Here is a 72,089-nt window from a genome sequence, read left to right as displayed (position 1 = left end):
TCACTTTAAACGTGTAATAATATTACTTAAATATTCTGTTATTGATGGCCATTTTCAAGCCGCAGGCGCCGGAATTAGCAGTTAGAATGAAAGACACTGACTTTAGTATTGATCTCTGGTGCCGTTTTGTGGTAAATATGCTTGTGATGAATATGTCTGATGAATGTCTCTGCTTTATCATTTTTTAATTAAATTAAATAAGCTGTTAGTTTAGCTCGCGCCCCATTTTGGCGGCTCTTCCCGCCGCCGTCGCGCGCCCACTTTATGTTTCATAAACTTCAGTTCCCGCTTCGTTAGGGGAAGCTGTGCTGTTTTTATATCGAACAGAAACATAAAGTACAGGCAGCCTGATGGGATTAATAATTCTTCCTCCTGCCTACAGACTCCTGCCAGCTGACGCTGGACCCCAACACAGCAAACAGACGCCTGTCTCTGTCAGGGGGGAACAGGAAAGTGACATGGGGGGGAGAGAAGCAGCCATATCCTGATCATCCAGAGAGATTTGACAGCTGCCCCCAAGTTCTTTGCAGAGAGAGTCTGACTGGCCGCTGTTACTGGGAGGCTGAGTGGGATGGACATGGAGCCTGGATAGGAGTCACTTATAAAGGGATCAGGAGGGAAGGAGGGAGTGACTGTGTGTTTGGATACAATGACCAGTCATGGGGTCTGTGCTGTTACACTGACAGATACTCTGTCCGGCACAATAATAAACAGATTCTCATACCCATAGAGCCCTCAGGCTCCCGCAGAGTAGGACTGTATCTGGACTGGGGGGCTGGTGCTCTGTCCTTCTACAGAGTCTCCTCTGATGGACTGACCCCCCTGCACAGATTCACCTCCTCATTCACTGAGTCCCTCTATCCAGGGTTTCGGGTTTATAGTAACTCCTCAGTGTCACTGTGACGTGTTGCTGGTTCTCCTGGCAAAAAGGTCAAATCTCTGCTTTTTAACCTTTATTATCCTTTTTACTCTGAAATGTACAGAACTGTGCAAAAGTCTTAGGCAGGCAAAGAAAATGATGTTTAGATCATCCTCCTGTTGGTGTAAAACTATGATATGATGCCTGTCAAAGTGTGTCAGCTTCGCCATTTCAGAACCTCTGCTAAAATCATCCCAGTATTTGCAGCGACCGTCCAGTGCAGCCATGTATTGTTTGACTTGGCCACTAACACACCTCATACAGCTAGTCAATCTCTCACTGACTTTTTAAATCAATGTATTTAATTATTTAACTGAGCTGTTGGTGAAATTTAACAAAATCATGGAACGGCTGAGGTCCCCCTGAGGAGAAGTTTGGGAACTGAAGCGGTGTTCATCTAGCCATCCAACTAGATATCAGTAACTTTTTAGAAAACAGAAGAAATTATTACTAGTTTTTATTGTGTTACTCTTAATTTTCACACGTTCTAATGTTAAATTGTGTTTTTTGTTCTAAGCCAAAGTACATTTGCTACCCAGATAAACAGCGTTAAACATTTCTTTGGACAGCCTAAGACTTTTACACAGGACTGTATGTTTGGCAAAAAATAAATGGCTGTGTTCAGTGAGCTGAATAAACATTAAAAATATTGTTTTTTATACGTTTTCTCTCTGACTAAAATGTAATTAAATGTAATCCTGATTGGGGGGGGCTATCCCCTTCTCCTGTATATGTACATTTTATATATTATATATTTATGTCCATTTATTGTATTCCCTCCCTGTACAATGACAATAAAGGCTTTCTGTTCTGTCCTATTAATGTCCTGCTTCAGCGTCACCCAAAGCATAACTGAGTAACATAATGAAACCACAGTCTGTTGGATTAAGTTAAATTCACTGTATTACTGCAGCTGAACATCACTGACACAATGACTGTCAATCAGTGTATAAAATAATCATTTAACTAGAGACATAACAGACTGAAAAAAAACTGGAAAATATAATTATGTCCTGGTTCAGTGGATTAAAGTAAATAAAATTATTATTAATATATTTAAATAAATAAAGAAATTTGATTTGTTAAATAATTAACACCCTTGCCACCCCCACCCCCCAGTAATAGGTCTGGTTGCTCCCCCGTTGGACAGAACGGGCAGGTGCCCAGACACCCTTGCCACCCGCACCCCACTGTAAAAGATCTGGCTACTCCTCCGTAGGACAGATGGTGCAGGTGCCCAGGCACCCTTGCCACCCCCCATACCACTGTAAAAGGTCTAGTTATGCCCCCGTCAGAGAGAACGGATAGGACCCAAGGCAGCCTTACAATCCTCCCTCAACACTGTAAAAGTTCTTGGTGCTCCTCCGTCGGACAGAAGGGGCAGGTGCCCAGACACCCTTGCCACCCCCCACCCCACTGTAAAAGGTCTAGTTACTCCCCGGTAGGATCGAAGGGGTTGGTGCCCCGGCAGCCTTGCAACCCCCACCCCACTGAAAAAGGTCTGGTTCTCCCCCGTCGTGCAAAAGGCGCAGCTAACCAGACACCCTTGCCACCCCCACCCCACTGTTTAAGGTCTGGTTATGCCCCCGTCAGACAGAACGGGCAGGTGCCCAGGCACCCTTGCCGCCCCCACCCCACTGTAAAAGGTCTGGTTGCTCCCCCGTCGTGCAAAAGGGGCAGCTACCCAGACATCCTTGCCACCCCCACCACACTGTAAAAGGTCTGCTTCTCCCCCGTCGTGCAAAAGGGGCAGCTACCCAGACATCCTTGCCACCCCCACCCCACTGTAATAGGTCTGGTTATGCCCCCGTCAGACAGAACGGGCAGTTTCCCAGGCAACCTTGCCACCCCCCTCCCCACTGAAAAAGGTCTGGTTCTCCCGCGTCTTGCAAAAGGCGCAGCTAACCAGACACCCTTGCCACCCCCACCCCACTGTGAAAGGTCTGGTTATGCCCCCGTCAGACAGAATGGGCAGTTGCCCAGGCACCCTTGCCTCCCCAACACACTGTAAAAGGTCTGGTTATGCCCCCGTCAGACAGAAAAGGTATGTGCCCAGGCACCCTTGCCACCCCCACCCCACTGTAAAAGGTCTGTTTATGCCCCCATCAGACAGAACGGGCAGATGCCCAGGCAACCTTGCCACCCTCACCCCACTGTAAAAGGTCTGGTTACTCCCCCATAGGACAGAATGGGCAGGTGCCCAGGCACCCTTGCCACCCCCCCCACCACACTGTAAAAGGTCTGGTTCTCCCCCGTCGTGCAAAAGGGGCAGCTACCCAGACACCCTTGCCACCCGCACCCAACTGTGAAAGGTTTGGTTATGCCCCCGTCAGACAACGGGCAGGTGCCCAGGATACCTTACCCCCCCCCCCCCCCCACCCCACCACGCGGTAAAAGAACTGGGTACTCCCCGTCAGACAATAAAGGCATGTGCCCAGGCACCCTTGCCACCCGCACCCCACTGTAAAAGGTCTAGTTACTCCCCGGTAGGATCGAAGAGGTTGGTGCCCCGGCAGCCTTGCAACCCCCCCCCCCCACTGTAAAAGGTCTGGTTATGCCCCCGTCAGACAGAATGGGCAGGTGCCCAGGCACCCTTGCCAGCCCCACCCCACTGTAAAAGGTCTGGTTATGCCCCCGTCAGACAACGGGCAGGTGCCCAGGATCCCTTGTTGGCCTAATACTCTGTAAAAGGTCTGGTTCTCCCCCGTCGTACAAAAAGGGCAGCTACCCAGGCACCCTTGCCACCCGCACCCCACTGTGAAAGGTCTGGTTATGCCCCCGTCAGATAACGGGCAGGTGCCCAGGCACCCTTGCCACCCCCACCCCACTGTAAAAGGTCTGGTTGCTCACCCATTGGACAGAATAGGAAGGTGCCCAGACACCCTTGCCACCCCCACCCCACTGAAAAATGTCTGGTTCTCCCCCGTCGTGCAAAAGGGGCAGCTACCCAGACACCCATGCCACCTGCACCCCACTGTGAAAGGTCTGGTTATGCCCCCGTCAGATAACGGGCAGGTGCCCAGGCACCCTTGCCACCCCCACCCCACTGTAAAAGGTCTGGTTGCTCACCCATTGGACAGAATAGGAAGGTGCCCAGACACCCTTGCCACCCCCACCCCACTGTAAAAGGTCTGGTTCTCCCCCGTCGTGCAAAAGGGGCAGCTACCCAGACATCCTTGCCACCCCGACCCCACTGTGAAAGGTCTGGTTATGCCCCCGTCAGACAGAACGGGCAGGTGCCCAGGCACCCTTGCCACCCCCATACCACTGTAAAAGGTCTGGTTACGCCCCAGTCACAGAGAACGGATAGGTGCCCAGGCAGCCTGACAACCCCCCCACCCCCCTGTACAAGGTCTGGTTAAAGGCCCGTCAGACAAGACGGGCAGTTTCCCAGGCAAACTTGCCACCCCCTCCCCACTGAAAAATGTCTGGTTCTCCCCCGTCGTGCAAAAGGGGCAGCTACCCAGAAACCCTTGCCACCCCCCACCCCACTGTGAAAGGTCTGGTTATGCCCCCGTCGGACAGAACGGGCAGGTGCCCAGGCACCCTTGCCACCCCCACCCCACTGTAAAAGGTCTGGTTCTCCCCCGTCGTGCAAAAGGGGAAGCTACCCAGACATCCTTGCCACCCCCACCCCACTGTGAAAGGTCTGGTTATGCCCCCGTCAGACAGAACGGGCAGGTGCCCAGGCACCCTTGCCACCCCCATACCACTGTAAAAGGTCTGGTTATGCCCCCGTCAGACAGAACGGACAGGTCCCCAGGCAGCCTGACAACCCCCCCACCACACTGTAAAAGTTCTTGGTGCTCCTCCGTCGGACAGAAGGGGCAGGTGCCCAGACACCCTTGCACCCCAACCCCACTGTAAAAGGTCTAGTTACTCCCCGGTAGGATCGAAGGGGTTGGTGCCCCGGCAGCCTTGCAACCCCCACCCCACTGTAAAAGGTCTGATTTCTCCCCCATAGGACAGAAGGGGCAGGTGCCCAGGCAGCCTTGCCACCCCCACCCCACTGTAAAAGGTCTGGTTATGCCCCTGTCAGACAGAACATGCAGGTGCCCAGGCACCCTTGCCACCCCCACCCCACTGTAAAAGGTCTGGTTACTCCCCCATAGGACAGAAGGGGCAGGTGCCCAGGCACCCTTGCCAGCCCCACTCCACTGAAAAAGGTCTGGTTCTCCCCCGTCGTGCAAAAGGGGCAGCTACCCAGACATCCTTGCCACCCCCACCCCACTGTGAAAGGTCTGGTTATGCCCCCGTCAGAGAGAACGGGCAGGTGCCCAGGCACCCTTGCCACCCCCATACCACTGTAAAAGGTCTGGTTACTCCCCGGTAGGATAGAAGGGGTTGGTGCCCCGGCAGCCTTGCCACCCCCACCACACTGTAAAAGTTCTTGGTGCTCCTCCGTCGGACAGAAGGGGCAGGTGCCCAGACACCCTTGCCACCCCCACCCCACTGTAAAAGGTCTAGTTACTCCCCGGTAGGATAGAAGGGGTTGGTGCCCCGGCAGCCTTGCCACCCCCACCCCACTGTGAAAGGTCTGGTTATGCCCCCGTCAGACAGAACGGGCAGGTGCCCAGGCACCCTTGCCACCCCCATACCACTGTAAAAGGTCTGGTTATGCCCCCGTCAGACAGAACGGGCAGATGCCCAGGCAACCTTGCCACCCCCACCCCACTGTAAAAGGTCTGATTTCTCCCCCATAGGACAGAAGGGGCAGGTGCCCAGGCAGCCTTGCCACCCCCACCCCACTGTAAAAGGTCTGGTTATGCCCCCATAGGACAGAAGGGGCAGGTGCCCAGGCAGCCTTGCCACCCCCACTCCACTGAAAAAGGTCTGGTTACTCCCCCATAGGACAGAAGGGGCAGGTGCCCAGGCAGCCTTGCCACCCCCACCCCACTGTAAAAGGTCTGGTTATGCCCCCATAGGACAGAAGGGGCAGGTGCCCAGGCAGCCTTGCCAGCCCCACTCCACTGAAAAAGGTCTGGTTCTCCCCCGTCGTGCAAAAGGGGCAGCTACCCAGACATCCTTGCCACCCCCACCCCACTGTGAAAGGTCTGGTTATGCCCCCGTCAGAGAGAACGGGCAGGTGCCCAGGCACCCTTGCCACCCCCATACCACTGTAAAAGGTCTGGTTACTCCCCGGTAGGATAGAAGGGGTTGGTGCCCCGGCAGCCTTGCCACCCCCACCACACTGTAAAAGTTCTTGGTGCTCCTCCGTCGGACAGAAGGGGCAGGTGCCCAGACACCCTTGCCACCCCCACCCCACTGTAAAAGGTCTAGTTACTCCCCGGTAGGATAGAAGGGGTTGGTGCCCCGGCAGCCTTGCCACCCCCACCCCACTGTGAAAGGTCTGGTTATGCCCCCGTCAGACAGAACGGGCAGGTGCCCAGGCACCCTTGCCACCCCCATACCACTGTAAAAGGTCTGGTTATGCCCCCGTCAGACAGAACGGGCAGATGCCCAGGCAACCTTGCCACCCCCACCCCACTGTAAAAGGTCTGATTTCTCCCCCATAGGACAGAAGGGGCAGGTGCCCAGGCAGCCTTGCCACCCCCACCCCACTGTAAAAGGTCTGGTTATGCCCCCATAGGACAGAAGGGGCAGGTGCCCAGGCAGCCTTGCCACCCCCACTCCACTGAAAAAGGTCTGGTTACTCCCCCATAGGACAGAAGGGGCAGGTGCCCAGGCAGCCTTGCCACCCCCACCCCACTGTAAAAGGTCTGGTTATGCCCCCATAGGACAGAAGGGGCAGGTGCCCAGGCAGCCTTGCCACCCCCACCCCACTGTAAAAGGTCTGGTTATGCCCCCATAGGACAGAAGGGGCAGGTGCCCAGGCAGCCTTGCCACCCCCACTCCACTGAAAAAGGTCTGGTTACTCCCCCATAGGACAGAAGGGGCAGGTGCCCAGGCAGCCTTGCCAGCCCCACTCCACTGAAAAAGGTCTGGTTCTCCCCCGTCGTGCAAAAGGGGCAGCTACCCAGACATCCTTGCCACCCCGACCCCACTGTGAAAGGTCTGGTTATGCCCCCGTCAGATAACGTACAGGTGCCCAGGATACCTTACCCCCCCCCCCCCCACCACACTGTAAAAGGTCCGGTTACGCCCCAGTCACAGAGAACGGATAGGTGCCCAGGCAGCCTGACAACCCCCCCACCACACTGTAAAAGTTCTGGGTGCTCCTCCGTCGGACAGAAGGGGCAGGTGCCCAGACACCCTTGCCACCCCAACCCCACTGTAAAAGGTCTAGTTACTTCCCGGTAGGATCGAAGGGGTTGGTGCCCCGGCAGCCTTGCAACCCCCACCCCACTGTAAAAGGTCTGGTTATGCCCCCGTCAGACAGAATGGGCAGGTGCCCAGGCACCCTTGCTGGCCTAATACACTGTAAAAGGCCTGGTTCTCCCCCGTCAGACAGAACGGGCAGATGCCCAGGCACCCTTGCCACCCCCACTCCACTGTAAAAGGTCTGATTTCTCCCCCATAGGACATAAGGGGCAGGTGCCCAGACACCCTTGCCACCCCAACCCCACTGTAAAAGGTCTAGTTACTCCCCGGTAGGATCGAAGGGGTTGGTGCCCCGGCAGCCTTGCAACCCCCACCCCACTGTAAAAGGTCTGGTTATGCCCCCGTCAGACAGAATGGGCAGGTGCCCAGGCACCCTTGCTGGCCTAATACACTGTAAAAGGCCTGGTTCTCCCCCGTCAGACAGAACGGGCAGATGCCCAGGCACCCTTGCCACCCCCACTCCACTGTAAAAGGTCTGATTTCTCCCCCATAGGACAGAACGGGCAGATTCCCAGGCACCCTTGCCACCCCCACTCCACTGTAAAAGGTCTGATTTCTCCCCCATAGGACAGAAGGGGCAGATGCCCAGGCACCCTTGCCACCCCCACTCCACTGTAAAAGGTCTGATTTCTCCCCCATAGGACAGAAGGGGCAGGTGCCCAGGCAACCTTGCCACCCCCTCCCCACTGAAAAATGTCTGGTTGTCCCCCGTCGTGCAAAAGGGGCAGCTACCCAGACACCCATGCCACCCGCACCCCACTGTGAAAGGTCTGGTTATGCCCCCGTCAGACAGAATGGGCAGTTGCCCAGGCACCCTTGCCTCCCCAACACACTGTAAAAGGTCTGGTTATGCCCCCGTCAGACAGAACGGGCAGATGCCCAGGCAACCTTGCCACCCCCACCCCACTGTAAAAGGTCTGATTTCTCCCCCATAGGACAGAAGGGGCAGGTGCCCAGACACCCATGCCACCCGCACCCCACTGTGAAAGGTCTGGTTATGCCCCCGTCAGACAGAACGGGCAGATGCCCAGGCAACCTTGCCACCCCCACCCCACTGTAAAAGGTCTGATTTCTCCCCCATAGGACAGAAGGGGCAGGTGCCCAGGCAGCCTTGCCACCCCAACCCCACTGTAAAAGGTCTAGTTACTCCCCGGTAGGATCGAAGGGGTTGGTGCCCCGGCAGCCTTGCAACCCCCACCCCACTGTAAAAGGTCTGGTTATGCCCCCGTCAGACAGAATGGGCAGGTGCCCAGGCACCCTTGCCACCCCCACCCCACTGTAAAAGGTCTGGTTATGCCCTCGTCAGACAGAACGGGCAGTTGCCCAGGCACCCTTGCCTCCCCAACACACTGTAAAAGGTCTGGTTATGCCCCCGTCAGACAGAAAAGGTATGTGCCCAGGCACCCTTGCCACCCCCACCCCACTGTAAAAGGTCTGGTTATGCCCCCGTCAGACAGAACGGGCAGATGCCCAGGCAACCTTGCCACCCCCACCCCACTGTAAAAGGTCTGATTTCTCCCCCATAGGACAGAAGGGGCAGGTGCCCAGGCAGCCTTGCCACCCCAACCCCACTGTAAAAGGTCTAGTTACTCCCCGGTAGGATCGAAGGGGTTGGTGCCCCGGCAGCCTTGCAACCCCCACCCCACTGTAAAAGGTCTGGTTATGCCCCCGTCAGACAGAATGGGCAGGTGCCCAGGCACCCTTGCTGGCCTAATACACTGTAAAAGGCCTGGTTCTCCCCCGTCAGACAGAACGGGCAGATGCCCAGGCACCCTTGCCACCCCCACTCCACTGTAAAAGGTCTGATTTCTCCCCCATAGGACATAAGGGGCAGGTGCCCAGACACCCTTGCCACCCCAACCCCACTGTAAAAGGTCTAGTTACTCCCCGGTAGGATCGAAGGGGTTGGTGCCCCGGCAGCCTTGCAACCCCCACCCCACTGTAAAAGGTCTGGTTATGCCCCCGTCAGACAGAATGGGCAGGTGCCCAGGCACCCTTGCTGGCCTAATACACTGTAAAAGGCCTGGTTCTCCCCCGTCAGACAGAACGGGCAGATGCCCAGGCACCCTTGCCACCCCCACTCCACTGTAAAAGGTCTGATTTCTCCCCCATAGGACAGAACGGGCAGATTCCCAGGCAACAACAACAACAACAACAAATTTATTTTTATATAGCGCATTATCACAACATTACATTGTCTCAAAGCGCTTTACAGTATCCTCACCCAAAGCCCCCAGTGAGTAAGCCATAGGCGACAGTGGCAAGGAAAAACTCCCTAGAAGGAAGAAACCTTGAGAGGGACCAGACTCAAAGGGGAAGCCCATCCTCCAGGGGCCGGCAGGGATAGTCAAATAGAGAGAGGAGAGCAAGGAAGATAAGCCAATGCCGAAGCCGAGTCTTCTTCCAATTGCCAGGCAACCAGAGGTAAGGCAGCGGGTCATATATGGAAGATCAGAACGGCGAGCTGGATGCAGGGACGTCACTGGTGGTGGTCGGGTGTGCTGGATATCTTGATAGATTGAGGTCTCCAGGCATCACCCCCCAGGAGGAGTAGGGGAAATAAAATGTACAATTAGGCATAGTAGAGGAGGCTATTGGCAGTGCTAAAAGCTAGGTGAGTACAATATGAAGTGCAATCTGCAAGCTCCGGCAGATATGGCTATGGCAGCATCAGTAGGAGGGAGAGGCAAGTGGGAATGCCGGCATGGGGAGTCCCTGAAATGTCAGCACTCCAGTTCCACAAGAGATTGCAAAGCTAGAGTGACACCCTTGCCACCCCCACTCCACTGTAAAAGGTCTGATTTCTCCCCCATAGGACAGAAGGGGCAGATGCCCAGGCACCCTTGCCACCCCCACTCCACTGTAAAAGGTCTGATTTCTCCCCCATAGGACAGAAGGGGCAGGTGCCCAGGCAACCTTGCCACCCCCTCCCCACTGAAAAATGTCTGGTTGTCCCCCGTCGTGCAAAAGGGGCAGCTACCCAGACACCCATGCCACCCGCACCCCACTGTGAAAGGTCTGGTTATGCCCCCGTCAGACAGAATGGGCAGTTGCCCAGGCACCCTTGCCTCCCCAACACACTGTAAAAGGTCTGGTTATGCCCCCGTCAGACAGAACGGGCAGATGCCCAGGCAACCTTGCCACCCCCACCCCACTGTAAAAGGTCTGATTTCTCCCCCATAGGACAGAAGGGGCAGGTGCCCAGACACCCATGCCACCCGCACCCCACTGTGAAAGGTCTGGTTATGCCCCCGTCAGACAGAACGGGCAGATGCCCAGGCAACCTTGCCACCCCCACCCCACTGTAAAAGGTCTGATTTCTCCCCCATAGGACAGAAGGGGCAGGTGCCCAGGCAGCCTTGCCACCCCAACCCCACTGTAAAAGGTCTAGTTACTCCCCGGTAGGATCGAAGGGGTTGGTGCCCCGGCAGCCTTGCAACCCCCACCCCACTGTAAAAGGTCTGGTTATGCCCCCGTCAGACAGAATGGGCAGGTGCCCAGGCACCCTTGCCACCCCCACCCCACTGTAAAAGGTCTGGTTATGCCCTCGTCAGACAGAACGGGCAGTTGCCCAGGCACCCTTGCCTCCCCAACACACTGTAAAAGGTCTGGTTATGCCCCCGTCAGACAGAAAAGGTATGTGCCCAGGCACCCTTGCCACCCCCACCCCACTGTAAAAGGTCTGGTTATGCCCCCGTCAGACAGAACGGGCAGATGCCCAGGCAACCTTGCCACCCCCACCCCACTGTAAAAGGTCTGATTTCTCCCCCATAGGACAGAAGGGGCAGGTGCCCAGGCAGCCTTGCCACCCCAACCCCACTGTAAAAGGTCTAGTTACTCCCCGGTAGGATCGAAGGGGTTGGTGCCCCGGCAGCCTTGCAACCCCCACCCCACTGTAAAAGGTCTGGTTATGCCCCCGTCAGACAGAATGGGCAGGTGCCCAGGCACCCTTGCCACCCCCACCCCACTGTAAAAGGTCTGGTTATGCCCTCGTCAGACAGAACGGGCAGGTGCCCAGGCAGCCTGACAACACCCCCACCACACTATAAAAGTTCTGGGTGCTCCTCCGTCGGACAGAAGGGGCAGGTGCCCAGACACCCTTGCCACCCCCACCCCACTGTAAAAGGTCTAGTTACTCCCCGGTAGGATAGAAGGGGTTGGTGCCCCGGCAGCCTTGCAACCCCCACCCCACTGTAAAAGGTCTGGTTATGCCCCCGTCAGACAAAAAAGGCATGTGCCCAGGCACCCTTGCCACCCCCACCTCACTGTAATTGGTCTGGTTATGCCCCCGTCAGACAGAACGGGCAGGTGCCCAAGCAGCCTTGCCACCCCCACCCCACTGTAAAAGGTCTGGTTATGCCCCCGTCAGACAGAACGGGCAGGTGCCCAGACACCCTAACCCCCCCCAACCCCACTGTAAAACAACTGGGTATGCCCCCATCAGAAAGAATGGACACGTGCCCAGGCACGATTGCCACCCCCACCCCACTGTGAAAGGTCTGGTTATGCCCCCGTCAGACAGAACGGGCAGATGCCCAGGCACCCTTGCCACCCCCACCCCACTGTGAAAGGTCTGGTTATGCCCCCGTCAGACAGAACGGGCAGATGCCCAGGCACCCTTGCCACCCCCACCCCACTGTGAAAGGTCTGGTTATGCCCCCGTCAGACAGAACGGGCAGATGCCCAGGCAACCTTGCCACCCCCACCCCACTGTAAAAGGTCTGATTTCTCCCCCATAGGACAGAAGGGGCAGGTGCCCAGGCAGCCTTGCCACCCCAACCCCACTGTAAAAGGTCTAGTTACTCCCCGGTAGGATCGAAGGGGTTGGTGCCCCGGCAGCCTTGCAACCCCCACCCCACTGTAAAAGGTCTGGTTATGCCCCCGTCAGACAGAATGGGCAGGTGCCCAGGCACCCTTGCCACCCCCACCCCACTGTAAAAGGTCTGGTTATGCCCTCGTCAGACAGAACGGGCAGTTGCCCAGGCACCCTTGCCTCCCCAACACACTGTAAAAGGTCTGGTTATGCCCCCGTCAGACAGAAAAGGTATGTGCCCAGGCACCCTTGCCACCCCCACCCCACTGTAAAAGGTCTGGTTATGCCCCCGTCAGACAGAACGGGCAGATGCCCAGGCAACCTTGCCACCCCCACCCCACTGTAAAAGGTCTGATTTCTCCCCCATAGGACAGAAGGGGCAGGTGCCCAGGCAGCCTTGCCACCCCAACCCCACTGTAAAAGGTCTAGTTACTCCCCGGTAGGATCGAAGGGGTTGGTGCCCCGGCAGCCTTGCAACCCCCACCCCACTGTAAAAGGTCTGGTTATGCCCCCGTCAGACAGAATGGGCAGGTGCCCAGGCACCCTTGCCACCCCCACCCCACTGTAAAAGGTCTGGTTATGCCCTCGTCAGACAGAACGGGCAGGTGCCCAGGCAGCCTGACAACACCCCCACCACACTATAAAAGTTCTGGGTGCTCCTCCGTCGGACAGAAGGGGCAGGTGCCCAGGCAACCTTGCCACCCCCCACCCCACTGTAAAAGATCTGGTTATGCCCCCGTCAGACAGAACGAGCAGGAGCCCAGACACCCTTGCCACCCCCACCCCACTGAAAAATGTCTGGTTCTCCCCCGTCGTGCAAAAGGGGCAGCTACCCAGAAACCCTTGCCACCCGCACCCCACTGTGAAAGGTCTAGTTTTGCCCCCATCAGAGAGAACGGATAGGAGCCCAGGCAGCCTTACAACCCCCCCACCACACTGTAAAAGTTCTTGGTGCTCCTCCGTCAGACAAAAAAGGCATGTGCCCAGGCACCCTTGCCTCCCCAACACACTGTAAAAGGTCTGGTTATGCCCCCGTCAGACAGAAAAGGTATGTGCCCAGGCACCCTTGCCACCCCCACCCCACTGTAAAAGGTCTGGTTATGCCCCCGTCAGACAGAACGGGCAGATGCCCAGGCACCCTTGCCACCCCCACCCCACTGTAAAAGGTCTGGTTACTCCCCCATATGACAGAAGGGGCAGCTACCCAGACACCCTTGCCACCCCCACCCCACTGTAAAAGGTCTGGTTACTCCCCCATATGACAGAAGGGGCAGCTACCCAGACACCCTTGCCACCCCCACCCCACTGTGAAATGTCTGGTTATGTCCCCGTCAGACAACGGGCAGGTGCCCAGGATCCCTTACCCCCCCCCCCCCCCCCCCCACCACACTGTAAAAGATCTGGGTACTCCCCGTCAGACAAAAAAGGCATGTGCCCAGGCAGCCTTTCCACCCCCACCCCACTCTAAAAGGTCTGGTTATGCCCCCGTCAGACAGAACGGACAGGTCCCCAGGCACCCTTTCCCCCCCCCCCCCCAACCCCACTGTTAAAGGTCTGGTTATGCCCCCGTCAGACAGAACGGGCAGGTGCCCAGGCACACATACCCCCGCGACACGTATATCGAAAGACTGGTACAATATTGCTTAGCTAACAACATTGAAAATGAGAGAAAAGTGGCAGTCTTGCTGAGTGTTATGGGCGCAAAGACATACAACTTACTGAGGAGTTTAACCGCGCCGCAAAATCCTGCTCAGAAATCGTTCAAAGATATAACCAAACTGTTGCAGGAGCACTTTAGTCCGAGGCCACTTGTTATTGCAGAGAGATTCAGGTTTCATAACCGAAATCAGCAAAAGAACGAATCAATTCCCAACTACATGGCAGAGCTCAGGAAGCTCGCAGAACATTGTCAGTTTGGCGCGGGCTTGTCTGACGCACTCAGAGACAGGCTTGTGTGCGGTATGCATAACGAAAGCATACAAAGATGACTCCTAACCGAAAAAGACTTGACATTAGCCAAAGCATTAGAAATTGCAGTGGCAATGGAAACTGCCTCAAAGGATGCATCACAGTTACAAAAGAAAATTACAAGTGAGACTCATAATGTTAACAAATTCTCAACCAAGCCAGTCAAGGCAGCTGTATGCTTCCGATGTGGGAAAAGTTCTCATGACCAAGCAGACTGCTGGTTTCGTGATAAGAACTGGTAAACACTGTAATAAAAAGGGCCACATACAGAGAATGTGTAAAATGAAGCAAAATGAGGAAAAACAAAGATTCCGGAAAAGAGATAAAAGGGTGAATGAAATGAATGACACCGATACAAGTGGTTCAACCTCAGATGATACTGACACAGGGTTGGGGCATATAGCACTCCATTCAGTGTCAGGAAGTGATAAGAGGATGATATGGGTGACCCCAGAGATTGAAGGAAAGAAAGTAAAAATGGAACTAGACACTGGATCAGCACTTTCTCTTATATCGCTGAAAGATTACAAAGAGAAGTTTGCAAATATTAAATTGAAACGTACACCACTGTTACTGAAAACATATACAGGAGAAAAGGTGGCACCGGTGGGAAAAATTAAAGTCAAAGTGAAACATGAAGACAAAATGAAAACTTTGGATTTGTATGTGCTGCAATGCGGAAGTGTACCATTATTTGGACGCGACTGGCTGCATATGATTAAGCTCAATTGGCAGTCTATTAAGGTAATGCAGCCCATTGAGAATGAAAGCAGTAAAGCCACACAGGAAGAGCTGAAAATTTTACTTCAACGGACAGCATCAGTCTTCCAAGAGGGCATAGGAACTTTAAAACACATGAAAGCACACCTCACAGTGGATGAGCGTGCCTCAGCCAAGTTTTTGAAAGCTCGTCCTGTCCCCTATGCGTTGCGTCCAAGAGTAGAGACAGAACTAAAGCGACTAGAGGACCAGGGTATTTTGTCCAAAGTTGAATGGTCAGACTGGGCAACACCAATCGTACCAGTTGTGAAGAAAAATGGCGCGATAAGGCTATGCGGCAACTTTAAGGTAACAATCAACCCAGTTCTCCATGCAGATCAATACCCATTACCACGTATAGAAGACATTTTTGCTTCATTAGCTGAAGGGCAACATTTTTCAAAGATTGATTTGGCTCAAGCATATTTACAAATGGAAATGGATGCTGAATCAAAAAAGTACCTAACAATTAATACCCACAAAGGCCTCTTTCGGTACGATCGGCTAGTGTTTGGTACTGCATCCGCACCTGTGGTGTGGCAGCGTGCTATCGATCAAGTGCTACAGGGCATTCCAGGCACCCAGTGCTACTTAGATGACATTATTGTGACAGGTCATGACGACAGCTCCCACTTGGCTAATCTAGAGGCTGTCCTAATGAGGCTAGCTGAGTGTGGACTTAGAGCCAATAAGGACAAATGTGAGTTCTTTAAAGACTCCATTGAGTTCTGTGGGCACAGAATAGACAGAGAGGGTCTCCACAAATCACGAGACAAAATTGATGCCGTCCTGAAGGCTCCAAAGCCCACCAATGTTTCCCAGCTTCGCTCATTTTTGGGACTGGTCAATTACTATCACAAATTCCTGCCAAATCTTGCAACTGTGCTTCATCCATTGAACAGCCTCCTACAAGCAAAAGTGACCTGGAAATGGAAAAAAAGTTGTGACCTGGCATTCCAGACTGCGAAAGAACTTATCCCATCCGAAAAAGTCTTGACTCACTATAACCCAGATTTACCTCTTCGCTTGGCTTGTGATGCCTCACCATATGGCACAGGTGCTGTCCTTTCACACAAAATGCCGGACGGGTCTGAACGCCCTATTGCCTTTGCATCCAGATCTTTATGTGCTGCTGAAAAGAACTATGCACAAATTGACAGAGAAGGGCTTAGCCTTGTTTGGTGTGTCAAGAAATTCAACCAATACCTATATGGCAAATGTTTCACATTAATTACAGATCACCAACCCCTAGTGGCCATTTTTAACCCTAGGAAATCTATTCCGGCTATGACTGCAGCACGTTTACAAAGATGGGCATTGTTTTTAGGTGGACACAGATACGTGATTGAGTACAAAGGCACAACACGGCATGGTAATGCTGATGGACTCTCTCGTTTACCATGTAAACCTGAAGTCAATGCCACTGCAGACCCAGCTGAGATGTTCCATACAACCCTTCTGGAGAACCTACCTGTCACAAGCGCACAGGTCAAACAGGAAACATCCAGAGATCCAACTATGGCAAAGGTCTTTGAGTTAACTGTGAAGGGGTGGCCTGCCAAAAACACAGTGGCCTTGCCTGAATACTTCAGTCGACGCGAGCAGTTATCCATGTGTCATGGGTGCATCATGTGGGGTACAAGAGTTGTTGTGCCACCCAAGCTGCGATCCCGAGTCCTGGGAGCACTTCATGATGGACACCTGGGTGTGGTAAAAATGAAAAGTCTTGCAAGAAGCTATATATGGTGGCCAGGCATTGATCAACAGATAGAGGAAATGGCCAAATTATGTCCTGAATGTCAGCAGACGCAAAAACAGCCTCCATCCGCCCCTGTCCACAGCTGGGAGTGGCCAACTGCCCCTTGGCAAAGGATCCACGTGGACTACGCTGGGCCTTTCCTAGATCGTATGTTTCTTGTGGTGATTCATGCATATTCAAAGTGGCCAGAGGTCTTCATAGTGAAAAATGCCACAAGCACAAAAACAGTGGAACTACTCCGCACACTGTTTGCAAGAACAGGATTGCCTGAATGACTTGTCAGTGACAACGGCAGTCAATTCACATCCGAGGAATTTCAGTCCTTCCTCCAGAGAAATGGCATCAAACACACCACAGCTGTACCTTACCACCCCGCCACGAACGGCCTAGCTGAACGATTTGTTCAGTCATTTAAACAGTCAATGAAAACAATGTCAAATGCTCAAGTGTCACTACAAGAGAAGATGGCAAATTTCTTACTTGCATACAGAAATGCTGACCATACTACCACAGGTCAAGCTCCTGCCGTATTGTTCATGGGAAGAAGACTGAGGCCACGTCTTGATTTGCTAAAGCCTGACCTGCGTAGAGATGTCATGCAAAAACAATCCATCAAAGAAAAGACTGGTCATGTTAGAAACTTTGTGATTGGACAACAAGTTCTGGCGAGAGACTACCGTCAGTCTAAGCAGAAATGGCAGCATGGTGAAATACTGTCCAAGACAGGCCCTCTAACATACACTGTGAGAGTTGGGGAGTGTTATCTGGCGTCGACACGTCGATCAACTGCTGGAAGCAACCGCTCAGCGTTCAGCCAATAAGAGCACAGAGGATGACCTTCATAACCCTGAGGACTCTGATGAGCTCGTGTGCACAGCCTCAGAGCCGCCGCCTCCCGATCATGGAAATGCTGCACTGGTTAATGCGGGTATTCCTGAGGTTCCTGTTCAGGACTCTGATGAGCTCGTGTGCACAGCCTCAGAGCCGCCGCCTCCTGATCATGGAAATGCTGCACTGGTTAATGTGGGTATTCCTGAGGTTCCTGTTCAGGGCTCTGATGAGCTCGTGTGCACAGCCTCAGAGCCGCCGCCTCCTGATCATGGAAATGCTGCACTGGTTAATGCGGGTATTCCTGAGGTTCCTGTTCAGGGCTCTGATGAGCTCGTGTGCACAGCCTCAGAGCCGCCGCCTCCCGATCATGGAAATGCTGCACTGGTTAATGCGGGTATTCCTGAGGTTCCTGTTCAGGACTCTGATGAGCTCGTGTGCACAGCCTCAGAGCCGCCGCCTCCTGATCATGGAAATGCTGCACTGGTTAATGTGGGTATTCCTGAGGTTCCTGTTCAGGGCTCTGATGAGCTCGTGTGCACAGCCTCAGAGCCGCCGCCTCCTGATCATGGAAATGCTGCACTGGTTAATGCGGGTATTCCTGAGGTTCCTGTTCAGGGCTCTGATGAGCTCGTGTGCACAGCCTCAGAGCCGCCGCCTCCCGATCATGGAAATGCTGCACTGGTTAATGCGGGTATTCCTGAGGTTCCTGTTCAGGGCTCTGATGAGCTCGTGTGCACAGCCTCAGAGCCGCCGCCTCCCGATCATGGAAATGCTGCACTGGTTAATGTGGGTATTCCTGAGGTTCCTGTTCAGGGCTCTGATGAGCTCGTGTGCACAGCCTCTGAGCCGCCGCCTCCTGATCATGGAAATGCTGCACTGGTTAATGTGGGTATTCCTGAGGTTCCTGTTCAGGGCTCTGATGAGCTCGTGTGCACAGCCTCTGAGCCGCCGCCTCCCGATCATGGAAATGCTGCACTGGTTAATGCGGGTATTCCTGAGGTTCCTGTTCAGGGCTCTGATGAGCTCGTGTGCACAGCCTCTGAGCCGCCGCCTCCCGATCATGGAAATGCTGCACTGGTTAATGTGGGTATTCCTGAGGTTCCTGTTCAGGGCTCTGATGAGCTCGTGTGCACAGCCTCAGAGCCGCCGCCTCCTGATCATGGAAATGCTGCACTGGTTAATGCGGGTATTCCTGAGGTTCCTGTTCAGGACTCTGATGAGCTCGTGTGCACAGCCTCAGAGCCGCCGCCTCCTGATCATGGAAATGCTGAACTGGTTAATGCGGGTATTCCTGAGGTTCCTGTTCAGGGCTCTGATGAGCTCGTGTGCACAGCCTCAGAGCCGCCGCCTCCCGATCATGGAAATGCTGCACTGGTTAATGTGGGTATTCCTGAGGTTCCTGTTCATGGCTCTGATGAGCTCGTGTGCACAGCCTCTGAGCCGCCGCCTCCCGATCATGGAAATGCTGCACTGGTTAATGTGGGTATTCCTGAGGTTCCTGTTCAGGGCTCTGATGAGCTCGTGTGCACAGCCTCTGAGCCGCCGCCTCCCGATCATGGAAATGCTGCACTGGTTAATGTGGGTATTCCTGAGGTTCCTGTTCAGGGCTCTGATGAGCTCGTGTGCACAGCCTCAGAGCCGCCGCCTCCTGATCATGGAAATGCTGCACTGGTTAATGCGGGTATTCCTGAGGTTCCTGTTCAGGACTCTGATGAGCTCGTGTGCACAGCCTCAGAGCCGCCGCCTCCTGATCATGGAAATGCTGAACTGGTTAATGCGGGTATTCCTGAGGTTCCTGTTCAGGGCTCTGATGAGCTCGTGTGCACAGCCTCAGAGCCGCCGCCTCCCGATCATGGAAATGCTGCACTGGTTAATGCGGGTATTCCTGAGGTTCCTGTTCAGGGCTCTGATGAGCTCGTGTGCACAGCCTCAGAGCCGCCGCCTCCTGATCATGGAAATGCTGCACTGGTTAATGCGGGTATTCCTGAGGTTCCTGTTCAGGGCTCTGATGAGCTCGTGTGCACAGCCTCTGAGCCGCCGCCTCCCGATCATGGAAATGCTGCACTGGTTAATGTGGGTATTCCTGAGGTTCCTGTTCAGGGCTCTGATGAGCTCGTGTGCACAGCCTCTGAGCCGCCGCCTCTTGATCATGGAAATGCTGCACTGGTTAATGCGGGTATTCCTGAGGTTCCTGTTCAGGGCTCTGACCCTCACGAGAGACGCTATCCTGATCATGGAAATGCTGCACTGGTTAATGCGGGTATTCCTGAGGTTCCTGTTCAGAGCTCTGATGAGCTCGTGTGCACAGCCTCAGAGCCGCCGCCTCCCGATCATGGAAATGCTGCCCTGGTTAATGCGGGTATTCCTGAGGTTCCTGTTCAGGGTTCTGACCCTCACGAGAGACGCTATCCTGAAAGAGCTCATCATCCTCCCCAAAGACTGGACCGATAGAAATGCATTGCGTTGTTTTTGCCATGTTTAATGAGTGTTAGGTGTGTTAAGTGTTCAGCACGAATGTCGAAGTGTTCAGGACTATTTGGTTGTAATTGTAAAGTTGTAATTGCCAGTACTGTAGTTGTGTGGTATATTATTGTTTCGTTTTCCTTTTATATGAGATAGACATCAATGCTGTAAAGGAGTAAATGTTATGTTCACATTAGATATAGGAACTACTTTTCTGGTATGTACCACAATAATTAACATACAGACTGGCTACCGTAGGAATACGCAGAGTTAGAGAACTATATAGTCCTACACTGAGAAGTGACATGCGATGCAGTACAATTCCTAGTAAAGACATTGCTAACTTTACTTTGGTGTCTGTTGGATGTATGTTGTGAAAGTGAGAAACACAACGATGTACATTCAGAGCTTCCCGATGTCACAGTGGAAGTTGTACATGATGTTGCTCCCGGCTGTATAGCAATACCATGTAACGCAGCGCGAACACCTGCCAAAACTGCACGTTCTATGGCCTCTAAGTGAGCAGAATTCGCCATGTTGTCCCGCATCAGCCCTAACCTGCGCTCTCGTCGGTACCACCCATTTTACACAAATGGGCGTGGCTAATTTGCATACGTTCTCAACATTTAGAGTCTACATTTAGATTTAACATTTATATTTAAGTTTTATATTTAACATTTATATTTATATTTACATTTAACATTTATATTTATATTAAAGTTTTATATTTAACATTTATATTTACATTTATATTCACATTTACATTTAACATTTACATTTAACATTTACATTTAACATTTATATTTAACATTTACATTTAATATTTATATATAGACAAACCATTTATACTTACATATGATAAACAATTTTGAACATAATTTACACAGCAAAAAAACCTGATAATCCACAACACCATTGACTTCTAGCTAAATGTCAGAAAATTGCACTAAATGTTGAAAAAGTGGCAAGTACAAAAATGTTTGCTACCTTTACAAACAGCGCCCCATACCAACTAATTCCAATAACCGCTTATCCAGTACAGGGTTATGGGACACACACATCACAGGAAGCACAGGGCACAAGGCAGAGACACCCTGGATGGGATGCCAGTCCATCACAGGGCAAACACTCACTCACATGCTGAGGACAATTTAGTGACACTAATTCACCAAACTGCATGATCTTGGACAGCAGGAAGAAACCTGAGGAAACCCACAGGAACACGGGGAGAATATGAAAGCTGTACATGCAGAACCAGGAGTGGAAACCACACCCACAAGCCTGGAGGTGTGAAGTGAGAGCAGCTGGTCTGAAGTCCTGAAGGGAGCTGTAGCGCCATTTCTTTGGAACAGTGTGGAGCCGTCCTGCATTACTGCTTATCCTGTACAGGGGGGTGGGGAGCCTGGAGCCTGTCCCAGGTGGCACAGGGCAGGGGACACAATGGACAGGATACTAGTTTATAGCAGAGCACAAACTCACACATACAGACTCACACTAAGGGCAGCTTAGAGATCCCAATCGGCTGATCGCAGTTTCATGTTCTCCAAAGTAGGAGGAGAAAGCCCACATTGGAAGAACATGCAGACTTCACACGTACAGCAGGAGGGACAGGAAACAAGCCAAGAGACAGAGGTTACACTCCGAGACCCCACACCCCCCCACAATCACACATACTGTTAGGATTTATTTAAAAGTTACATTTTAATGCTACAAAATGATGACTGACTATGAACTTCATATTCCAGAACTGTGTTGGAATCTATGCTGACTGTAAGAATGTTACCTTACAGGATTTACCCGTTTCTGTGCCCTGTACCTACAGTAAGGAGCTGGGATCTCTGCTCCTTCAAAGCAGACATACTCACTCGCATATGATTACAGTTCTAGTACATAGCAGATACTGTTGCTGAAAGTGGTGAACAAGTGAGGCAAATATAACAATGCAAACATGCCGCTGTCAAGGTGCTGCCTGGGCACTAGTGCAGCTAGGCTGGTATTTCTGGGGTCCACAGACATCACTGGTGGTTGGTGTCGTGGTCACCGGGATGAAAGACTCGTGCAGCAGGTGTTTCTCAGACAACAAACAGGGACTTACTGGGATCAGGATGGGAGGCTATGGAACCAGCAACACGTAAGGCACAACATCAGTGATCAAACTGGGGAACACAGGACCAGGAAGCACTTAAATGGAGGACTAATGATGGAAGAGACTGGAGACAGCTGGGAGTGTTTAACACGAGGGCTGGAACGAGACGTGAGACCAACAAGCAGCAAACATGGCCTGTTAGAGCCACGTCAGGGAGGAGGCGGGACATTTAATTTCATTTTTATATAGCGCATCACAGAGTCGTCCCAAGGCACTTTACATAGATGTGTAGTCATACATTACAACATCATTAAAGACAGTAATACACAACGGGAAAAAGGAAAGAAAGATATTAAATAAAGAAAGCCAGATGACAACGGAGGAGAGGAACCAAAAAACCCCAAGTAAGGAGAAAAAAGGACCTCTGGAGGTCCATGGACAACTGGCTGCCCAACCCCCCCGGCAGACTAATATTACTGAGAACAGAAAAGAGTGGAGCTGCTTGCTAAAGGCCAGGTGTGAGGTGTGATTAAAGTCTGTCAATAAGCCTGTTCTCCACGCTGGCCTGTGTAGGGTGACACTCAAGGCTGCACCCAGGATGACACAGTTAGCAGGTCCAATTCGCAGTGTCACCCCTCCATGGGACAGAACCAGGACTCCAGCTGACCCCGCCCCAACCCACCAAAAGCATGCGCTCTGGCCATGAAGTCCAAAGGGGTTAGACAACAGGGATGGAACCAGACTGGACTCTGGACTAGACAGGGGACGACAGAACAGATGGTAGACAGGACAAGACCAGACAAGACTAGACAGAACACTAGACAGACAGCAACACCAGACATAAGAGCAGTTGCAGGACATCACTAAGGACATGGAGCGGATAAAGGAAAAGCTAGGAACCACAGGTACAGCAGTCCTGTCAGACCCCAAAACAGGACGAACAGGTGGAGGGTCAACAAGAACAGGGGCACAGGATGCACAAGACAAGGAGTGATGGGGCATCCAGGGAAGCCAGGCAAAGACTCGGGGCTGGGGACCCTCCTAGGGTCCTTTCCAGGTGAGGCTGAACTCCGCCGAATCACAGGACCAGAGGGTCTGGGAGGGCCAGCAGGGCCGGAGGACATGAGGGGTTGGGAGGTGATGAGAGAACCGCAGAGCAGTAGGGCAGCAAGGAGACAACAGGACAGGAACAGGAAGATGACAAGGGACATACTGGGCAAGAGCAGAGACTGGCAAACCCTCTCTGGGAGACAGACATTCTGCCTGCCGCTTTCTTGGACTCCTGTTGATACTGGTGACCAGAAACTGGGACCAGAGTAACCGGAGTCTGGGATGAAGGAGGGACCCACGTAGCAGGACCCAGGGCAGTCCAGCAGGACATCCTCTGGATCCATCTTCTCTGGGCTGGTGGCAGCCTGCAGGCATGTGCCCATGGGACGTCAGGATAGAAAGTGGGCACCAGCAGGCCGTCAGGAGATGAGGTCGGCGCCGGCTGGACGTCTGGGGACATTGAGGTGGGTGCTGCCCAGGCATCAGGGGACAGAGAGGTGGACGCTGGCCTGACATTATGGAGCAGTGTGGCAGGTGTCGGCTGGTTACCAGGGAACCGTGTCAGATCTGCGGGGCGAGTTGTGGGGGTTGGGTGCAATGTGGATGAGGTGGCAGTGTATGCAGGGGCCTAGGCGGACCCATCATCGGCTACCAGTTCTGGTTCTAGGAACATGGAATGTAACCTCTCTGGTGGGAAAGGAACCTGAGCTGGTTGGGGAGGTAGAGAGATACCGACTAAATATATGCACAGGTTGGGCTTGAGAGGGGCTGGACTCCCCTCTATTCCACTCTTGACTTGCCCCTGGTGAGAGGGGCTGGGCAGGTGTGGGTCTACTTATGTGCTGATTTCACACGGCCGCCATTTTGAATGGAAAGCGAGGCAGAGGAGGGAGTCACCCCAAGTGGAAGCCTGGAAGTACAGTCACATAACAACGGCTTGGACCGTAAACTTTGAGCTGGTGCCACATTTTACCATAAACGATGCTGAAAAATGGGCTGAGGAGGGATGTTGAATATCAAGAGCAGTTCTGTTAAAAGGATACAGCGACTGAATAGAGGGGAACATTACTGATATTAAAGGTAAGTTAACGATTAGTCATTAGTCATTCATGCTGGAAACAATATTTTGACATTTGCAGATTAGCTAGTACATTCGTACTAAAAATCTTCAGCCCCACTGTAAGGAATTATAGCAGGAGGCAGCTTGGTTATATGAAACATCCTCACTACTGTAAATCCATGATTCTGCAAAAGTGTGTTTTCTAACTTTGAACTGAGCTTCTAAGTGTCCCCGTTACAAGGAAATCAAGGGAAAGATAAATCTTAATCACATTCACGTCTTTGATAAGATGTACATCCTGGTTCACAAGAATATGCCACAGTAGCATCGACGAATTTTGTGGAATTAATCCCACCTCAGCCTCGTTTTCATTTTGAAAATGGTGACCTCTGCGAAATAAGCTAATAGCCCCCCCAATTCAGTGCCAGAACGTTGGAGTTCACCCCAGTGAGTGAGAGGGTTACCTCCCTTCCACTTCGAGTTGGCGGAGGGGGTCTGACTGTTTATGCGTATGCACCGAACACCAGCTCAGAGAACCTGGCCTGCTTCGAGACCTGGGAGGGGGAGCTGGGAGGTGCCCCCCGTGGGGACTGCATTGTCCTGCTGGGAGACATTAACGCTGATGTGCGTAGCGACAGTGAAACCTGGAAGGGTGTGATTGGGAGGAACGGCCTGGCCGATCTGAATCCCTGTGCTGCCCACAGTGTGTCCATAATGAACAGCATGGTGGAACATAAGTGCTCCTGTGACCGGAGCACCCTGGGCCGCAGGTCAATGACCGATGGCCGTCTGATGGGACTGGCAATTTGTCACTTTTAATATCTGTCCTTATATGTTTCATGTTCTTTTCATTAAATTTTTTATTTTTATATGTATTCCTACGATTTTACTTTGTGCATTAAGCATTTTATTTCTTATCATCTTTTCTGGAAAGCACTTTGAATGACCTTCTTGTATGAAGATGTGCTATACAAATAAACTTGACTTAAACCGACATAAAATATTCATTCTCTGCTCACTTCAGCTTCTCCAGTTTACAGCTGGGATCCTCCAGTACAGCAGAGAGCAGCTTCACTCCTGAGTCTCCTGAGTGATTTTAGCTCAGATTCAGCTTTCTGAGGTTTGACTTCAGAGCTGAAGTCAGGGAAGAACAGCCTCTCTGTGACTCTACAGCCTGACAGTCTATAGAAAGGAAACCACAAAATTTCAGACAAAATACAGGCAGCAGCGACCTGTCAATCATCAGTGCTGACGTTGCCAGTGACTGGCCTGGACCCACCAGAGCAAACAGCCCTTCAGCCCCCCCCCCCCCCCCCCCCCACCCCACCCTTCCCCCATCCCAGGTCTCCCTGTTGCTAATAAAAAGCTGCCATTCGGGGGTAATATTCTGCACTTGGGTTTGCCTGAGTGCCTCTGTTCCTGCAGCTGCCACACACTGTTCACTGAAGCTCACCTTTTAGCGTCACTGACTGTAATAACAGACATAAATGATTGGCTTCTAAATTATACCATCCAGTGAGAGCAACCCACTGTATCAAACAACTGGACTCTCTCATCCCCAGTCCTGCCAGAAGAAGAGCACTGAGGACAGAGAGGATGAGTCCCTGGACTGACGTCAAGATCAAATGGTGTGACATCATAGAAACCGCAAGATGCCCACGGTCGAGCAGAGAACCACCCGTGAGGAAGTGAGGAATGCCAACAGGAGGCGGTTGGTATTAGATCAGTGGGTAATGCTGGTAGAGTAACCAGTGCTCCCACCCACTCCTTATTTTCTACATCCTTTTTTGCCTGCTGTCGTGTCACAGAGACACAGAGTTTGGCCAAAACACACTGATGCTCTTCTGACTGTACATTAAGTCGCTCAGTCCCCACAAGCCGTAGTGAGGAATTGTCTCTACGAAAAATGACCCTTTTCACAGAGACCCCTCTGTGTTGTCCTGTGTATGTGACGCAGCTCCTGACCCCCTGCCCAGTCAGCATGATCCCCAATCCCCATTTATCCCCAGTTATCACTTTGCGAGGCTGCAGAAGTCCTGCCATTTCCTGCAGACTTCAGTCCCAGATCACTGCTGGCCACAGTAGCCTTTCATCCTGGCAGCGATTTCCCCCCATTGTTTTCTCCACATCCTTCATTAGAAGGAGATGTGAACATCCCCAGCAACTACTGCAGGCCTGTCCGGCTTTAAATTACGCAAATTATAAAGATAAGTTAATTGCAAAAAACTTTATGGATGGAACAGTATTTTCAGAAATTCTGTTTGAGAGCCCTTAGCACATGAACATTTTACAGCCTGTGGTCCACACAGATCTGTACAGTACAGTGAGAGCTGAGGATAGAAGAGATTCATCTCTCATAGCTGACAGACGGCTGATATGACACAGAATTGTGGTCATGCAGCAGATTTCTAAAATAATAGAGTATTTTATTTGATGTAATTCCAAGGAAATATGGTTTAGCTTCTTCTATGGGACTGTGAATAGTCCAGCCCATGCATTTACTCTAGTGTACAGCAGAACAGTATTACAGGTTTTTTCAGTCACTTTGGTACATTTCTCAGATCAGAAATGAAATTCTCATAACTACTTGTACAACCTCCACATCATCGAGTCCCTTTTGCACATCATAAATGCAAAGTCTCATTCTTTTGGTCAAATTGCAAATGCTTTGGCTCAGTCATGCGAATAATTATGTACAATCCTACATTTTCAATTTTTCATGACATGTTGGTCAAAATATATTATACTGGTTCTCTGTTGAAAAGTCTGACATATGGTGTTAGTTCATTATATAACTCATTACCTGCAAAATGGTCGTCATAGTCGCTCAAGCATGTTCTCTATACATCTGTACAACTGTGCATGTATATATATCCAGTACTGTGCAAAAGTCTTAGGCAGTTGTACTTTGGCTTAGAAAAAAAGCACAATTTAACATTAGAATGTGTGCAAATTAAGAGTAACACAATAAAAACTAGTAATAATTTCTTAAGTTTTCTAAAAAGTTACTGATATCTAGTTGGATGGCTAGATGAACACCGCTTCAGTTCCCAAACTTCTCCTCAGGGGGACCTCAGCCGTTCCATGATTTTGTTAAATTTCACAAATAGCTCAATTAAATATATAAATATATTGGTTTAAAAAGTCAGTGACAGATTGACTAGCTGTATGAGGTGGGCTAGTGGCCAAGTCAAAAAATGCATGGCTGCACTGGACAGTCACTGCAAATACTAGGATGATTTTAGCAGAGGTTCTGAAATGGCGAAGCTGACACACTTTGACAGGCATCGTATCATAGTTTTACACCAACACGAGGATAATCTAAACATCATTTTCTTTGCCTGCCTAAGACTTTTGCACAGTACTGTATATATATATTTAGGTCCTCAATCATGGCCTTACAATGGCTGAGGCTGGTCGGCCGAATGATGGGAGAACAACCATGTCCTCAACCATTCAAACATTTCATAGAGCCAACAGGTATGTAATCCAACAATGTGCCCTGTACTGTAATATTGTCCTCTTACTGCAATGCTTCATATTACAGTATCCATTTGCATTTAATATTACACAGTGAGTTTTACTTTATACAGTTACATACTGGATGTATACTGTAGCACACATGTCGCGTCACTCACGGTCACACACACAGATTAACCTCCCCCCAAACCACAGGCAATATGCCAGGACAAGCAGTGTAGTACAATCTTTTATTAAACATGCAAGAGCAACCCCACTACTTAACACACAGGGGGGGAAACAGAATATCTAATACGACGAAGGGGGGGACATGCCCTACATCTTTCCCACTGAATACACCCCCATAGAATTAGCACTTCAGTCTCCGAAATTCCTGTGAAAATGTTACTGCGATTGAGCATGTACATGCGCGATTGACTACACACCAATACAATCCAAATCCAAAACACACATGGTAAATGTGCTTTTCTACTTTTATGAGAACTGAAAGCACTTTACAATTCATGCCTCACATTCACCCATCCACACACCGGGGGCGGAGGCTGCCATGCAAGGCGCCAAGCTGCACGCCGGGAGCAATTTGGGGTTCAGCATCTTGCTGAAGGACACTTTTTATGGGGTGAGAAGAAACCAGGGCTCGAACCTGCAACTCTCTGGTTGCTAAACGATAGCACTACCTCCTGCGCCACCATCTTCCCCAAATGTAGGGAGAAGGAGGTTCCTCGGCGCTCCCAGATGTGTTTGGCTGTAATAAATCTGGAATATAGCTATATGACATAGTTTTTGATAACACCAGCATTTATTTTTTAGACAAAAATGGCAGGCAGATCAGAACTGGCCAGATTTGATGTTGCAGCTTTTAATGAAAGACAAAACAAAATTAAAAAGTGGTGAAGTTTGAATGATTGTGTGTTTATTTCAGTTGTTGATGTTGATAAGATTGGTTTCCTCATACAAATACAACACACATGATGTTTACTTGAAATGACTGAAAAGTGATACCAGGATCAGGGGGTCAATAAGCTTTTAAGTAATAATGTGGATTGTGCTTGGGGTGGAAGCTGCACGTTGTGTTGAAGAAAAGTATAGATTTTCATTTTATAAAATATTCAAAGTAATTGTAATAATAATATTAGTGACGTTCATTTTAGATGACATTAATTACATAACTAATAATACATTGAGAAGAAATGTTTTGTTATTGTGTAGATGGAAAGACATGAAAGTAATGTGGAAAATTGCCTCTTACCACTGAAACACATTGGTATGGGTGGTGCTAATAATAGTACTGCAGCCAGCCAGTAGGGGGCGCTTGACATGTTGCGTTTTCACCTTTTAGAGACATTTTGGTCTCCATGTTTTTTACAGTCAATGCTTTGATGACAGATTTGAAAGCAGTATGCATAATGCATCAGGACTCACACTGAAATTGCCTATATGTGGATATATTATGTAACATGGTTCTGTAGGAATGCTGGTACCTTGGAAACAATATACAAATATACCTTATATGTGAGTTTGGATATGGGTGTGGCTGCAACTGGAGAGGCTTGTAGTTCTGCAAAGTTTTCATAATGGTTGTTGCAAATATTATGTAGAAAATATGACAGAGACTTGAATGCAAACATGGGTTTTGTTGGGAAAATATCAGTTCATGAAATACATTACTGAGGAAACTGTAGTTGTTTAAACTCGTATTTAATACTATTAAGCACAGACACATCACAAGGAAAATAAACTATTATTTATAATAATTTATATACCGTGCAATGATTAAACATAAAAAAACTATAGCATAGAAAAATCGAATGATACTATCAGACAAAATGGCCATGGAGATGTAACAGAGAGCGGTGAGCTGGAGACCAGAGTCTTGACCCTGAGGAGTGAAATAAAATATTTAATTTCTCTGTTGTGTCGCAAACCTGACAGATACACTACTTGTCAAAAAGAAAAGAACTTACTTCCTCACGCATTTCTAAAAGGATGTTTTTGTCAAATCCCTCCAACTCAATGAAAAACCACAGATCAAGATCACATATTATGGCCTAAATAAAAATATAATATAGATATATAATATACACAGTTCATGGTGCATTTTGTAATACTCAAGACACACCAAGGCCATGCACAGTGCATACTGATAAAAGGGAGGGGAAAAACACTTCAATACATTCTCTGTATCACAAGTGTTACGTCCAACAATTCAAGGTGGTCTCTCTTACAATTGACACGCGCGCTCGTCCGATCCTCCCGTGTGCCACGCCCCCTCGTTAACCTCGTGTGGAATCTCCATGTCATTCGCTGTTTCCAGTTGTTTTCATTAGTTCTATGTATTTAACTCCGCGTCAAAATATATTTTACCCGTCCAGTCATTTAAGTCCCTACTTCTATTGTCCTGTGTTCCTAGCTGGTTTCCAGATTCTCCATCTTCCTGCTCCTGCTTCCCCGATCCGTGACGTGACAACAATCAACATGAACACGCCACAGTCCACAGAACCAATCTGTTGAGGAACATCCTGCAAAATACAAAATAACACTAACGAAAACATTTCTTACAATTCTAATACAAATGTAACGACAGAAAATGCTGAAATCTACTTTACCATGTTTTTCAAGCATTTTCCAGTGTCCTGGGCTTATTCGGTTTGTCAGTTTGCTGCAAAAAGAATTTTGGAATTGTCAGGGGCAACATAACTACAGCTTTTCATGAGACGGGATTAAAACTCTATGTATGAATTAATGGACACACAGAAGACCTTTTGTCACATTTGTAAATGTTTCACTGTTGTGCTACATCTGGTTGTGAGTGTTACCGAGAGCGTATGACAGTCTCTGCCCCAATTGTCGTCAGGAATGAACGAAGAAAATGATGATTAAAATATTAAAAAACAGCAAACGATACGACTTAAATATTATAGCATTTATTGTACAATATACTATACATATGATCAGGAGCGCACATAACTGCATGGTGCGCAAGTACGCATTCCCCGTACACGCGGGGCAACTCCTTGTTGTAGCAGCGGAAATGCGTATTTATTTTATGTGCATTCACGCTGTTATGACAAGAAATTACCGTGCATCTTAACATTTAGGCTAATTTGTAATTCTTTCGCGGCATGAAGGCTAAAATACACAATGATTTCTTGTCATAACAGCGCGTATGCACATAAAGTAAATACGCATTTGCGCTGCTACAAGACATTACCACGCGTATCGCTTTAGACAGCGAATGAGTACTTTCATATCAGTTATGTGCCCCCTGCATATGATCATTTTTGCATATAAAATAAGGGGGGCGACTTACGCAGGGTTGCCAACTTGGGTCAGCTTGTTGGCATGAGATTTTCAATTCGGGACAAGCCTACACACGTATTCACATTTATATAACAGTTTCATTACTTTGTAAATAGTCTTTATGGTTTGCAAACTGCCGAAACGCTTCTGATGCAGCCAGTTTTAGGTTTTAAATGGATTAATGGAGATTCTCCATAAGATTTATTGCTGTGAGCGTTTGAGTCCGAAAGCCCGAGTCTCGCGCCACATACGTCAGAGTGGCAATCTGCTTACAGTCGAATCGGAGCCGAACGCGGCCGAAAGTCGCCGACGAGCTGCATAGTATCGCATTGTCTGTTATGGTACGAATGGGCGTCCGTGACAACAACTTGATTGCTTTTGAATCACATGTACTTATCTTCTCAAACTGCTTTCGAGCATCTTAACGACTGGTTGCATTTTGAAGTGTCTTGCCATCTAAAGAATGGAGAACAAAGAAATAAACATAGTTAAGATTAAAATTAAACTTACAATTAAAGTAAAAATAACAACGAAGGAAGGTGTCATTAAGAAGACAGATGACACAGACAAGCCCCGATCGACACGGAGGGTGCCTGACATGCCGAAGGTAAAGCCCTGGCTTAAGAGACCTTATTAGAGCACTTTATTTAGAGCATAAAATGTGTTATATCAATAATCTTTCCTTGTTTTAACAATCGGCTGTCCAGACTGGAAGAGAAGAAAATCACCAGGGCCAGAGGGTTCGTCCGTGGAGCGGGAGGGACAGGCTACCCACGCTGGAGGAAGAAGGAGCGACGAGGAGGAGGCCCCAACTGAAGTTCCTCCGTCGTCCGGACAGCAACGGCTCCTGCGATGTACAACCAGAGAGAGGCCAGGGGCAGCGTCAGCGATCGGCGGAACAGCAACTCCTGACAAGGATCCATGGACTTATGGGATATGGCCGGAGAAGGAGGACTGACTACAGAGACATTGTTCCTGATGGACTTGTGGGTTATGGGCGGGGACAGAGGGATAATAGCGATGTTGTTGATGGACTTGTGGGTTATGGGCGGGGACGGAGGGATAATAGAGATACTGTTTAAGTGTTAATGTACAAAAGAGATAGGATAAGATAAGATAAGATAGGATAAGTTAAAATAGGATAAGATAAGCTAAGTTAAAACATAATAAGATAGGTTAAGTTAACATATGATAAGATATGCTGTTAAAATATCATAAGATAGGCTAAGTTAAAATAGGATAAGAGCTTTACAATAAAACATATACTTACTTTTCAAACTGTGTCTTTGTCATCTCTTCATTGTTGTGTCTGTCTTTGATAATTTTGCACCGTTAATTTATATCTGACACTCTCCTAAATGTCAATAAGCAGAGACAGAGTTATGGGAGGAAGGTACGGTTAAGTTAAAGGAAATGATAAAGTATCAACATCACAGAGTTACCTTATTTTGACGCAGAAAGAGTCATTTCCGTGTTACTACCACCTATAAGTTAATGGCTGCAAATGTTTTATAGTTTTAGTCCGGTGCACTCTGTATCCATGCTAACTAGCTAGCTAATGTTAACATGACGCAGTACAGTCTTCCAGCTTGGGGATTCCCACCCCGGTCCGTGGCCAGTATTCCGCAGGGGGGTTTGCGGAGGGGTTGGTTGCAAATGCAAACGCATCCCTTCATGTTCGTGCGTTGTGTTCGGATGTGAAAATAAAAAAATCAAATTCAATGTTTATGTCATATTATACAAGATAAGACTGTAAAATAGTTTGCCCTGCATATGGATGCCATGCAGTCAGAGTATGATCAAGACAGGGTGTGAGTGTGGAAAAAAGACAAATGTAACAGTATTTGAGGGAAGAGTGAGAAGGAGGGAAATGTAAGGAGAAGGAGGTTCTTCGGAGCTCCGAGATGTGATTGGCTGTAATAAATCTGGAATATAGCTATATGACAGTTTTTGATAACACCAGCACTTGTTTTTAGGCAAAAATGGCAGGCAGATCAGAACTGGCCGGATTTGATGCTGCAGCTTTTATTGAAAGACAAAGTGCTGAAGTTTGCATGACTGTGTGTTTATTTCAGTTATTTTATATTGGACTCAAGGATTGGTTTCATCATACAAATACAGCACAGATAATGTTTACTTGAAATTACTGAAAAGTAAGTGATACCAGAATCAGAGGGTCAATAAGCTTTTAAGTAATAATGTGGATTGTGCTTGGGATAGAAGCTGCACGTTGTGTTGAAGAAAAGTATAGATTTTCATTTGACAAAATATGCTAATGAATTGTAAAAACAATATTAGTGACATTCATCTTTAGATGACATTAATTACATAACTAATAATACTTTGAGAAGAAATGTTTTGTCATTATTTTCTATTATCATTGCTTCTTACAGTAAATTATTCTTGATGCCCCCAGTCGGTAGCCCATGTATGTAAAATATGTGGGTAGGATGCCGGTTAAACTTCTTCATTTCCTCCAGTGTCTGAACAGCCTGTGATTCCCCAGCTTCTCTCCTCTCTATCATCACTTGCTGTAGTTGTTCCACGAGATCTGCAGACTGAGCATTTTTATCTTTTCTGTTCCAGTGCTTAGAGTGAATGACATGGACTCGGCCTCCACACTTATCAACAAGTTCCTTCAGATCCTTGTTCTCCTTCATATATTCCTCAGTGGTTTGGTTTTCTTTAAGCCCATCAGCCTGTGTGAAGAGGACACCTGTGTGTTTCAGGGCTTCCTCCCCAAACCACTTCAGTACCATCTTCACTGACTCGTTCTCTTCCCCCAGGATAACATTTCCTGTGCTGCTCTTCCCAGATCCTGTGTTTCCCAAAAGCACAATTCTTACTTCAGAAGGTGCTTTGGGAGAGAAATACAATATCAGTTACCATGAATATTATACATTTGTGTCAGTTTGATTGAAGACTCATAGCAATTTGCTAAAATCAAGCCTGTCAACAGGAGGCACCGTGAATGTGGTTATAATGAACATGAACATGTCATATTGCTGTGGAAATTCTCCAGCATGTCTTTAGCATGTCTTGGGTGCAGCTACTTTATTCTGTCAGCAGATGGCAGTGCAGAGCCACACAAAGCATGAGCGCATGGGAAAGAGACTGACAGTCAGAGGTACTTATTCAACTCATTTTGTTACTGAACACAGATATTTCATCTGTCTGCTTATCCAAAGGAAAACCTCATTTCTATACATAGTTTGTTTACCTGAACACTGACAGAAAAGCTTAGACATGCAGCCACTCTTAGCAATTTCACGACAGATGCTTCTGTCCAGCTCAGTGGATGTCAGTCTGGCTCAGGGGTCGGCAACCGAATTGAGAAGAGCCACTTTTCGGAAAAGAAGCCAGAGAATTTTACTGGAAACAAACATTTATTCTAAACAGATGAGCGTCTTTTTATACATACCAACGACAGAGTAAAACAATTTTCAATGTTTTTTGTGGACTTTTGAACAAAAAATGGCATGTTTGCCCTAATTTTATGAATCATATCGTTTTCTTTTCTTTATATTAACAGGTTAAGGTGTTTCGTTACCTTGATAAAAAACCCAGCAAGATGAGGGGCTTTCCATTTTTGTAATGAACTGTATGCCAAAACAAAATGTTCACTTAAGTGTGTCAATTTTCAAGTTATTACAGTTTTTTTCAATTGCTTAGACACTAAAATTAAAACTTTCTCACAATTAACAAATCCTTATACTCAAGGAGCAAAACACCGGCCTAGATTTGCACAACTGTAAGCACATTTTCAGCTTCACACTTTTTGCAAAACATAACACACAGTGATTTGCAAAACACTAAACACACTTAACATACATTACACACAAATATCTATCGTGAAGTCACTTCCTTGCAATACCAAAGCACTGACTGTCAAATTACCGCACTGTCCAACCAATTGGTTCAACACAGTCATCAGGTTTGCAAACACTTGTTTGCTTAATGTAGACACACCAATCAGGTGTTTAAGCACTATAAAAAGCAGCAGGTAAGTTCACCTGTCTTCAACAAAAATGGACAGTGTCAGAAGAAGAGGAAGAGTACGGATGAGAGGGGGAATCTGGAGAGAACAATGTGGAGGAAGAGGCCAAGGTAGGGGAAGAGGAAGAGGGAGAGGAAGACCTAGAGGAGGGATAGGACATGCACAAAGAAGAAGACGACCAAATCTGTGTAAAGAAATTCGTGCTACAATTGTGGACCATGTAATAAACCACGGACTAACACTGAGGGAGGCTGGACTGAGAGTACAGCCTAACCTAAGCAGGAACACAGTGGCATCAATAGTTCGGACATTTCGTCAGGAGCACAGGTGAGAAACTTATCTTCCGTCAACAGAAAATCCATAGCTTACTGCATGTACTATATCAACCGTTTTGGTATGTATTCATGTTTCATTTTACAGTAAGCTACATGTATTTTGTTTGCCCAACATAGGATTGATCGTCGAGAACACCAAGGAGGGCGGCGCCCTATATTCACACAGGAGCAAGAAAGAGAGATCATAAACCTCGTTTTGGCCAATAATGCAATCAGACTTCGAGAAATTCAAGCCCATATTGTCAATGATCACCAAATTCTCAATAATGTCCTACAGGTCTCTCTGTCAACAATAGGCTGTATCCTTAAAAAACATCAAGTTCTGATGAAACAATTGTATAAAGTGCCATTTGAAAGAAATTCAGACAGGGTGAAAGTCCTGCGGCATGAATATGTGGCGGTATGTTTTGTTTACTGACTGTAGTATTGTGTACTGCACACATAACCTTTTTACAGTACATGTAATTTTACTGTATAGCATACCTACAGTATAATGATAACGCAATGAGATATTTTGCTGTATTTCAGAGAGTTTTGCGAATGGATGCGGAAGAAGTCCCGCATGAGTTTATATACATTGATGAAGCTGGATTTAACCTGACAACAGTGAGAAGAAGGGGAAGAAACATCCTTTGCCACAGGGCTATTGTCAATGTACCAGGGCAACGTGGGGGTAACATTACCCTTTGTGCTGCCATTACACAGAATGGGGTCCTCCACCGCCATGCCAACTTGGGTCCTTACAACACTGACCTCATTCTTACATTTTTAGACCGATTACACAATATTATCACAGCAGCAAACCAAAGGGACCAGATGCAATACATTGTCGTCTGGGACAATGTGGCTTTCCATCGTTCCGCCCAGGTCCAAAACTGGTTTCATCAACACCCACTATTTACAGTTCACTACCTTCCACCATACTCCCCCATAGAAGAGTTCTTTTCTGCATGGCGGTGGAAGGTTTATGATCTCCGGCCCTATGTCCAGATGGCCCTCATTCAAACTATGGAGGAAGCATGTGATCAAATTGAAGCAGCATCCATACAAGGGTGGATTCGTCACTCCAAAAGATTCTTTCCACGTTGCCTTGCAAATGAAAATATAGCCTGTGATGTTGACGAGGCCCTGTGGCCAGATCCAGCTAGGCAGAGAGATGTTTAGGTTTTTATTTTTTATTTTTATTCTATACTGAACTGGATATGTAATTTGTTACAGTATTATTGTAAGCTTACAGTACAATGGTATGTTTACAGTTTTTGATGATTGCTTACACACGGAAATTAAAAGTAGTACACTATTAGCAAAACTGCACACTCAACAAGCAAAACAGCAGCCCATATTTGCACAACTATAAGCACATTGTCAACCTCACACTTGTTGCAAAACTCTACACACAGTGATTTGCAAAACACTAAACACACTTAACATACATCACACACAAAAATCTATCATGAAGTCACTTCCTTGCAATACCAAAGCACTGACTGTCAAATTACCGCACCGTCCAACTAATTGGTTCAACACAGTCATCAGGTGTGCAAACACTTGTTTGTTTAATTGTAGACACACCAATCAGGTGTGTAAGCACTATAAAAAGCAGCAGGTGAGTTCATCGGTCTTCAAGCAAAATGGAAGGAGGAGGAGGAAGGGGAGGAAGAGGAATCAACAGAGGAAGAGGAAGAGATGGAGGCCATGCTGGAGGTAGAAGAAGAGGAAGACGAAGACAAGAAGGTGCTCAAAGAGGACCGAATCTGACAAATGAGATCCGCCAACACTGGTTGACCACGTTGTCAACCACGGCCTGACGCTGAGGGAGGCTGGACTGCGAGTACAGCCAAATCTAAGCCGATACACAGTGGCAAGTGTGATAAGAACATTTCGGCTGGAAAATAGGTATTGTACAAATATCACCATATCAAGAACATCTGCACGGTTTCAGTAACTGCTTTACAGTACTGGATTCTATGCAGTATCAGCACTTCTGTTACCTTGTCCTCTGAATATACTGTACCATTGTTTACTGTTTTTTTTCTACATAGGATTGAGGGTCAGGAACGACAAGGGGGAAGGCCTCCTATGTTCATAGAACAGCAAGAGAGGGAGACAGTAAACATGGTTTTGGCCAACAATGCTATAACACTCAAACAGCTCCAAGCTAACATTGTCAATAACCATGCCAGTTTCAACGATATCCATCAGGTCTCAATATCAACACTGGCACGCATCCTAAAAAAAAAACCATATTCAATTGAAGCAAATTTATCGAGTGCCTTTCGAGCGCAATTCCGAAAGGGTGAAACAACTGCGGCATGATTATGCAGAGGTATTTATTCACTTTAGCAGTGTGATCTTGCATACCGTCTCATAATCTTTTACTGTACTGTAATATGTATACTACATCGACACTGAACTACACAATTTTGCCTGACACTGTTCTTCAGGTAGTTCTACGAATGGATGGAGAGGAGATCCAGCATGAGTTCATTTACGTAGATGAGGCTGGGTTCAACCTGACGAGAACACGAAGGAGGGGAAGAAACGTCATTGGCCACAGGGCTATAGTGAATGTCCCAGGGCAACGTGGGGGAAATATAACACTCTGTGCAGCCATTACACAGAATGGGGTCCTCCACCGCCATGCCCATATGGGCCCTTACAACACAGCACTCATACTTACATTCTTGGACCAGTTGCACAACATAACAGCAGCAAATCAAATCGATCATATGCAATACATTGTTGTCTGGGACAATGTGTCTTTCCACCGCTCTGCTCTGGTTCAGAACTGGTTTCAGCAACATCCACATTTCACCGTCCTACATCTTCCACCATACTCTCCATTCCTCAACCCTATAGAAGAGTTTTTCTCGGCATGGCGGTGGAAGGTATATGATCACCATCTCCAGGCTGAGGTACCCCTCCTCCAAGCCATGGAGGAGGTCTGTGACCAGATGGAGGTAGCAGCAATACAAGGATGGATTCGTCATTCAAGACGTTTCTTCCCAAGGTGTCTAGCTAATGACAACATTGCCTGCGATGTTGATGAAATTCTCTGGCCAGATCCAGCTAGGCGAAGAGACAATGTCTAGTGTTTTTCTTTGTTACAGTAAACTGACAGTACAGTACGTAAAGTGACATGTTGTTACAGTACTATGAATCTCCATGTCAACATTTTGGGCATGTTGAGAAATAAATGAGTTTCTTCAGTGTGCAACATTGGTTTTGTGTAGTGTTTGGTGGATTTACTTTACATTTGTACTTTGTTGATGGTAGCCTACTCTAATCATAGGAAAGTAGAAGTGCTAAAAGTGTTTTAGGTTTATCACAGCAGAGTGTAACTCGTGCAAACAGAGTATGGTAAATGTGAAACATGTGTTTCTTATGGTACAAAAGTGTGGTTTTTAAACATAAGTATATAGTTTTTACAAGAGTATTTCATTATGCAAAGGATTTGTAGTGTTTTGCTAATTGGGTGAGTGGTTGTGCTAATTGTGTGTACTGTTTTAAAACACGGGCCCTGTTTCGAAAACCGTGCGTAAGCAATCGTCAAAAACTGTAATACCATATGGAAACTGGAAAAATGTTTTGTTACGTAGGAATGTTTCGTTCAAATGTTCAGTATTGACTGACTTGAGTACATGAAAAGAAATAAATATGTTCATCAAGGTGCAGTACTTGTCTCGTGTGTTGTGTTTGGTCAATATATTCATGTTCTTTATCAATATCTCAAAAAAGAGAAAAAAAATCAAACCAAGACTATATCATTAGAAAGGTAGAAATGTTACAAGTGTTTCAGATTGAGCACAGCAGTGTGTAATTGGTTCAAACAAAATCCGACTGTATGAACCATGTCTGCGCCATAGGGTACCAAAGTGGGCTTTTGGTAAATTATTGTACAGTTTTGAATTAAGTGTTTCATTTTGCAAAAGATCTCAGATGTTCTGCTACTTGTGTGTGTAGATGTGTGAATTGTGTGTAGGGTTTTGACAAAATGAGCCTTGTTTTTAAAATCGTGCCTAAGCAATCATAAAAAACTGTAACATGATGGTTTGTGTTAACTGATTGGTATAAAAATACAATTTTTACAAAGGTTTGAAGAGTTAAGCAAGATTTATTAGCTTTTGCAAGAGACCTGTTTGTTTTGCTGATTTGGTGGTTTTTTTATTTGAGTGCAGAGTTTTTGCAAAATAGCCAGTAGTTACAAAAATGTGTTTAAGCCATCAGAAAAAAACGTGTGTGCTTTGGTGCACATCCATCCATCCATCCATCCATTTTCCAAACCGTTTATTGTACTGGGTCGCGGGGGGGTCCGGAGCCTATCCCGGAAGCAATGGGCACGAGGCAGGGAACAACCCAGGATGGGGGGCCAGCCCATCGCAGGGCACACTCACACACCATGCATTCACACATGCACACCTACGGGCAATTTAGCAACTGCAATTAGCCTCAGCGTGTTTTTGGACTGTGGGGGGAAACCAGAGTACCCGGAGGAAACCTCACGACGACACGGGGAGAACATGCAAACTCCACACACGTGACCCAGGCAGAGACTCAAACCCGGGTCCCAGAGGTGTGAGGCAACAGTGCTGACCACTGCACCATCATGCTGCCCCCCATAGATTCATTTTTCCATTTTTATTTTCAATAATATTGATGTTAACTCAGCATCTTATTTTCAATGTTGAAAAAGTCGCTTTATATCAAGGTTTTGCCACCATTAATTTTTCAATATTGAAAATCTGACCAAAAATCAATTCATTTTCAATGCTGATAATTTAACACTGACCATAATTCAATGCATTTAACTATACTTCAACGCTGAAACAATAACATGATGCTATCTGGGCTATGAATAATTATTTCAATTGATATACAGATTCCAAGCCCATATAGGTGACACACAGGTACATAATGGGCGTCTTATGTCTGAGGTAGCCAGCTACTGTGTTTGATAACCCACCATCATAATAATAGTTTCCTCGCACCAGTATAAAAGTAAACCAATTGATCCCTCTTGCAATCACCTGTGGTATGAAACTGAATAAAATGTATCGTACCAGTCTTGGGGAAAACCAGTGAGAATCCACTGTGAAACAGCACTGCGCAAATTCTCATGTGTTCCTAATGACAAGGGCAAGACTGGTAATCAAATTAGCCTCTCAGCAGGAGTGTTAGTGTAAAAGCAGTGCTTATTGACACAGATAATAAAGCTTGTTAGAATGCATAACTTAATTATTTAGCTGGACCCAGAAGAGGTGAGAGCTCCCCTAGTGGCTACAGGAGTGTTAGTGTAAAAGCAGTGCTTATTGACACACATAATAAAGCTTGTTAGAATGCGTAACATAATTATTTAGCTGGGCCCAGTAGAGGTGAGAGCTCCCCTAGTGGCTACAGGAGTGTTAGTGTAAAAGCAGGGCTTATTGACACAGATAATAAAGCTTGTTAGAATGCGTAACATAATTATTTAGCTGGGCCCAGAAGAGGTGAGAGCTCCCCTAGTGGCTACAGGAGTGCATTTTCCCCAAAGCAGATATAATGGATGGGATACAAGAACAAATCAAATTATTTTCCTCATTTAATATTCAGATTTTAATTGGGCTTAAATTTTAGAGCACAGTGTGTTCTAGGATGGTACGTTATGGATATTAGTCTCTACCACATTCTAACGCTATAAATCCGGACCTTTTCCTATGTTTGATTTGGTGGCTGCCAGGCGTTCTGAGTAGTATAGTGACTATGGTAGGCGTGTGATTCCCTAAGGAATTTTTTATTCTGTTCTGTGTGGCAAATACATATAATGCTGACATTTTTCCTGGAAGATTTGGGATTTTTCATCCCGTGCCTTAAGGTATTTCTCTCCAGCTCTAGGGAGTCTCCCCCGAAAACACCAGTCACTCACTAGCCTTAGACTTATGCTTGCTGACTTATTCAACACCATGAATGGATTAACAGAAAAACAGAAACCTATTAAAAGGCTGCACCATATCATGATATGCAAATAAACATCCAGCATCATTGTTTCACAGGGAAGTACATTATTTATTGATAATTATAACCCTAACCCTTACTTCTCAGCTTGACAAACATAAGGTGCAGCGCGTGAGCATGTGAACTGGTTGAAATGCAAGTGTCTCACAGTCAATGCATAAGACTTGAGAGCCCTGACTTTACTTATATAGCCCACAACATGTTTATGATTCATAAATAAATCTGGCCAGCAAATCGGTCTTTCATTTTCCACAGAATAAAAAAAACGATAATGTTATCCCGCTGATAATTGCAGGCGCGTTTCACCCCCGGCACTGGCTGGAGACACAGGCAAAAGGCATACAATCTTATTGAGGTACAAAAATTATTCCATCTACTCTGCACTTCTGCATAACTTCCATCATAGTGCCAGTTTTTGCGGTCAGCAAGTTTATTACTGTAAGCGCCTCCATAGTAGTGCCTCTGAGGAACTGAACCGGACTTCCGATGGTGTCTCTCACACACACATCATACATATATATATATATATACACTCACTCTCTCCGGGTCTTTCACATGATATGTGGTCAGCCACCATATGGGAGGCATATTCAGGCATAAATGAGGGGCATATTTGCAAGTCGCACTAATGTGTCTAGTTATAAACTTAGTTGTATTGTCTCCAAAAATGGTTGCAAAATGCGACTAAATGGTCGCATCCTGGAACCCTGTGGAGCCACACTTTTGATTTCTTAGGCATATTTTACACAATGCGATAAAAACATCGACACACACATGAACCAGGTCACTAGTTTGTCTCTGGGCTTTTTCCTTCGGCCTATATGGCATGTTTGTGAAATGTTACGTCACATAGCTAATCACCAGTGATCTTAGATCTATACCCAAGTATGCTCCCAGATAGCAGCTGACTCCGATCCGGGTCCGCCTCTAAGCCGGCAAATCCGCATTACAGTCACATCCGTTTTACAGCTGGAATACGGACAAGGCCCGGACCCAGGCTTCCGTGGCGGGAACGCAATAATGTCAGCAGAATCAAAGCAGCTACGGGCCGGATCCGGGGAACGAGCGCGCAAATTTTCATTTTCTGGAATCTGACAGGATCACTGCAGCGTGGGTCGAGGCGCAGGAAAAGTTTGAGGAAACAGTTTTATTCCGGTACATACAAGACACACAATGCGGTTAAACTGTGTTTGAAGTAAATTAATACTTTTTGATTATGGTGGGTCGTTAATTGTTAAGTTAATCTTAAAATGTTTGACTTTTGTCACTAGTTTGTTAGCCGGCAACTGATCGCTCTGTGTTAGCTATAGCTCTTACTAAAATAAGCGTGGGTCGGTTAATAAAAGGTAACTGAGTTATCCATCCATCCATTCATCCATTTTCCAAACCGCTTATCCTACTGGGTCGCAGGGGGTCCGGAGCCCATCTCGGAAGTAATGGGCACGAGGCAGGGAACAACCCAGGATGGGGGGCCAGCCCATCGCAGGGCACACTCACACACCATGCACTCACACATGCACACCTATGGGCAATTCAGCAACTCCAATTAGCCTCAGCATGTCTTTGGACAGTGGGGGGAAACCGGAGTACCTGGAGGAAACCCCACGACGACATGGGGAGAACATGCAAACTCCGCACACATGTGACCCAGGCGGAGACTCGAACCCGGGTGTCAAAGGTGTGAGGCAACAGTGCTAACCACTGCACCACCATGCCGCCCCCGTGCAGAAAATCAATAAAATGAAAATTAGACACAAACTAATTCAACTCAATAAAGAAAATATTATTAAGCTAAGAGAAGTAGAGTTTTTAGGTTTACCATTCATGTAGTACTGGAGACTCACTCAGACCATAGAATCATACATATTAGCATTAAAGACACAATTTAGTAATTTAAGCATCCAAAATGAGTAAAAGAGGGGCAGGGCGACTGCTCATTTGTACTACTCCCTGTATACTTTCTCATAATGCTACACCATGGGGTTCCTACAACAGGCCTTGAAGAAACCTCTGTCCGGGACAGGTTACTTGTCACACAGGTGGACCACAGTCATCAATGATGAGATAAATACCTATTTCATTAAATGATTTTAAAAATAACACTTGAATATTCTAATGGAACGGTAATTCAACGTGTACCGGCAAGAAACCTTCAGCATACAACGCAATGTTTTAAGCAGCAGACATGCTTTAATCACAGGACTTGTTCACCATGTCACATTAGGCCTGACAAACTGCAACTACTGTACAAGAGACGTATCCAAGAAATGGTCATATATAACATCCCTTCAGAAATTCATGACACACTGTCTGATATTACAATACAGTTCATAAAAATGCCCGGGGCGAACCTAAAACAAAAGGAAGATGACACTTCACGATTCTAATACACATACCACTTAATTTCAGAGTACCGCAATTCACATAACTTCTACTACAAGAATCCCACACCGACATGCCAGTTAAAATCAGGCTCAGACGACGCTTCTAGCTGCAGAAGAAAAATACATTTGTGACCAACTAAAATTCGGCCTCAACGTCTGCCTCTTAAAACGGGACACTTCATTCATATTACTGCATGTCACAAGAGGGTGCTGTAAGGCTGTTTGATTCGACTTCAATTCCTATTCCAAGAGTCAAGAATGGATAGTGGATCCCAGGCAGCAGTTTTCCAGATTATCAATTTCAAAAACTTAAATATATGAGAGAAAAAAAAGTCATTGTAAAATTAAGAAGTATATAATACTATTAATGACAAGGGGTCTTAATACTTTTCGTTTAATTTTATTAACTCAATCTTTTGCTGGCAAGTATACCTTTTAAATTATATACAACACAGTACAACTGCATTATTTGTGTTTTGTATGCACACTTCATACAAAGTAAAAGGTTAGGGCGGCTACTTCATTAATAGTGTTTCTTATTGATACTTTACAATTCCGTTCTATTGCCCAATTCCCAGAGGACCATGCAGTTTTATTACAACATAGTAGTCTACGGAAATGTCAATACTAATCATACATTTGAGTGACATAACTAAATAGACATATGTTGACACACAGACACAGATAAAAACAATTAAACTCCCTCTATGTGAAAATGACATGAGACACACGTCCTCAATGTTAAAATCTATGATTGTAAAAAATGACCATCGTTGCCAATGTTATATCTCAGGTCTCAGATTACTTCGTTAAGTGTCAATTTAACTGAAAAAAAAAATCACAGAAAAAGGCAAGCTTATTTGCCGACATTTAGTAACCGACAAGCTGATTAAGGAGGACTAAACCTGTACCTGACTTTCCTGTCAGCTCCTTGGGGATGGCTAATCTTCAAATTTTATTACAAATATTACAACTTTATTTTGTGCCTTGCTTAAAGTAAAATATCTTCAGACTACTGAACACCGCGTTGATGGTGACATTTTTAAACTGATACGCTTCTTTCGCCTCACTCTGCTCTGTGTGACGGGTGGGCGTGGTTGATCTAGCCGGCTCCCGATTGGCGGGTATTCGGTAGCTCCTGTGTCATGTGACTGGTAGTAGCGTAGGCAGCACCGCCATAGATTTGAAAGCTTGGCTGCCTCGTTGGGTGATACGCCATATTGGCACGGTAATTGTGAAATAGAGGATTCATAGAGATGACTTAGTGAACCGACTATTTTCAAAACTGCAACAACATGAGGAATGTTAAAACTAGAAAACAGGGAACCACATTTCACAGGTAAAAAAATTTGCAGTACGGTCAAATAAGATACATAACATGTTTATTAGCCTGTGACACTGACGAGATACTAGCATGATTAGTTTTCGTTGAGAATACTATCAGCAGTACTACATAAATTTGTGGTGGGCTTGTTTATTTGTTCTACATAATTGTAAGATATAAATGCGTTAATTAGTAAAGAAGTTATGGCTAAAAGATCTTTCCATCTACACCCTGACATGTTGCTTGTTTATGTCTAATTATTGCTCCAAGATGGTGGCGCTGCTGACACGTTGTGGAAAAGCGAGATGAGGCATCTAGGCTTTCAAATTCATGAGCACCACGATGTACTTCGTTTAAATGGGAGGTTCACAAAAAAACTATTAAAAGATATTTTAGAGGGGGCTTAATGCTATCTATTCATCAAAGTTCTGCTGGGAGTTGTTCAGGTTTGGAAATATCAGCCGTAGAAATGTCGGGCTTCTATCGAAGTACACTACTCGTATCACTTCGCATTAGACACAAGCACGAGCTGCCTGGCGATATCTGCTGCGCAGTGATATTATTGGTGTTTGGAGTCGGGTAGAAGGAAATAGTTCGTATATTAAACTGCTCGCGACGAAGTCTGTGGATTTTCTTAACCTGTTCCTGATTTCTGGTAAGAGATATTGCTGTTGAATTTTTCAAATACGTTGTTCTGGCGCTTTAAGTAGTGAAAGCAAAATTGAATCTTATTATATTGCTTATTCATTAATAAGTAGCTATAACATGTATACTGCCCAATGTTTTGATTTAATAAATATAAAAATTTCATAAAGATTTCAAAAATACTTCATAATTCAATACTTCAAATAGTTCATGATTGTCAGGAGCGGTACAGTGGTTAGCACTGTCGCCTCACACCTCTGGGTTCCAGGTTCGAGTCTCGGCATGGGTCACATGTGTGCGGAGTTTGCATGTTCTCCCCATGTCGTCGTGGGGTTTCCTCTGGGTACTTCGGTTTCCCCCCACATTCCAAAGACATGCTGAGGCTAATTGGACTTGCTAAATTGCCCGTAGGAGAGCATGTGTGAGTGAATGGTGTGTGAGTGTGCCCTGCGATGGGCTGGGCCCCCATCCTGGGTTGATTGATGGATGATTTTCAGGTCACACCGCCCCCTCAGAGCCCACCAGTCAGTGACTGTCTCAGAGTGTGATGTAATACACAATGTCCGCACCACCCACTTTTCAATGAGCAGTAAAAACACAACAGCTTGTCTCAGCGGACAGCGGCTCTTATCAGATAAGGGGAAAAGGACAAGATATCAAAAGTAAAAATAAATATATCACATTTGGTTAACATCAAATGAAAATAGCCCTGCAATAATATATTGGATTCTAGGATATCACCTATTAAAAGGGTGAATCTATTCTAGCAGAAGATAAAAATCCAATTATGAACAGTGAAAATGGGCATAATAGGTCCCTATAAACGACAGGTTTCTGTCCATGGTGCTGAAAACCCTGATTGGCAGATTTCACATTACAGCGATTCCCCCACTATATCGCGGATTTTCCTCCGACGCCTCACAATTCTCTGTGTGTCCCGTACATTGTTTGTGGTCCGATTGTTTTCGTTTTGTTCTGAGCCCTACGATGGAAGACGTTGACCATTCAGGAGAAGGTAAAACTTCTGGATGTGCTTCGGGAAGAAAAGCATTATGCGGACGGTGTTCGCCATTATGGCTTGAATGAATCAACAATACGCTGCATGAAGAAGGATGAAAAGAATATGTAAGAGCCATATATGTTTTTATTTTTATATATTCCATTACATATCTAGAGAGAAAGTTGTGTGTGTGTGTATATATATATTACATATTATTATTTTATTTTTATTATTATTATTATTATTATTATTATGTTACTCATATCCTTAGCCCGACAAACAGATATATGTGTTGTTTCAATAAGTTTACATGTGTTTAAAGCATGTGGGAGGGGTATTTTAAGGCTTAAACTTAAAAAATAATTTATATGGTCTTTCTGTATCGTAGATTTTCACCTATCGCTGATGGGTCTGGAACGCATCTTCCGCGATAGGCGGAGGATCAAATTTACATTTTTAACCTGATTTGACTTCAACCCTCTTATTTTGTTAACAGAGTGTGCGGGGGGAATACAAAGGATTACAGTGGGTAATAGGTGATTTATATTGACCTTAATTGTCACCCAAGTGACTCTGGACAATAAGTTCAATAATGCTTCCCAAAAGCTTCTCTCTTTTTCACTAGTTACACTTCATTACACCGAAATCAAGGAAGAATCAAATGTACAAGCCCATTATACAAAATATAAGATGCAAACACATAAAAAATATTTTGTAAACACATTAGAAACAGATTAATATATATATTGTGCAATTTGAAACTTTACATTTAGACCTCACTTAGAAAATGCAGGTGATGACCAGCCCAACCAGCAGTTCTGTCTGGTTGTACAGAATACCTACTCAATTAAATTTTGAGGTCATGACTAAACTAAATTTCAGCTCTGCCTTTAACATCAGCAGTTAGATGAAACTGATCATTGCAGAGGGAAATACAGTGAAGCCATGAAATATACTAGATGTAAATATATTAATTTTCACATACACTTGAGCTCAGTGAATTCAAGCATGTCATACACTGTAAAAAAAAAAATCCACCAAAAAATGGAAAATGTACTGGCAGAAAATTACCAGCACATTTTCCGTTACGTTAATGGACTTTTCCTTCAATTTACAAATATTGTAAGTTCAGTTTTCCACAGTTTCTTAAATGATAGTTTATTTTCATTTTTAATTCTTCATTCTGCCAATGCAAATTTGTTTCTTTAATAAACGGTGTTGTTCGTAAAAGTACAACAAGTAATTTGAGAATATAGTGATTCACTACATTGATTATTTTTCATAACTCAATGGCCCATAAACATACAGTTATCCATCTGAAGCTGGATTTAAACCAGCAAACTTTGGATTACAAGCCCAAATACTTGAGCTACTGAGCCACACACTTACACTGACTCAGCTTAAGTTGCAGAGACACAGTGGATGTTTTGATTTAATAATTCAAAAATTCAAAAATACTTCAACATTTAAAATGGTTCATGATTTTCAGGATCGGTGCAGTGGTTAGCACTGTTGCATTACAGAACGGCAAAGGACCCCTCACTAACAGGAACCTAAAACACACAAACACTTGGGAACACTTCAAATGCGTGATCTGACTCTGCAAGGGGAGAACATGTTCATGTGGAGTCTTGGCTTTTCACAATGTTTCATTCCTGCTTATAGCTAAGGTTTTTTTTAGCCATTGTCACTCTAAGGTTGCCCATTAATGGTTTGGAATTGGGAATGTAAAGCTGTTTTGTTAGCATGTCTGCCTTACAATTCCTTTACTGTAAGTCGAGGCCTGCTGGAGCTCAATTCTGCTTCATGGCACTTGTATTTACTCTTTATTTTGCATTACATTATGTGTGAGACTAACCCCTTTCTCTACCTCTCCATTCCTCCTGTTGAGCTCCATACACAACTAGTGGAGAAAAGGGGTGCTTGGAGGGGGGGACGATATCTCTGGATGCCCACTTAAGAAATATCTGCGTTACCTTCCAATACACCTTCCAAACTTAAGTGGATTGAACATGGGTGCTGTTGAATTAATAAAAAAATGCTCTGTATTAAAAATAATTTTGTTTATATAACATAAAATTGAACTATAAACATGAAATTTAAATCTGTTGAGTTTATATATTGACAAAATAATAATTCTGAATTTTGAACCCTCATTGAACAAAATTAAACTTAATATGGACAAATGGAAAGCATTGAAATTATCCTTATGGGGGGAAAGTTAATGTTACTAAAATGGTTGTGGTGCCTCAAGTTAATTATCTCTCTATGATGCTTCCATTTAATATTCCGCAAAGGATATTTAAGCAGTACAAGAGTATAGTAAAAGATTTTTGTTGGGAAAGAAAAAACCTAGGATTAAAATTACTTTGCCCAGAGACAAGGGAGGTCTAGGATTGCCAGATGTTAGATTATATAGCATGTCATTTGAAATAGCCAAACTCTACTATCACTGGAAGAATGTGAATTCTGATGTGGACTGGATAGCTATCGAGAGCGATTTGGCTTCACTATTTCAACCTCTGCACATTCTGTGACAATGGGGGGACAATATAAGAAACACAAACCCGATAATATCTTTTTTGAGGAATGTATGGATCAAAATACATAAGAAGCTTAAAGTATCACATTACATGCAGCCATATTCCTCAATTTGGCACAATCCTGAAATACAAATAGGAAAAAGTATGGAAACAATGGCAACCCAAAGGGGTGAAAACTCTTTGGGATTTATTCGGAAATGGGATGTTTATGTCATAATCAGATGTAAAGAGTAAGTATGATGTAGAAGGAGGAGGGAGTTTTTGGAAGTTTTTGCAACTGAGGCATTGAGTCGCGAGTGTTAAAATAGAGAAGATGAATGGTCAAGAATACTTTCTAGAGTGGGGAAATATTATAGGGAAGTAAAAGGTACATTTATTCAGTATAAAATTATACACAGATAGTACTGGACACTAGTTAGACTAAATAGAACTGGACTAATTAATACTGATCAGTGTTGGAATTTTAGAAGGCTTATTTACACATGCTGTGGCAGTGCTCTCAGGTATATCCATTTTGGGGTAGAGTTCTTGATCTCCTAGACAAATGGCTAGGCTTTACTTTACCCCGCAAACCCGACTCTGTCTGCTAGGAGATAGAGTGGAATTGCCAAAGGTGAATAATAAACAGTTTAAGGCTGTGATGGTGGGACTCATAACTGCCATGAGGGTAATATTAAGGCATTTGAAATCCTGAATAATCCCTAATATATAGAAATGGACCGATGAGATGATTAAGGCAGCTTCATATGAAAAAATGTTGGACAGACTAAATGGGAAAAAAGATATGATGAAAATGTGGGAACGTTTCTAGGGCCATGTTTTTGAAGGATAAATGGCTGGGAGGTTGAACTAGTGATTGGTCATATTGTTTTATAAATGTGAATGGCTGAAGTGCTGTAACTTTTTGGTTTGAAAAACAAGAAAAATTTGAATTGCAAAATAAAATATTTTTGGATAGTAATTTCATGTAACCATTTCTCTTAAAATTAATTACATCCAACTGTACATTTTTTAATGTAGGTACGTAGATGGATCGATAAAATTAAATAATGATTACAAATCACAAATAACTATTACAGTCATGGCCAAAAATATTGGCACCCCTGCATTTATGTCAAAAAACACACCCCTTCTTCCAGAAAATTGTTGCAATTACAGATGCTTTGGCATTGTCATATTAATTTCTCTTGTTGGCAATTGAAGAAAACAAAAAGAGGAAGAAGGAATAACAGGAATGGGAGACATTCCACGCCAAAGGGCACCTGCCCTTCTCATATTGTCTCAAAAACCCAAAGCCCCAGAGAGCAAGTCAGAGTGCTAAGAATTATAGCGCCAACAAGCCCATGGCCCCTTTTCATGTAAAACTTCGTATATGAGGATGTTTGTGCAGTTTAGTGCCTCTCTTAGCCTCGGCTCCTGTAAATCATATAAGCACACCCACCACACCCCCAGGAGCATTCCGCGTGCCCCCACCTGCCAACCTGCCTGTCCCCCCCAGCCCACAGGCCGTCTGTTGTTCTGAAATTTATCCACATGACTCCTGACCAAGTCTAAGGTAAATCAGATTCCATCTATTAGAAATGAAATTTTCAGTAAAATACAAATTTTTCCCCCAATCTGGGAGACAGTGCAGAATTTTTGGAGTCGGTCCTAACTCTGTCTTGAATATGTACCCAGCAGGCACCTAGGACTGGTATCTCCCTCTGAGAATCTTTCTAAGGCGCTCAGCAGCAGAAATTCTCCATCCTAGATGAGCCTGCAAAGTTCTGTAGAAGTTAAATATACTTTAGTCAAATGAGAGACTAACCTGTTGTCAGGCAGGGGAAGCTTGAACAAGGCCTTCATTCATGACAGCTCCACTTGGCTTTTTGACGAGTCCCCATTTAGATGCAGCACGTCAGAGACTGAAGAGCAGGATGAAGGCTGTAAGTACAGTTTGCTGTGGATTATGACAGTGTTTAAATCTAATAATGGATGAGACAATTTACTTAAAGCATGATATAGTTCATATTGCTCTTCAGGCTTCGTGATAAAATATTAAAATTATGGAGTACAAAGTTGTACATGCAAAGAAAACAATGCAGAGCGGCAGGGCGCCTGGCCCAGAGGGTCTTCACATAGAATTCTACAAAGGCTATTTTTTCCTGTTGGATTAACAGCTTTGGTTGTCTTGCCCTTTAAAGAAATTCTCTCAAGAAAGAAGTTGCCTCTTACCATGTCACAAGCAATTAGTTTCACCCAAAAAGGAGGAGGACCCCTCTCTGCTCCCCGTGTTAGTAGGTTCTCCCCGACTCCTCCTGCTTATTCCTTCCTCCCTCCCTCCTATTTGTGCTCTCCTCCTCCTCTTGGGTTCTATTCATGTCTTTTGGTTCAGCAATAAAACCCACAAGGCTGCCCTTGGATTGTCCCTCTTCCCATCGTAACATATTATGTATTACATGATTATGAAGTGATTTGATTATTATACAATAGTCAATTAACCACTTTGTTTCTTCAACTTGTCTTTCTTCTGAATCATCAGATATATGTCGTAGCTGGTAATTTGTTACATTCTGCTGTCAGTGCCAGTGTAGCCTAGATACAACCAGTCGTATGTTTCGGTCATGCTCATGTTTGAACAATTTTTAGGAACAGATTTTCATAATGTTTTCTCATATATGTGGTGTGATAATTGAGCATGACCCCACTGTTGCTGTGCTTGGTGCGCCTGTCATGACCTGTAATCTCTTATTTTTTCATGTCTCCTCCCATTCATGCCAGCAGGGGTCGCTGCTGGCCCTTTGTAACCCTCCTAATTCTCCTGTATCCCATTATAGTTCTCCATCCTAACCCTGTACACCTGTTTTGTCGCTGATTAGTGTGCTGTGTATAAATATGTCTGCCCTCACTGCGTTCCCCAGCTCAGTCATTGCTGTTCCATGTGTAGTCTGTGTTTCCTTAAAGTCCACGTCTGTCTCAAAGCGGCTGCATTTGAGTCGAGTCTCACCCGATGCTCACATCTCCCCGCAGAAAAACAATACACCGCCTCACAGGCCAGAGCCACAGCCTTCTCCTCTCTGCTGGGTGGAAGAACAACTCTCACGCAGTGGAAGTTCTCCAGACCCCCTGCCTTCAGACAATAGATTAAAGATGTGTTTTCTATGTTACCTATTGAAAATCTGAGATACAGCAGAGGCAAATGTAGGAAGAGCTTTCATGCTGTCTGGTCTCTTTTCACTGAAAATGTGGAGGGCCTGTATGTCACTTGGAAGATATTATTTAATCCCTTATATTACAAACCAAAGAATATTGCACTACACCATTACTAGGCTACACAAAGTTATTTTAACAACCACTGAATGGAAAAAGGTCAGTGCTGAATATATATAGCTGTGGAGCAGCAGCAGGCTTTGCTGGGCCGGAAATGCAAGCAGCATTGTCCACATTACCACTCTGTACTTGGATTGACCGAATGCTCAGACCGTAGGAAAAGAATGAATACTTTTTATTGATCCCCATCAAGATATTTTCATTTTGCCTCCCCCAACTTGCTCAGAGTGAGCTGGCCGTGACGGGCAGCCAGTCATAGTGGCACCCAGGGAGCTGGGGGCCTTGCTGAAGGACCCACAGATGTGCCCTGGCTGGGCTAAAGTGGGCTATTTTCTGATCACAGGCTTAGCACACTGAGCTACACACTGCCCCTAAATTGATATTCATATGTAATCTGTGTGTGTATGTGTTATCTAGATTTGCCCTGTATGTTTCTAACTAAATCTAATCCAGACCTTGATCCTACACCTACTATAATTATAAGTACCTCACTATACCTATATCTAACACTGCTATTCATCACCAGTGTTACATGTCAGGGCTTCGCTGCAATAGATCCCTCAGTGCTGCAGGTTATTACTGTGACTTTGCACACACACACGTTGCTGCTTCCTCAGCCAGTGTCACATATACTTTATTACACACAGACCTCAGTAATCTCTGCTACACTCACACCTGCTCACTTTACATCCATGGTTAAATTCTCCTAATGGAATCTATCTTAATGTCTTTATTCTATTTTATTTTAATTGTTACCATATTATTCATTGTATTGTTCTTTCGATTTTATTTCTATTTTATTATTGCTAATACACCGGATCTGAGTGCCTCATTTTGTTCCCTTCATGTAGAACACGTTTTGTAATGACAATAAAACATCCTTATCCTTATCTAAATCACACTGTCTAACTACTAACCTGTTTAAATAATATAATTGGATTTCAAAGGTTAATAGTCACTCAATTACCCCCTCAGCCCAACAGTACCACAAACACCCAACATGCACGTAAATTTTCTCCTAAGTTGTTTTCCCTGCCTGGAACAATACCACAGCAGTCACATGGACTAATGTTTCAAAACATTTCGGAAACCTTGCATTGAAACTTGAGGTCTTTAGAAGGGATCAGTCCTGGGTGGCAAAGTTGCCATCACAAAGGTTTTTGATTAAGGGATTCATGATGCCAGGTAGCCATCTTTCACAAGCTGGTGGGCTGTGCCACTGATGCGTTTGCTTTGGTTTTATATGTCTGTCCTGGTTTGTGTTCTTGCCACTTCAGGTTCCCTGGTTTTGGTCCTCTACTGTGGAGTCTACCTTCTGCTTCACCTCATTCTGGAGCCGCCCATCCAGTCAGCGGCCCATGTCCCCCTGGATCCCTGTTTCCTGAGGTTAGTCTGCTAGTCTCCGGGGCCAGGGGGCAGAAATCTGCCATGTTGGATGGGTGGCCCAGGTTGGGGTGCTCCATCATAGACTGGTACATGAAGGATTATAAATGGTTTTTAACCAGTATGTACCGAGTGTGCGTCGTGACGAAAAGAATGTCATGGGAACATTTAGGACTGACTGCAGTATTAGTTCAAAGCATGATTGTGTTTTTCTTAATTTTTATTGATTTATTTTTGGATTATTATTTTTTTTTAAGTAACTTGATTCCGTTAAAAGGGGTTTGTCCATTTGCTTTAGCAGAAGTTCTTGTAAGTATGATGTTCACCTTCCCTTTTCATAGTGTAGTCTTTGCCAAGTTTTATGCTTATTTCCCCTGGTTAAGTTAATCTGACTTGTGTGTTTAGGAGGGTCATACAGGCTTTTTGTTTGTAATGGAAGCACAGGGTCTGTACTTGCAGCTTATTTGCCATGCTAATGGAAGCATTTTACCTTCCTCTCTAATCTCTTTTTTTTCTTGGCTCTCACTGCAGTTTCCTCTATGCCAGGGTTTCCCAACCCAGTCCTTGGACCCCACTGCAAAGATCCACAGTTTTGCTCTGTCCAAGCTCTCAGCACAGCAGTAAAAGGTGACTGTTTGGTTCATGCATGCAGGGATCTGGGACAGAGCAAAAATGTGGAGCTGTCTGGTGTGCTGAGGAATGAGTTTAGAAATGCTGCTGTATGAAGTATTAAACCATTTGACCGGTTGGATAAATGTTAAAATGTTTTCTCAAAATATAAAAAGAGATAATCTTCTGTTTTGCGTCTCATTACAAGCAAACTTGTTTTTTGTTTTTATGTCACTCTAGTATTTGATATCTAATTTTCAGTCTTCTGGCAATATAATGTGGTGAATGGGGAAAGACTTCCAGCAGGGGCTCCAGTTTCCTCCCACAGTCCAAAAGTGCGCAGGGTAGGTTAATTGGCAAATCTGAGTTGTGAGTGTTTGCGCCCTGCAGAGTGTTGACTCCTGCCCAGGGTTGGTTCCTGCCTACGCCTGTTGTTCCAAGGACAGGCTCCGGTCCCCCCCGCGACCTCAGTTTGGCTTGCTGTCTCCCCGCTTGGTTTTCTTTGGTTTACGTCTTCACTAGCCCCCTTGTTGCTTTGACTTGTGTGTAAGTTATGTATGTGTGATTGTATTGCTGCATAGGGAGTGACTGCTGTTTTGTTTTGCAAGTGTGTGTTGAACTCTGTTTATTTGGTTAGGGAGTGAGGTGGAGTGTTTGTCTTTTGGTTTCCTTTTCTTTTGCACTTAGGTGAGATTAGCTGTGGGTCGCACTTGATAGTTGGGGATTTTGTTTGTTATTTTGGCTGTGGTCACTCCCAAAGTCTTTTGCACCGGGTTATTTGTTCAGTGTCATTATACATGAAAAAAAAATGAAAATACAAAAAATATCCCTTTGCCCACTGGTGTTCCCTTCTTGCCCTCACCCTGTTTGTCCCTTTGTCCCATTCCCCTTTCCCGTGAATACTGTTACACTCCAACCCTAGACAGGATATCATAACAGCATCTTACCTATTGTTTTAAAAGAGATGAGGGATATTATTCGTCGACCTTTAACTTTGCTATTTTAGAAATCCGTATCTGCCGGTGTGGTACCTTCTGACTGGAAGTATACACTGTAAAAAAAGGCAATTTTTTTTCCCAGTTTTAAACCATTTTATATCAGCCATTTTGACTACAGTATAATTTTTCCTCTTATGTTAAATGACAGTAAAGGTTTATCAAAACTACATTGCATAAACATATTTTTACGCACAGTTTGTAAAATAAAAGAAACCCCTTCAGTGAAACTGGTCAATTTCTTTTCTGAATTTTTACAGAAATTAAACTTATGGTCATATGCAGGGGCAGCATGGTGGTGCAGTGGTTAGCACTGTTGCCTCGCACCTCTGGGACCCGGGTTCGAGTCTCTGCCTGTGTCACATGTGTGTGGAGTTTGCATGTTCTCCCAGTGTCGTCGTGGGGTTTCCTCCGGGTTCTCCGGTTTCCCCCCCACAGTCCAAAAACATGCTGAGGCTGATTGGAGTTGCTAAATTGCCCGTAGGTGTGCATGTGTGAGTGAATGGTGTGTGAGTGTGCCCTGCGATGGGCTGGCCCCCCATCCTGGGTTGTTCCCTGCCTCGTGCCCATTGCTTCCGGGATAGGCTCCGGACCCCCCGCGAGCCAATAGGATAAGCGGTTTGGAAGATGGATGGATGGATGGATGGATGGTCATATGCTTTATCTGTAAAATTTTAATGGTTTTATTGTACCAACATGTGTTTTAGTAAATCGAAGGCACAACAGCTGTTTTCAATAATTTTGCTTTCATTAACTTTAATTTTACATTCAGTGTACATAAAATGTACATTGTTTTACTGTCATAAACCAGATATCCACCATAATTGTACTGTGTTGTTGGATATATACGAAATGGTTTGCATAGATCTAAGGTTATAAACATTAAAAAAACTTAAAATTAGAAAATATAGACCCTATATTATAGGGAATATGCGAGTCATCGAATTGATATTGTAACGAACCCAAACTACAGTAGCGTCAGAGGCTGTAAACGGAGAACAGATCACCACCAGACTGCAGCTACAATTACAAAGATAATTTTATTCAGTACCATTCATGCAGCGACCCATCGGGTCGGATCTGGATTCACAAAGAGTTCGGTCCCGCTTTCTCCCCGTAGCAGACCACCCCTTTTTAAGTGTGTGTTATTAACCCACGCTACCGCACAGTAAATCCCGCACAACATCCCTATTAGGGCACGGCACACCAATAGCACTGCAATGCACAGTAATCCCCACACTTCGGGCACAGGCAAGTGTTACGGGACCAGAACCGCCTACTGTATATAGTCCTGTCCCGACCCTAAGCGGTTACACTGCGCATTTAAAACACACAGAACACTCACACAATAAAGACATAGTTAAAACAGAACACCCCCCTCCCCCCGAGGATCAGGACTCTCCCCCGGGGAAGGAATAATCACACCGGTCCGTCACCTAGAACGTCCCACGGAAAGGGAATTTCCCTCCCCCCCCCAATCCGTCCCTATGAGGGTGCCGCTACTCCCGTCTATCAACCACCCCGTCTAAGCAGTGGTCATAGCCTCCTACCCCCACTGTCCTGACTGTCCTCGCCCTACCGCACCGGGAACTGTCCCTACAGCCCACTCTCTGGCTTCACAGCCGGCAGCCCTAAACGGCATACGAGCGGCACCTCCCTCCCGGACCCCACCCGTACGGTGCCTACCTGACCAATTCTCCCTAACGCGCCTCCTACTCCCTCTCTTAACCCCAGATCCCTCACAACCCAGGAGTAGCCACTTAATTAACTATTACCTTCCACGCCCATCCCTCACACCCCACACATCATCATTACACTCCCCCACCCTTAGGGCAGACTCGTCCTTGAGTCACAACATTTCATAGTCCTTGGACCATGTTGGTGGCCTCCTCTGACGTCGCAGACGAGTCTTCTGAACTGGAGCCCCTTCCTTCCGTTCTTGTTCCTTGGCCCCATGCATAGCAGCAGGCCCATCGCTGTGTGGCTCTGGAGGGACCTTACGGGCTCGGCTCCGCCAGGTTCAGGTAGGCTGGTCCCCTTCCCCCTGCTGCCCTCGTCCAATTGCACTTGCCTCTTCTGGCCGATTCGCTGCCATTGCCCACACTTCTAGCCCTGGCACCCCCCCTCCATCTCGCCACCCTTTTCTACTTAGGGCCGTGGTTGCGGATGGCCACCACCAGGGGGGGAATCTTTTAGCTCAGGCAGGGTACCAACAGGCATCGCTTGGTCTCTGCCCTCCTGATTGGCAGCCTCTGTTACAGTAGAGAGAAATGGTTTAAGTCGATTAAAATGCACCACCACCTCACTTCCCCCTTCCACTGGTACCACTCGATACAATACCTCCGTTATCCTTTCCACCACCTTATATGGACGCTTAAACCTCCTCTGTAACTTTGGACATAACCCCCGTCTTCTAGCCTTCCTCCAAACCCATACCAGTTCCCCCTCTGAATAGTACTGGACTTGCGCTCTAAAGTCATACGCTTGCTTCTGCTTACCCGAAGCTCTTGCCTGATGACATTTCACTGCTCCCACCACTGTGGACAATATGTCCCCTAGTCTGGCCACATATTCCGTTACAAAGGAAAATCTTTCCCCCTCGTTGAGATTCAACATAACATCCACTGGCAACACTATCTCTTGCCCAAAAACAACCTTGTACGGTGTAACCCCAGTACTAGAGTGAATACTACTCCTGTAAGCCATCATCACACAAGGCAACAAAACATCCCAATTGGACTGATTTTCCTCCAGAAAGAGAGACAACATTGCCAACAATGTCCTGTTAAACCTCTCAATCATCCCATCTGACTGGGGGTGATAAGCTGATGTCTTAGTCTTTGGAATGTTCAACAATTGACACACCTCGTTGAATAGATTTGATTCAAAATTTCGGCCCTGATCTGTATGGATAGAGTGAGGGGCCCCCAAGCGACAGACCCACTGCTCCGCCAAGACCTGGGCCACAGTGGAAGCTTCCTGATTAGGGGGAGGGAATGCCTCAGTCCATTTTGAGAAATAATCCCCAATGACCACAATGTACATATTCATCCCTGGAGTTACCGGTAATGGCCCTAAAATGTCCAATGCTACCCGTTCATATGGCCTAGCGGTTACAACAGACTGCAGCGGGGCACCTCCCTGTTTCCCCATCACTTTCCGGGAACCACAATCCACACACTCCCGACACAAGTGCTTAACATCCCCAAACCATCCCAGCCAATAAAAGCGATCTTTCACCTTTGCTTGCAACTTTTGTATTCCCAAATGACCCCTAGTGGTAGCATCATGCAACTGCCTCAAAATTTCTGGCACCAAAGACTTGTCGATAACAACCTGGACTTGGTTTGCTGCATCAGAATGCAAAGGTGGATATCGTACCAACCTAGAACCCTGCAACTGATCCCACACTGATGCATATTTCCACAACTCATTTGGAGGCTGACTACCTGCCCTCCCTCCCTTCCTTTAAAGCAAAAATCTCCCGCAGCTCAGCATCTCCTTGCTGATCCTGCCCCAGCTCATCACACTCCTCCTGACATGCCACTGCCTCCTGACACACCTCTCTCACAGCACATATCACCTCTCCCCATTTTTCCTGGGTAGCTGGCGGTGAGTCTGAGGTTACTGGCAGAAAAGCGGGCACTCTAGAGAGGGCATCCGCATTAGCGTGTCCCCGACCCGGCCGATGCACTCTCTTATATTGGAAGCTGGCCAGCTGCTCCACCCACCTAGCCAACTGCCCCTCTAAACCTTGGAAATTATGCAACCATCTTAAGGAGTTATGATCTGCCCGTAAGACGAACTCCTTCCCCAACAAGTAGTATTTAAAATGTTTTATGAAGGTAACCATACTTAACTCCTACTTGGTTGTTGCATATTTCCTTTCTTGTTTAGTCAAAGCCCTACTAGCATATGCTATCACCTGTTCCCGTCCCCCTTCTACCTGGGACAATACTGCCCCAATACCTGCATCACTCGCATCCGTATCTAATATAAAGGTTTTATTAGGGTCGGGGTAAGACAGGACTGGTACAGACATCAAACTAAGTTTGAGCTGTTCAAATGCTGCCTGACAAGCTTCTGTCCATGTAAACCGTCTGCCCTTCTCGGTCAGCTGGAGCAGAGGACGAGCAAGTTCAGCAAAACCCCGAATAAACCTCCTACAATAAGAGGCAAGGCCCACAAAACTCCTCCCCTCTGTCTGATTTTTAGGCACCGGCCACTGGCGCACAGCTTCCACTTTAGCCGGATCGGCTTTCACACCCCTAGCCGATATTATATGGCCCAAATACTGCACTTCTGTGGCAAACAAGTTACAGTTCGCCGGTTTAACCTTCAGATTAGCCTGACGCAATTTCGTTATAACCTCATCCACATGGTCCAGATGTTCTTGAAAGGTACGTCCAAATATTATTGTATCGTCTAAGTACACCAAACAGGTAGTCCACTGAAGACTCGCCAACTCTAAATCCATGAGACGCTGAAAAGTTCTCAGACTGTTACACAGGCCAAAACTCAGCACATTAAATTGGAAAAGGCCTGACGAGTGATAAACGCCGTCTTATGCTTATCTTTTGGATCCACCTCGACTTGCCAGTACCCACTGGCTAAATCCAATGTAGAAAACCAGCAAGCCTTGCTCAAACTACCCAACGCATCATCAATTCGGGGTAAGGGGTACATGTCTTTACGGGTAACATCATTCAATTTGCGATAATCAACGCAAAACCGAAGGCCGCCATCTCGCTTCCGTACCAGAACCACCGGCACTGCCCAAGGGCTATTCGAGGGCTGAATGATGTTATTCTCCAGCATCTGCTTTAAGTGACCAGATACTTCCTCCTGCAAATGGAGGGGGACACGGCGGGGAGGCAACTTTACCGGCTTCGCCTCACCAGTATCAATGTTATACAACATCAGGCGAGTTCTCCCCAAATCTCCCTCTCCGGCACTAAATACAGACAAATTCTTCTGCAACATGGTATAAATACCAGTCATATCGGATGAGGCAAACCCCTTCTGGTGCAATCAAAATATGTTACAAGCCTATCGACTGTCCAGGGCACAACAGAATCCTCCTCATCCTCACCCAGGTCTACATTCTCTGCTTTCCGACTCACCTCAATACCCATATGCAAGGTACCTACCCTCATCCCCCCATCATTATATTACACTGGCTAGATGCCGAATCCAAAGGCTCCAACATACCCTCAAAAGCAGCCCCACCTGTATTCTCCACCTTACCAGCAATGATTGCCTCACTTCGAGGGGGGTGGGATTACAGTATCTTCTGGAACCATGATGACCCGAGGCTTGTCCACATCTGCTGGCACAAGGAGAGGTAATAATTGACCCATAACCCGACACTCCTTCCTACCAAAATCCAACACCACCCCATATTTACTTAGAAAGCTTTTCATCCCCTCTTGCATCTTAGACACCGTGGTACGAAGCGATTTTACCTCCTGCCTTAACTCCTCTACCACCCCCAACAACACCTCCATTTGTTCATCCCTTTCTAATTTATGCTCCACCACTCCCCGCACTTTAACGTCAGGTGGCAAAGAAGTCTGCTCCAAACTTCTCATCAACTCCATTTCAGAAGCAAGTTCAATGACATCTTCCAGCGTATTAGGCTTGGCACTACACAGGCTAACCCGAAAATCACCGGTAGCAAAATGCGTAATAAATTGGTCTCTTGCCAACAGATCACAAATCCGATGATCAGCCGTGGGATAGCCCTAGCGGCTAATCTCCGTAAGGCGTTACCAAATTCCCTTGCCGTCTCGCTATGCAGGCGGCGACGGGCGGTAAAACTAGCTCTATTCCAATCACTACTATCACCAGGTTCAAAACACCTTGCCATAGCCGCTTTTAACAACCCATAATTACTTTTAGCGTCACTCGGCATCCCACTATACATCTCTCTAGCACGGCCAGACAACAGCAAAGACATAAACTTAATTTTCAGAGACTCATCCCACCTGTTTACCTCAGGCGCCAGATAAAATTGTTCCGACCAGTCAGACCACTCACGCCCCACACCATTAAAAGTTTCCGGTATAAATATTGGGTGAGCAGGGGGGCCACTGGGAGATTGAGAAAACACTCTCTACACGTATAACAGGACAATCAGCGCCCTCATAATTAGGAGATTGTACACTATCCTCCGCCTCCGATATGTTAAAGCTAATTCTAGGTTTCTAAACGGGAAAACCACAAAGGAAAGAAATGATCCCACCGCTGCCACCAGTCAGACCTACAGTGTGAGGTGTAGAGCTGGGTGGCGTTCGATGCCATTGGCTTTAGATAAACTGAACTGTCAGTCTGTCACTCTAGCTTCACTATCCCTTGTGGAACTGGAGTGCTGACATGTCAGGGACTCCCCATGCCTGCATTCCCACTTGCCTCTCCCTCCTACTTATGCTGCCATTGCCATATCTGCCGGAGCTTGCACTTTGCACTTCATATTGCACTCACCTAACTGTTAGCACTGCCTATAGTCTCCCCTATACTTTGACTAATTGCACATTTTATTTCCCCAACTCCTCCTGGGGTGTGCTGCCTGGAGACCTCAATCTATCAAGATTTTCAGCACACCCTGCTACATGTGACATGTACCCATGACGTCCTTGCATCCAGCTCGCGTTCTGCCTGTGCCATCTTCCATGTATGACCCGCTGCCTAATTACTTCTGGTTGCCTGGCGATTGGAAGGAGAGTCGGCACGGGCTTGTCATCACCTCCCTGCTCCCCGGTTGTGCCTCAAATCCTATGGTTTGGACAATGTGACTTGGCACTTAACCATCTCTCTATTCGACTCTCCCTGCCGGCCCCTGGAGGATGGGCTCCCACTTTGAGTCTGGTCCCTCCCAAGGTTTCTTCCTTCTAGAGAGTTTTTCCTTGCCACTGTCACCTATGTCTTACTCACTGGGGGCTTTGGGTGGGGATGCTGTAAAGCGCTTTGAGACAATGTATTGTTGGGATAACGCGTCATACAAAAATAAATTTGTTGTTTTTCTGTTTTAAAACCAAATGGGAAAACCGTAAAATCACCTTTTTTTGTTTCTTTTCTATGAGTAAATTCAGATCTAACAGATACCAGAGATGTAAGATACAGCCTAATGTGAACTTTATCTTAATTTTACAACATTAACAGTCCCAGTCATAAGCTTGGAAACACCCACCCTTAGAATGGTGTATTTTTGTAATATTTTCTACATTTTAGGATAAAATATGAAGCCTGATTTTTTGTTTTCTGCTTTTCGCTTTTTCCCCTTCTGACAGAAAAACCAAAAAACGCTGCTGTTGTTTAGTTTTCCTGATTTCGTTTTGGACTGGAAAACCCAAGGACAAACGATACATGGACTTTTTGCATTTGTTTGGCTTTAATGTGTTTGATATAAACCTAGAGTTGAGAACCTACAGATGTGTGTGTTTGTATGAGTAATCCATCCATCCATCCATTTTCCAAACCGCTTATCCTACTGGGTCGCGGGGGGTCCGGAGCCTATCCCGGAAGCAATGGGCATGAGGCAAGGAACAACCCAGGATGTGGGACCAGCCCATAGCAGGGCACACTCACACACCATTCACTCACACATGCACACCTATGGGCAATTTACCAACTCCAATTAGCCTCAGCATGTTTTTGGGCTGTGGGGGGAAACCGGAGTACCCGGAGGAAACCCCACGACGACATGGGGAGAACATGCAAACTCCACACACATGTGACCCAGGCGGAGACTCGAACCCGGGTCCCAGAGGTGTGAGGCAACAGTGCTAACCACTGCACCACCATGTCGCCTGTTGTATGAGTAATATAATGTAAAAATTTAATTCTATTTTATGTCCAGTACAAAGGGCAAGCATATCATACAGGTAAAACACCCACATTAAAAAAATGTTTTCATGAAAGTCTGTAACAGTAGAGTGAAGGAACTGACCAGTGGCTGGGCTACTGATATATGGTATGATGATGACCATTGAATGTTTCTCAACTTTTTAACCCTAAAAAAACACACCACTTCCAGAGATGATGATATATATATTATTTATTTAAAATGTAATGTTTCCTGGGGGCTGGGGAGGACACCTGCAGGAGAGAGACAGATATTGATCATGTAAACATCCTTCAGCAGTGCAGTAGTCATACTTCACATTTTTTATTGGGATTGTTGGGGGGGGGGGGGGGGCACATGCAGCCATGGTACCTAAGCTCTGCTCAAGTGAGATCTGAGTTACAGTGAAAGGTCCATAGACCTTGTTTATATGCTGCTGTTCCACAGACTTCCAGTAGGGGCTCCATGTGAGGAAAGAGCGAGGGCTATGCTCTCTCTCAAGTACACACAGAGTCACAGAGTAGGTCAAAGAAGCGAAAACAAAGTACCATACCTGAGTTGTTGTCACTGAACACGAAGTCCCGGTTTGCTCCAAACTACAGGTGAGAAAGGCCCTCCTCTAAATTGGCCTCTCTCATGCGGGATGCGGGCCGTAAGGTGGCGTGGACCTCAGGAGCAGCGTGCAGCAGTATGAGCAGCCATGCCTGTGCCAGCAGCACCACTGCCTGTACCCGGTTGTCCCATGTTGGGGACAGGCCAAGCGCCGCGTTGCCATACAGGCAGAAGGTGATCCAGGCCACCCACAGCAGGACTGAGGCCAGGCAGGTGATGAGCAGCCACATGGTCCTGCACCTCCACCGTGGCTGCTGCCTCCACAGACTGCAGGCCGCCCCCACCAATGCTGCCAGGAGCAGGACCAGCACATAAGTGGTGGCCAGCGCAAAGTCCAGCGGCTGGTAATCACAGGCTGGCTGGCACGTGGACATCGTGGCTAGAAGGATCCACTCCGGATCCACCACGGCCAAGGCCACCGCCAGCCCCATCAGTTGACCTGTGCTGGGGCTATGAGCACCTTGTCCCAACCGGCGCAGTCGCAGACCCTGGAACACTAGGCAGGTGTTGCAGATAGCAAGCAACACCCCCCTCAGGACACGCCGGGCGAAGCAGAGGCTCTCTTGGTGCTCAGCGATGTATCCCAGGCTGAGGCCACAGAGCCCAAGTATGGCAGCGAGCAGCAGGAGTAGCGGCGCCACCCCGCTGCGCTCCTCAGCCTCTGTGATCTTCCGCAGGCGACACAGTACCACCAGGAGCAGGATCAGCGAGGCGAGGGCCGCCGCCGCTGCCGCCACCACCACCACCAAGCCCCACACCGCATCCAGCTCACACAAGGCCGTGTAGGGCCTTGTCAGGATGGAGCCGGATCCGCAAGGAGAAGCTTCGTCCCATGAAGAGCTGCCCCCCACCAGGGACAGGACGAGGAAGGTGAAGAGATTGATAGAGGGAGCCATCACTGGCAGGGAGAGAGAAAGGAATCATTTAATGGGTTGAAGAAGTATTAGTCCATTAAACGCAATGTAGCCTGCTGCTGTGCAGGACACATCACAGGCGACACGCTGAGCATGCTGACAGCTGAGCAATGGACTTCTGCAGTGTGAGACTACATGCACTTTCTTAAAAAGCAGTAATCAATGCCATGTCAACCAGCTGAACAACTTCACAAGTAAATCGGCACATTATATAGGCCACCATCGTTATAAAAAATAATTATTATTTAAATTCAGGGGTCTCAAACAAATTACTGTATATGGCCGGCCGATATCAGAGAAAAATTAAAACCATGTAATGTCATTCCAGCGCAATTGACACCCGCCAGTCTGCATGTTTTGCGGTCAGGAGTTTAGCATCTCCCAGCGTTTTTTTTAGTTTAAGACCTTTGATCTGAGTGAAGTATACATTTTGAAGGGGAGGCCTTACCTTCACTGTCAATGTCTTTCAGCTTCACTTGCTCTTACAACACGTACGATGCACTCACGAATCGTTTGTGTTTGCTTCTCCCTTATCAAACAGATTATTTATAAGCGGTGCATCATGACGTAGTGCTGCATTTTTTACGTAATGGAACGCTAACGTTCTAAATAGGGTGGGGGCAGGGAGGGGGCATCAAGTGTCATCCTTTTTGTGTTTACTTTTGAAAAATTGAGATATAACCTTTAAAAAGCACGGATATAATGTAAGAAACTTTTTAAAAAATAAATACAAATAAAAACGAGCAAATGCATTCAATCTCATTTCTTGTAGCTAGTGCTGGAAACTTTGGTGGACACCAATAACGATATATTTTTGTCCAGTAATATTACCAATACCTAATGTTTGTCCAAACCCATGCAGCGCTCTAAGAAACTCCAGCTTCTGCGATTCCCCCTGCAGACCGCTACGGCTGATACAAAGACAAATGCGCAAAAGATGCTAGTAAGATACAGAGATTGGTCATTGGTTAATATTATATAAATACGCAATTAATAATATGACAAGTGGCAGTATTGCTACACGATTAAATAAACGACAAAAACAATAATAATGACTGATAAGTCATAACGCGTTTTTTTCTTTGATGGTGATAACATGTACATGCAGTACACCGATACCGAAATAAGAGAATTAATGCTATTAGCAGAAAATTATTACTGGAGACATAATTGTTAGGACACCCTCGGCAGGGAAACGCGGACCCAGGAATGCGGAACAGCGCGATCTTTATTAGATCGAGCAGGTAACAGGCTTTCAATGGGCCAGGCAAGAAGAATGGTCGGGGACAGAAGGTAGATTCGGTAGCCGGGGAGATCCAGTCCAACAGGCAGGCACAGGACACGGAGACGAAGGGAAGGGGAGACGAGAGATCCTGGGGCTGGCAGGGAAGGCAGGACGGGAGGTTCAGGGACGAGGGCTGCTCTGGGAAAGGAAGGCAGGCAAGGTAAGGAACGAGGGAATGACACTGGACAAGCAAGCGCTCGATATAGAAATGAAACATTGGCAATACTTCGCAACCCCCGTTGCGTGTGCTGTCCCTTTGTAGTCTCCCGTATGCAGGCTTAATTGATGACCCGCCGATGTACGTGACAATAGTTATGTTTCTTCCCGTTTGCAATCAAAGTGTGAGCTTCGGGCGTGACGTTAAGCGGAATCCCAGACCGATTGTATAAAAACGCAACAGGCTTCATTTGAGACTGTATAGGCTTCTGAATTTTTCGTATAGGCTTAATTTGAGTCTGTTTTCAAAGTAAATTAAAAAAATATAGATAACTGATATGTTATCAGTTAATTTTTCAAATATTCTCATTAAAGTGCTTCTGTTGAGAGGGCTTAAATTACGAAAATGTTAACATTGTTCAGTTATTTTTATGTCCAGTGTTGTGGAGTAGCTAACTAAAATAATCGACGCTACTAACTTTACTTCTTTCAGTAGCTTATCGGTAGAGCAAATACTTTTAAAACGCTGTAGCTTTTCCAGTAACTATTTTTTTCCTTCTTTTTTTTTACAAATAGCGATATAGCAGCGACATCGTCAAAAATATTACAGGTCGTCGATCGCTGTCAAAAAATATATTTTCATTTCAACATTATTTTCCGCGTTTTTTAATTCATTTGGTTTTTGATGTAGTTAGCATCTCCCTAGCACGGCCACACAATAGCAAAGACATAAACTTAATTTTCAGAGAATCATCTCACCTGTTTACCTCAGCCGCCAGATCAAATTGTTCCGACCAGTCAGACCACTCACGCCCCACACCATTAAAAGTTTCTGGTATAAATATTGGGTGAGCAGGCGGGGCCACCGGGAGATTGAGAAAACACTCTCTAGACGTAACAGGACAATCAGCGCCCTCATAATTAGGAGATTGTACACTATCCTCGGCCTCCGACATGTTAAAGCTAATTTTAGATTTCTAAACGGGAAAACCACAAAGGAAAGAAATGATCCCACCGCTGCCACCAGTGCAACTAACCTAAACTAGCGTCAGAGGCTGTGAAAGGAGAACAGATCACCACCAGACTGCAGCTAAAAGTACAAAGATACTTTTATTCAGTACAATTCATGCAGCGACCCGTTGGGTCGGATCTGGATTCACAAAGAGTTCGGTCCCGCTTTCTCCCCGTAGCAGACCACCCCTTTTTAAGCGTGTGTTAACCCACGCTACCACACAGTAAATCCCGCACCACACAACATCCCTATTAGGGCACGGCACACCAATAGCACTGCAATGCACAGTAATCCCCACACTTCGGGCACAGGCAAGCGTTACGGGACCAGAACCGCCTACTGTATATAGTCCTGTCCCGACCCTAAGCGGTTACACTGCGCATTTAAACCACACGTAACACACATACAATAAAGACATAGTTAAAACAGAACACCCCCTCCCCCCCAGGGATCAGGACCCTCCCCCGGGGAAGGAACAATCACACCGGTCCATCACCTAGAACGTCCCACGGAAAGGGAATCCCACCCCCCCACCGCCAATCCGTCCCTATGAGGGTGCCGCTACTCCCATCTATCGACCACACCGTCTAAGCAGTGGTCATAGCCTCCTACCCCCACTGTCCTGACTGTCCTCGCCCTACCGCACCGGGAACTGTCCCTACCGCCCACTCTCTGGCTTCACCGCCGGCCGCCCTAAACGGCATGCGAGCGGCACCTCCCCCGGGACCCAACGTGTACGGTGCCTACCAGACCAAATCTCCCTAACGCGCCTCCCACTCCCTCTATTAACCCCAGATCCCTCACAACCCAGGTGTAGCCACTTAATTAACTATTACCTTCCACGCCCATCCCTCACCCTCCACATGCACACATATCATCATTACACAGTATTTGAGGGATGGAGGGATGAGAAGAGTGGGATAGAGGGAAATATAAGGAGAAGGAGGTTCCTCGGAGCTCCGAGATGTGTTTGGCTGTAATAAATCTGGAATATAGCTATATGACATAGTTTTTGATAAAACCAGCATTTATTTTTTAGGTTTGTCGAGCTCCGTCAAAACAATTAGAACGAGTCCATTATGTAACTGGAACCCCTCTCACATGTAAACACAGTGACGCGCTACAGCGTTGGTTTGTTGTCTGAGGCTATGATACTGACCACAAACACATTCTCAAATTTCACTGCACCAATCATAGCATATGCAGGCAGAAAAATGATAGCAAAAAACATTCAGCATTAGACTCTAAAACCGTCTGTAATGTCTGTGTTTATCCAGTGGACCATAAATTAAAATAAGCTTTCCTATTTCAGTTTCTTTCAGATGTTATAAAGTAGTAAATAAAGAATTATATTAATTAAACCATGTATTACTGACTATCAGACAACTTCAACAAGTTACCAAATGGATGCAAAATCAAAGATATTCATTTGCGCCTGGCACTAACCATGTACTCCTTCACAGTACTAAGCCATAGAAAGGGCCCCAATGAAACCCCTGCATTCCTGCATCGCAGATACTCTAATCTCAGCATTTATAAGATTATATTTGTACTATCTGCCAATTTTTATATTAGATGAGACTAAAAATTTAGAAATATCTATATGCAGAAGTAGTTTTTCCTAATAAGAAGGATAATATCAAGACTGTCAGCATTTACAAATCGAATTATGACATATCTGAGTAGCCCAGACTGTCCGGAAAATGGCTGACTAATGTACATACAGTGTAATAAGCTGATAATCAAATGGATAGAAAAACGCTCAATAATAGACAGGATTCAAAGGGTAAATAAGGTGCATCATGTGGAAGAGAAGTTAGGTGGCGTTGGGGTGCATTGTGAGTTTTATCTGGTAGCTAGAAGGGAACAAACAGGGCTTTGGGGGGGTGGACTTCTCCGGGGGCTACATCGCTCTACCTTTTTTTAAAATTATTTATTAAAAAAAAAAATCTTTTCTTCTTACACTATAATGGCAGGTTTAGGACTAATACAGTACAGTCATAACCAGTGTCAGGGATTCTATGCATTGCTACACAGAGACAAGTCCAGATATTGAGCCCAAAGCTAAAATTGTGGTTTACTTACAAGTGCACTTTGGTGGGCAGTGGGGGTGTTTGTTCTTCTCTGCTCACATTTTCCCCTCTTATCCTGTCTTCTCCTCCGCAGCCCTTCCTCCTTCTCTCTGTTGCTCCTATATTCCCTCCCCTCCAGTCATCTATGTTCTCCTTCCTCTGCGGTCTCTCCTCTTCTCCCATTCTTCAGTTATACTGTCTTCTCCGCTCTCCCTGTATCCCTCCTGTCTTCTGGTCCTGTCGTCTTTTCTCCAGTCATCCCCTGCTTCTCAGTCATCTCTGCATCTTTTCTCTCATTTGTTTGCTTATTCTTTGATTGTTTGTGTTATTCGTTAACCCACCACCCTATGCTGGATGAGTCTTGATGTTTTTTGAAGTTTTTTTAAAGTTAGGCTTCTTCCTTTGTTTTTGTGCCATATCTTCTGCCCTCTTCTGGTTGCGGCAGTACATGACACGGGTGGAAAATAGGGTTTATTACAACACACACATCAAAACCAAAAGGATCAGGAAGGATCAGAATTCCCACTCTCCTTACCAACACCTCGAAAAGCCAGGCCTTGCCGTGCCAAGTACTTAACTTCAGAAGATTTTTCCTCACTTGCTGCTGCTCTTTCCAGCTCATCTGAAGGTTGAATATTAACAGGATTGATCTTCTGAATCCATGTCATCAGTGCTAATCTGTGGCACTGCCTGTCTTTATGTGCACTGAATTTCCCCAGTGCCTTTTCCAGTTTCACATGCCAGTCTTCACAAGAGCTGAATGTGTCTTTCATGCCAGTTTAGACATTTGTGTTACAAATTATTTTGCACAGTAGAAACAAAGAACCCCCCTTAAGACGAGGGGGGGCTGTAAGGGAGCCCAGTGTGATCTTTAAACCATTTCTCCTGAAAGCAGAGTCTCCTGTTTGATAGACGTGACATTTACATTTGGCTGATCTGGTGAAGGTCCAAGCTCCTCCCCCCTCCTCCCTAATACACCTTCATCTTCATCTGCCTGTCTGCTCTCTCTCTCTCTCTCTCTCTCTGTCACTGTCTCTGTCTCACACTCAGTCTCCCTGCTTAAATGCTGTATCTGAAATACACAGCACAGGCCAAACTAAGAAGCATATTAAACTAACATCAGGATCAGGCTGCTGTGACGTCATTATTCACTCTTAACCATCAATATTTGCTCCTTTTCTCACTCCCCTCCATCCATCCATCCATCCATCCATCCATTTTCCAAACCGCTTATCCTATTGGGTCGCGGGGGGTCCGGAGCCTATCCCGGAATCAATGGGCACGAGGCAGGGAACAACCCAGGATGAGGGGCCAGCCCATCGCAGGGCACACTCACACACCATTCACTCACACATGCACACCTATGGGCAATCCAGCAACTCCAATTAGCCTCAGCATGTTTTTGGACTGTGGGGGGAAACCGGAGTACCCGGAGGAAACCCCACGACGACACGGGGAGAACATGCAAACTCCGCACACATGTGACCCAGGCGGAGACTCGAACCCAGGTCCCAGAGGTGTGAGGCGACAGTGCTAACCACTGCACCACCATGCCGCCCCACTCCCCTCCATGTCACCTGCATTTTCTGCCGTCAGCAGCCTCTTGCTGTCTCTCCCTCTTCATCTTTACTCTCAGCACAGCAGAATTTACATGAAAGCAGTTATCAGTAAACAAGTGGTGTTTCTTGGCATGATGCTCAGGAATGGATCTCTCAGGATTTGTTATCTGAATGGGAATGATTAATATATGAAGAACCCTTGACTCACATACTGTATACGTCTATCATCTGACTGGCACTAATTATCTCACTGTCTCTACTTACTTTCCTGCTTTTCTGTGGTTGCCCAAAAACTCACGATTGTCACACTTCCTCTTCATGATGACAAGCTACTCACTGTGAATAAAAGCTGACTGTAATAAAACTACCTGCATTTAAATCATACATTAATGACACAAAATACCTTGAAGTATTACTTACTTACTTATTTTGCACAGTAGAAACAAAGAACCCCCTTTGGGGGGGGAGGGGGGGGGCAAAGTGAAAGTGATGTGGAAAATCGCCTCTTACCACTGAAAGACATGGGGATGGGTGGTGCTAATAATGGTACTGCAGCCAGCCAGTAGGGGGCGCTTGACATTTAGGGTTTTCACCTTTTAGAGATGTTATGGTCTCCTTGTTTTTTGCAGTCAATGCTTTGATCACAGAATAAATATTAAAGAAGTGAGCACTTCTGTCATGCTTTAGTAAGATTAGTAACACACTGCTTCAGATTTCAGTGACCTGATCTCTGCTTGCAAAGAAGGACCTCAAAGGTTTAAATATACATTTGCAGATAAATGAAATGCTATGTGGCCCAGTGGGTGGCGCTGTCTGGGGATTTGAACCCCCATTACTGCATGTTCTCCCCATGTCGTCGTGGGGTTTCCTCCGGGTACTCCGGTTTCCTCCCACAGTCCAAAAATATGCTGAGGCTAATTGGACTTGCTAAATTGCCTGTAGGTGTGCATGTGTGAATGCATGGTGTGTGAGTGTGCCCTGCGATGGGCTGGTCCCACATCCCGGGTTGTTCCCTGCCTCGTGCCCATTGCTTCCGGGATAGGCTCCGGACCCCCCACAACCCAGTTGGATAAGCGGTTTGGAAAATGGATGGATAATAATAATAACAAATAATGATGATAATAATAATTGCACTATGTCCAATGACTGCCAGTTACTGTAAACAGTAAAGTACACGTAACTGGACATGTCTGTATTATTTTGGTTTATACTTATTAATCCATTAATTCTAACTTTTGTACTTTAAATGGACAGAGTACAGTTATTATTATTAGGAAAAGTATTGAGAGGAAAAACAAAACAATTAAAAATATATTTTCTCACCCTGACATCTAAGGGACTCCTTATACTG

At 46.2% G+C, this 72,089-nt stretch overlaps 1 protein-coding gene and 4 long non-coding RNA genes across 6 annotated transcripts; 3 read left to right on the top strand and 2 right to left on the bottom strand.

Annotated features, from left to right (window-relative positions):
* Nucleotides 1–29,237: 29,237 nt before the first annotated feature.
* LOC125722009 (uncharacterized) lies at nucleotides 29,238–30,995 on the bottom strand. The gene is made up of 3 exons (XR_007386055.1): nucleotides 30,077–30,995; nucleotides 29,435–29,989; nucleotides 29,238–29,349 (listed from the first exon to the last, which is right to left on the bottom strand). It is a non-coding gene; the product is annotated as an uncharacterized LOC125722009 (long non-coding RNA).
* A 19-nt stretch (nucleotides 30,996–31,014) lies between these two features.
* LOC125722008 (uncharacterized) lies at nucleotides 31,015–32,048 on the top strand. The gene is made up of 2 exons (XR_007386054.1): nucleotides 31,015–31,377; nucleotides 31,478–32,048. It is a non-coding gene; the product is annotated as an uncharacterized LOC125722008 (long non-coding RNA).
* Nucleotides 32,049–36,431: 4,383 nt separating this feature from the next.
* LOC125722015 (uncharacterized) lies at nucleotides 36,432–37,636 on the top strand. The gene is made up of 3 exons (XR_007386061.1): nucleotides 36,432–36,998; nucleotides 37,145–37,428; nucleotides 37,547–37,636. It is a non-coding gene; the product is annotated as an uncharacterized LOC125722015 (long non-coding RNA).
* Nucleotides 37,637–50,024: 12,388 nt separating this feature from the next.
* LOC125722010 (uncharacterized) lies at nucleotides 50,025–52,071 on the top strand. Its single transcript, XR_007386056.1, has 3 exons — nucleotides 50,025–50,914; nucleotides 51,173–51,265; nucleotides 51,999–52,071. It is a non-coding gene; the product is annotated as an uncharacterized LOC125722010 (long non-coding RNA).
* Nucleotides 52,072–63,323: 11,252 nt separating this feature from the next.
* Nucleotides 63,324–66,924, bottom strand: LOC125721997 (G-protein coupled receptor family C group 5 member B-like). 2 transcript variants are annotated; one of them, XM_048998252.1, is made up of 5 exons: nucleotides 66,855–66,924; nucleotides 65,492–66,077; nucleotides 65,103–65,183; nucleotides 63,682–64,638; nucleotides 63,324–63,382 (listed from the first exon to the last, which is right to left on the bottom strand). In XM_048998252.1, the coding sequence occupies exon 4, from the start codon at nucleotides 64,634–64,636 to the stop codon at nucleotides 63,725–63,727; it is 912 nt and encodes a 303-aa protein (XP_048854209.1). In that variant the 5' UTR covers nucleotides 64,637–64,638; nucleotides 65,103–65,183; nucleotides 65,492–66,077; nucleotides 66,855–66,924; the 3' UTR covers nucleotides 63,324–63,382; nucleotides 63,682–63,724. The 2 variants fall into 2 exon arrangements, with proteins under 2 accessions (XP_048854209.1, XP_048854210.1); XM_048998253.1 differs by lacking the exon at nucleotides 66,855–66,924 and having other exon boundaries at nucleotides 65,492–65,565; nucleotides 65,814–66,202.
* Between the last annotated feature and the right edge of the window lie 5,165 nt (nucleotides 66,925–72,089).

This window comes from Brienomyrus brachyistius, unplaced genomic scaffold (genome assembly GCF_023856365.1).
Source record: "Brienomyrus brachyistius isolate T26 unplaced genomic scaffold, BBRACH_0.4 scaffold36, whole genome shotgun sequence".
In the NCBI taxonomy this organism is placed as follows: domain Eukaryota; kingdom Metazoa; phylum Chordata; class Actinopteri; order Osteoglossiformes; family Mormyridae; genus Brienomyrus; species Brienomyrus brachyistius.
This window is presented reverse-complemented; position numbering and strand designations above follow the sequence as displayed.

Coding starts and splice junctions, on each gene's coding strand:
- LOC125721997 (XM_048998252.1), bottom strand. CDS start 64,636: ATGGCTCCCTCTATCAATCTCTTCACCTTCCTCGTCCTGTCCCTGGTG.